Genomic DNA, 72089 nt, shown 5'->3' on the forward strand with positions numbered 1-72089 from the left:
TGGATGCCGTCAAGTACAAGTGTGTAGCTGGGGTTTCACACTTTGCTGAGGTGAGACATTATGAATAGAGTGAGTAGCAGCAAGTCACTCTGGTGTGGTTTCTTCAGAGACCCTCATTTCTCTGGACAGATATCACTGATGTGAGTTTGGCGTTTTGCTGGGAGACACAACAGAAGTTTATGGTTGCAAGGAATGGAGTGCTCTGGAGTAAGAAAATAGGCCATCGAAAGTATTATAAATAGGCTGTTCAGGTTCCAGGTATACTTTATCTTATACAAATAAGCTGTTAATCAGAAGAGTGATTATTAATTAATTATATAAGTGAATTATAATTAATTGTAATGAGTTATAATATAATTAATAATTAATAAGTGAGTTAATAAAGTGACTGAAAATGTTCTATTTGATAAAAGATTAAAAAGTTTCATACATTTCTGTGACATCCCTTTGCAGCAGGAAAGAACCCTCTTTCTCCGTTACTCTTCAAGAGGATGTTGGGATAGGACGCACTAAGTAAAGGAAGATTAGAAAGAGCAGTTAGAACTTTCTCTTATTTAGTGGATGGGAGACAGAATTATAAGGGGCAAAGGAAAAACAGTTCCGAATATGTGTTAGATGGTCTGATGGACACTGCATTTATCATCTTATGTAATCTTGCAACAGCCCACTGAAGTGGGTATACACGATCCCATTTTATAGATGTGAACGTTAATAAGTGAAGAGCTGAAGGGATCTAAGCCCACCGTTTGCAGAAGGAAAAACTGTGAACTTTGACACCAGGTGGAGCTGCAGAAGCTGGAAAGTGAGTTTGTGATAAACAAGTTTGCATACTTTATTGTGTTGAGATCATCACCAGCATATGAGCAAAATCTTTTAAATGATAGAGAAGAGATTCAGATCCTAGTTCAGTTGTTTCATATCTGTGTGATCATGGCGGGTAACCTAACCACTCTTTACCTGAATTTCCTCATCTATAGAAAGAAGGGGGCAAATTATCTCCTTCAAAGAGCTGTGTGAGGACATGAGGATGAAATGAAACAGTATGGATACAAGCATGTATTGCAGTTCCTGGAAGACTGTAGAAGGTTAAAACATTTGGTATTTTCAGTATTTTGCCTTCTTTTTTTTTTAGTGGTAAACCTGTATTGAAGGTTAAAAAATCTGGCTCTAAAATTTATTTTAAATTAGTTTATGCTGTTGCTAAGCTTAACTGTATCAGTAACTATTTACTTATTTATTTGATTTTTAGAAAGGGGACCATATATTGATAACTTTTTCCAAGGAATCAGAGAACACCCTTTATAGAAACTTGTCCTGTGGGCTCATGAACCAAATATGCTTCCCAAGTAGGTGGTAGATCCTAATTACAAACCAACCAAATATAAGGAAATAAATACTCTTAGTGGTGTTCAACTTTTCGACTTGCAAGTTTAATCTAGTAAAAGACAGTAACAGCATATAATCAATGTTAACAGGAATCCAATATATAAACAAATGGAAGCAGTAACTGGATTTTAATGAGACCAGGAAAACAAAGCCTGTCCCCAGCAGCCTCTTCGGCTGTTACATTACCACATCCCGACACTATGTACAATTTTATGGTTTTTATATCATGCAGTCTGTTGGAATCATGATTGCACTTTTCCATGACATGCCTCAATTCCCCAGAGGAAAACAGCAGTTGTTTTAAGAAAAAGCAAATAACGTAACATTTTACCAGCTGGAAATAAAATAAACACAAAAGATTCCTGTTCACTGGAATGAATGAAGGCCCACGTGGCTGACAACATTAAATTCATTGTTTAATATTAATGGTAAGCTTAGGTATGTAAAGCAAGAACTATTATTCCTACATGAATGCATTAGAATCAGACATAAGTGAATCTCAAAAGGAGAGGAATTTGGTTCATTTTCCATAAGTACCCAGAAATTCAGATGCTTATTTAAAGCTTATCTGAGCTACCTAAACACAGTTAAGTCTGCAGATCTTCACAGAGCAGAATTGCATGCAATATTGTCAGCATTTAGGCTGCTGACTCAGACACAAATATTGAGAAAGGAGTGTTCTATTGGTGTGCTGTTATTTCTAGACCTAACTGTTATTGTCAAACTAAAAGTGAGAACAATGAAATTCTTTATCCAACTCAGGATTTGAGTCCGTTGGTTCCTCGTTTCCCAGGATGGTAATTGATTCATAGTGACAGAGAATTGTTACTCTTAGATGTCTTTCAGAAATATTCAATGCTTTGTTTTGAAAGTTAATTGTGCACATAAGCACACAGGAACAGAGTCCTAACAGGCTCACCAGTATATGTAGCTATCATTTGAGAAGATGAGTTAGCAAGTTAAATGACTCTGATTATATTCATACTGGCTTGCTGTTCTCAGTAGGTTCCTTGCAATGCAACTGACATGTAGACACAGAAAGCAACAGCAGAAAGGCCTATCTAGAACAATTCTGTATGATTTAGAAAAGAGCAACAGACCCCCGAATAACACCATAAAAATTTGTTCACCATTTCTGGACAAAAATGACACTTTCAAAATCCTCTCTCAAACCTGTTTTTCTTAGGTGCTCCAATCTGATCACACCAAAAGCATTATTTTACTTACTCCAAAGGTGCAGATTTTCTGGAATGGACGTGAAATAGTGAAAGGAGGGACATCGGATGAATTGGTTTATTTCATACTGTGAATGGGGCAGAGTCATTAGACACTATAGGGACAGTCTACAAGGCCTCTGATTTTTTTCAGAGGCCTATTACTTGTTTGATATCTTAAACCCAAAACAAGACAAAACGAACACTTTATTCTATCCTAAATAGGAAGAGGAGTTGCAAATTTGAGATTAATATTCAATAAAATATCTGCTATTTATTAATCTTCAGTTTTATTATTTAAAAAATTCCTGCATTTGAAAACAATTTGTAGGTGACATTTTTCTCCTATTGAAGAATCCTAAAACATGCATGGTAATTGCTGAGAAATCATAGCCAGCTGTGACTTAAATTAGTTTTCTGCAGCCAAATAATGTCAAAAGGCAGATTATAACAATCTTAAAATATATTTATAGAAAAATTATACTTCCTTGTGATTGAGGCATCATTTTAATATGTTTCCTATAACATGGGGTTAGGTCTCCAAAAATAAGAGCGCTGAAGGCCTGGGAAAGTTTTGATTTGGAAAGAAATAGAGGGGTCCTGATTTGAGAATGGGGCATTCTAGATGCATGGAAATGTACTGACGAAAATTTGTTTGAATGTTTACGTGCCCAGCAGCTACAAGGATCTGAAATCCTGCAGCTACAAACAATAAACTGTGAGTGTTGGTCAGGGAAGGAGAGTATAATTCTGAGTATATCTAATTAGTGTTGGGTTTAAAGTTTGTGGCTAATGCATATTTGTTATTTCTTTTCATTTTTTTGTATAATGTTTCCATTCCTTTTTCAGATTTGTATATACTGCTGTAAATAACTCTTCCTTGTTTATGTTATCCAATAACGATTTTTCTTAAAAGGGAACATATAGAAAGGTACACACCATTTATTTTGGAATGTCTTTCATACTCTGAGTATTTGCTGTCAGGAAGAGGCATGGATTGGATTAGATCATTAGTGAAATATATCACAAAGTCTGCAAGTTAATTAAATATGTAGTAAATGACAATGACTTATGGTGATATGCTAAAGCTGTCTTAAATTTGCTCATTGTTAGGATTGCTTCAGATTTTTATTCTAAGAAAAAATTCTTAGATCTCATCTCTGATCTACTCTATCTTGCTCTTTAGAGGGGAGGGCTTGCAATCGAATGCTATTGGGTGATTCTTCTGATCAGGTATGTGTGATACAGATGGCATCAACTCAGGATTTTCAGACAACTTTATTAGGTGGTCTGACACTGGAAATACTTATTATGATAAAATATGTTCTTGAATTTGGTTTGTGTTGCAGGTTAAAGCATGTGTATCATATGGTTGAGGGCCAGTTAGTTCCTGCTTTATAGTTGTGGATTACACCCTTAACCTTGATTTGTCATCTTCTGCCCATGTGGAAAGGATAAGGATGAAGGAAAGATCTATTCAACAAAAATGTGGAGAGAAAATCTACTAATGTGTAGAAATCTAAAATGATTTTAACTAAAGCTTGTGCCACCTTTTTAGAGGGTCATTGTTATTGTCAGGCATGACAACAATACATTTAAGATTAGAACTTCAATTCTCAGGAGTATTAGAGTTTAAATATCTATATGATAAAATGAGATTGACAGTATTTCTGAATTCAAAATAAAATGGAAAATCAATTTCTTTTTTTAAAATTTTTAATGTTTTTTTTTTTAAATTTATTTTTGAGTGAGAGAGAGAGACAGCGTGAGCAGGGAAGGGTCAGAGAGAGAGGGAGACACAGAATGTGAAGCAGGCTCCAGGCTCTGAGTTAGCTGTCAGCACAGAGCCCGACGTGGGGCTTGAACCCACGAACCATGAGATCATGACCTGAGCCGAAGTTGGACACTTAACTGACTGAGCCACCCGGGTGCCCCGAAAAATCAATTTCTTGAAAGGGGAAAAAAAGAAATTTGAAAACAGGTCAAAAATTATCTTCATAATGTGATTATTATTATTCAAGGCAATATAAAATTATATGATGAAGTCAGGATTTATAATAAAAGAAATAGCTGGTGAATAGGAGGAAGAGGAGGCAGGATGTCAAAAAAAAAAAGAAGAAAATCAATAACAACAATTGGCTTAATTTTCCTGTTAATTAATATTTTTAAATAATTGTTAGCATCAGGTTAAGGAGCTGTGAAGACATTATTGCATCTTCTGGGCTCTTGGAGGTCTTTATGCAGATCTTTATTCTTACACCTGTCACTTTTGGTATTGGTATTTTTATATCTTCATCAAGCTTCTTGGCCTCCTTAAGACAAGAATTATGCTTTTAAAAATTTCTTATATCACCAGATATTAACCTTAGCAATAGCACAATACTTCAACAAATAAGTGCCAGATCAGATAAAAGATAACACGGTTCTTATCTATAAGGCTACTCAACAGAGACCCATCTGGAAGAATAGTTGTTCTACATTATTGAAGTTAGCTCTATTACTTTTAAGTTGTGGGCAGTTAGTAATTTAAGAACCGTCATTTTTTTCCAAACCAAATTTATTCATTACACATATCAGTTATTCTAAAATGATTTAAAGGCATCAACCATTGGATCTTATACGTGGGAGAAGCTGAGTGTCATCAGAAAGAATTAGAGAGTATTGGAATCAAACAGGCCTTAGAGACAGTGTAGTTTCAGGATTGTATTTTTGTACAAAAACGTTCCCCAACTCTGCTTGGAAGCATCTAGCACTCAGTTCCTTGGAGCCAAAAATACTGGACTCCTAGAACATTTTATTACAAAGAATTTCCTGCTTTTGAATGGAAATATCCCCTTTTCTATTTAACAGTTATCCTTCTACTATATAAAGCAAACCTAATCCCTCTTCTACACTGATGACCTTATAAACATGTAAGGCAAGTGTCCACACACCTGCAAGTTTTCTCATTTTCACATTTTTCTATATTTGGAAAAACATATTGCAAAAATCAAAGTTATTTGCATGTAAAGTATTATTTGCTGTGGTCACTGCTGTGCTGGTAAAGAATAGACTGGAAAGGCAGCAAAGATCCAGGAATTGTTTAGAGGAGGCTGTCTATAACACAACTAAACTGGGAAAGTGCGTTCAGTCTGATAAAAAAAAAAAGGATAAGTAAATATTATTTACTCATATTATTTTACTCATGTTTTACTGCATATCCTCATGTGAAGATATGTGCAGTTAGTGTTTCCAGTACTTTAAAAATAAGAAATGTTTCTGAAGGAGGAAATTTTAAGATAAATAAACAGGAATAGTATTTATACAATGATTGCAAAAATTGTGGTGAGAATCTTCTGAGAAGAATTATCAATAGATTCAAGAATGATTTAGGGGTGCCTGGGTGGCTCAGTTGGTTAAGCGTCCAACTTTGGCTCAGGTCATGATCTCATGGTTCCTGGGTTTGAGCCCTGTGTAGGGTTCTGTGCTGACAGCTAGCTCAGAGCCTGGAGCCTGCTTTGGATTCTGTGTCTCCTTCTGTCTCTGACCCTCCCCTGCTCACATTGTCTGTCTGTCTGTCTCTCTCTCAGAAATAAATAAAACATTAAAAAAATAAAAAAAGGAATGATTTAAATGCACTTGTTGGTGGCAGTATATAGGTTAGTGGTCCATGGTTTATGGATTTGTAAAGACTTGTTGTTAAAATTCCAGCCTCATCATTCATTAGTTGTATAATATTGGGTAAATTACTGATGCACTCAAAATTTAATATCCTTGATTACAAAATGGGAAAGATTATAATACCTATATCATGGGATTATTGCAAAGATTAAATGAATATAAATACATGGATATGTTAAATGTATATTAAGTATATAGGAGGCTTATCAAGATGATTGGCGAATTTCAGAGATCTACAGATATTAGCTATATGATCACTGTTGTTATTAATTGTCTTTACAGTTGCATACCAAAAGCCAAAGCCTTTTGGAAAAGATGAAGAGTGATTTTGGGGAAATATAAAATGCCATTTTTTTTTTCCTGATCCATTGTCACAGTGTCATGCTGGAGGACTCCAGTCATCATTTCAAAATACAACCCTCCTTGCCGGGTCACCTCCTCTAAATTTCAGAAACCTTGGTTTGCGAAACAGTCAATTTTACTGAATGCAATCTGGGATTAATACATAGGGAGTATAAGAAATTAGTTTTCTGAGGTTTTTACTTCTTCATAAAAGCACTGAAGAAACTTGAGTGAAAAATCAAAGAGTGAAGTTAGATTTTCACCAAGAAAACAAGTGGACTGTTTCTCAAGAGTCAGCAAAAATGGTGTAATCGTGGTCTGTCCCCTTCCTGACTGACTCAGAAGCTTCACTGGCCTGAGATTCCTGGCAACAATGCTCTCAGAAGACTTCTTAAATGCAAAAGCAGAATACTAGTGTGTTGCTTTACAGTGAACAAAGCAACTGGTGAACTGGTTTTTACTTATGGTCTTCTTTCTGGTCTTGTTATCTGAGAAATAGAAAGCATTAAAGGAGGTTAGTTTTATAATTCTATAGTAGACATGTAATTACATCTGTGCTTCTTCTTATTCTAGGATTCGGTGACTGATCTAACTCCTGTTTGACTTTTTCCTCCCTCCTTCCCTCCCTCCCTTCCTCCTTCCCTCTCTCTCTCTTTCTTTCTTTTAGTTTATTTATTTTGAGAGAGAGAGAGTGTATGCACACGTGTGTGTGTGTGGGGGGGGGTGGGCAGAGAGAGAATCCCAAGCAGACTCCATACTGTCAGCAGCGCCATGCAGGACTTGATCCCATGACTATGATATCATGACCTGAGCTGAAATCAAGAATTGGACCCTTAATCAATCAAGCCACCTAGACGCTGCTCCCCCATTTATATACACTCCTTCAAATAGGTTACAATCAAATTCTTTGAGTCTTCTCCTCAGATCCATTATGTACTTATTGTGTATTCTCTCTCACAGAAGGCAAACTTGTTTCTTCATTTTGGAATGGGGTAGGGTAGTGGTGGGTGTTGGTGGTAATAATCTTATTGTTAATTTTTTTCTATTATCCATAGGCAAATCTGACAAATGTATACGAAAGTTCTTTAAATATAATTCAATGTCAAATTATGTGTGCAAAGTTGTCTGAGATCAAATGGGCAAATCACACAAGAAACAAGTAGAAAGAAAAACTAATAACAACATCTAATTGTAGTTTTTCTTAGCAAATGCTGTTGGCAAACATTAATCATGCCATATTGACCATATCAGGGAATGGAGTACTTTTCACAAAGTTAACATTTTTGATTGATAGGATTTATATCAGTTCTGTCTCAGATTTTTTGTGGAGTCAGATTGAGAGAGAACTCTAAAAAAAACTACACAAATACAATAAACAGCATCTGTTAACTGCCATGCATGCATTTTCATGCTAATGAAACTAAGGATGAAGCAACTGGAGCTGGTCAAGTCTTACATTTGGGTCAAACTAGGAGGCAGGTACTATGACAAAAATTGTTACCAGATTGGTCATTAAATGCAGGTCAAATTTCCTTTTTATGTTTGATCCAGACTTGGAAAATAAAGAAGAAGGCAATAATTTGTCGAATTACAAAGTGTGAACCATGGCAAATATGTATGGCATTTCAAGTTGTAAACTTGGATGATCTTGTCCGTGCCATCCTTCAACATATAAACTTCAGTTTTAGTGACTTGAATTTAAATAGTAACTATGTTGTGAATGTAATGAGTGCTCTGTACTTAATCATTTCTCGTAATAAAAAACACTTTAAGTAGGATTAAGGGCCCCATATTAAGAGAGGTCCATTATTAACAAGTTTCACACTGCTAAATTACACCTAGAATATATTTCCTTTCTCCCAAGAAACTTCAGCCGTAAAATAAGTTATATCGACAGCAGAGGTTGCTGCATTTTGAATACAAATGCTGTGATTTACCTCCTAAGTACACCACATGAAGCAAAATATTGTTTTGCAAATCCAAATTTTGACTCAAGCTTCTCTTCTTTTGTAGACAGATGCTGTTCAGTGTCTGTGAAACCAATCTTCTGACTTTTAGTATCCATTTCTTCGTTAGAAAATGTATCAATTTTTAACAAATAAAATTGCCTGCCATTTCTGAATGTTATTTATCTGTTTTATTGAGCCTCATAAGAAAACAGAGCTGCAAGACAATTGAAGATTTTCATCAAGTTCTAAGCTCTCAAAACCTAGAACTTCTTCATTGTTGCTTCTGTGGCATTGAGTTCCATCTTTCAAATCATCAATATGCTTTAGTTGGATGGGTTGACTTTACTGAAGTAACTTTCTTAATCAACAAAACTTTGGCTGCTGAATATACTCATTTGCAGAAATATTTGTTTGCATTTTCTCTCTTATTTAAAAAAAATTCTCGAGCGGCTTAGTGATGAGAGAGAAGTAAATTTGTTTGTGAAATGAAGGAATATTACTCTTGAAAAAATGTGTGTGTGTTTGTGTGTGCATGTGCATGTGTGTACAGTAGTTTTTATACATCTAAAAAGTGTTAAATTAATGTTTTAAGAGTGCAAGATGGATAGCAAATATGAGGGCCTGGACTAGAGCTGGTAATATTTCATGAGTGTTTTACATTTAAGAAAATAATGTCATATATATGGTGTCTCTTTCATCTTCAACAATCTTGTGAAGTTGATTTCATTCTCATTTTATAGATAATGAAATAATATTTCAGAGGTGAACAACTTCCATTTTTTTGTTGCTGTCTTGAAACATTCATTAGTCAGTATTTTAAGCCTTTTTCTATCACCTCCAGTTAGTTCTATAAATCCTTCTACCTTAACTCTTTAAGTTCAGGTTAACCCACCAAATAATTACTTTATTTTCCTAGAAACACTTATTGGCCAAGGGACTTCCACAATGTGGCTGCTCGAGAAGATCCCGAATTTACCTATTCCCATGGATGCACCAAATCTACAGCTACAGATGGATCATGTCCCTCTACAAAGGATCTGAAAATTGTTTCTCTACAACAAGGAATAGAGACCATATCAAGATGATATGAGAGGCAGAGACACAGTTTTGCTAAAACCCCACCCCTGGAGCAGTGAGCACAATAAGAAGTGATCCTACTTCTAGTGCTTCTGACGAAGGAGCAAGGGGTTGGTGCCTCACATAGGTTACCCCAGCCCTGGGATCTGCACTGAATAGACGAGCTCCCAAAATATCTGACTTAGAAACCAATGAGGCTGATGTCCAAAAGACCCAAAGTACTATAGAAAACTGAGATTCCCTTTTCAAAGGGCTTGCGTGTGGCTTCACCTGCCCCAAGACTTAGTGACAAAACAGTTTGAAAAGTTCCAACTGTATGGGAGGAGATCTATTTGTTAATGTAAGAGCATCTGTTGTAGGGATAGGGAAGAGTTGAAACTCTCCCCAGAAATAAAGGTGCTGGTGGACACTATTTTTGTATGAGGCCACTTTTGGGCAATAGTCTTGAGCCACAGTCACCACAGGGATGGATGCAAATAGGCTCATTAGGCGACCCACCTCAAATTATCCATAGGCCCTAGCTGAACAATGGGCTACTTACAATCCGACAGTTACCAAGAAAGGAAACTACTATACATTCCCATACTTCCTCACCGCCCCTGCCCCATAACTACAGTCCCCCACTACTACCTCCTGGTGGTCTTTCCTTTGCTTTCCTGTCTGTTGCTCCCTTGCACTTTATTCAGTAAACTCCTATCTTCTTTTCTCTGCCTTGGGTGAATTTTTTCATCGCCCCTGCTGCTGGCCTTCACCTACCCAATTGGGTCACTCCACATTTTGCACTCTCCATATGCCCCACTAACATAGGTGTGCCAGCTTGAACACAGCCTCATCCTGCTGTCTTGCACAGACAGGTGAGGGTGAGTGGTCGTGGCACTGTCCCTCTGCCCTGCTGAAGCCAGAGGTGGGGGTGGTGGTAACAACCTTCTGCCCCCTGGCTGGGGACGGTGAATGTGACCAGTTGCAGCATTCTCCTGCACCCAGCCTAGAGCCAGTGCACAGGCACAGACAAGGCACTGCATTCCTGAAGCCCAAGAGTGCACTGTGTCAGGACATTTTCTCCCTGCCTCTTCGAAGCTGGGTAACATGCTTGCCCTCTATACTCTACAGCTGCCTAACTAAAGCCAGGGGGCATTTGCAGTCCACACAGGAGAATGATCCTTGGTAGCCCAGCTTTGGTTGCCAAGGGGGCTGGTGTTCCTGAGTTCAAGAGGAATGCAACCATCAGAATGACAGTTTTTGGCAGGCCACTGCACCGAGGGAACCACAGAGACAGCAGATTGAAACACACCCCCAGCTTTTATGTGAAAAAAGCCTATTCACTTAACCTGGAGCTTCAGCCTGAGGGGCAGGCTTCAGGTTTCCTACACATCTAGAGCCTAAGGAGGCACTCCCAGGGAATGTAAGCAGTCAGACGCCATCTTCATACACCCTGTTGGCCGCACTTTAACTTGATAAGACCTCCTAGAAAGGAGCTTCTACACTCAGCTGGAGCCCTGAGTTTTGCAACTGCACTTTCACTTCACCAAATCTCCTGGTCTGGAGGCCAGCACAGATTATAATTGTGGCCCCACAGGATCATGCATATTTCCATACTTTAGAAGCTGCTGCCTGAAGGTCTGGCCTCCAATCAGCCTAAAACTAAGTGCTGACTAGGTTCACTCCCTTTGTAACACTGACAGATCTTGGCATATCCTCAATCACAAGGACATACAGAGATCAGTCAGGCAGTTTAGATAATCACAAAGGTTTGAGAGGCAACCAAAAGCTAAGGCAACATTGAATGAGAAGTTTCATTACCTATATAAAGCCATTTCTTCAAGATGTAGAGGTAGCCATTTCACCTAATATATAGAAACAGACACAGAGAGTTAAGCCAAAATGCTAAAACAGAGAAATACATTCCAAATGAGAGAATAGGGCTAATGATATGGAGATCTCCTTAATGATATGGAGATAAATAATCTGCCTGATAAAGAATTCAAAGAAATTATCATAAAGATGCTCATTGAACTCCGGGGAGAAAAAATGAACAGTGAGAACTTCAACAAAGAGATAGAAAATGTAAGTAGCAGACACATGTCACAGAGCTGAAAGTACAATAATTGAATTGAAAAATACACAAGAAGAGTTCAACAACAGAGTAGATGAAGCAGAAGAATGGATCAGTGGGCTGGAAGACAAAGCAATGGAACTCACCTAGACAGAAAAGCGAAAAGAAAAAAAGAATTAAAAAGAAATGAAAGTAACTTAAGAGACATTTGGGATAATATCAAGTGGAATAACATTCACATTATAGGGGTCCCACAAGGAGAAGAGGGAGAGGAAGGAGCAGAGAACTCATTTGAAGAAATAACAGCCCAAACTTTCCTGATCTCAGAAAAACATGGACATCCAGGTCCAGGAAGTGCAGAGAGCTCCAAATAAGATAAACCCAAAGAAAACCACATCATAACACATAATGAAAATGTAAAAAATTAAAGATAAAGAGAGAACCTTAAAAGAAGCAAGAGAAAAACAAATTGTTACATACCAGAAAAACCTCATAATGCTATCAGCAGATTTCTCAGGAGAAATTTTCAAAAGGGATTGGTTTTACATATTTAAAATGCTGAAAGGAAAAGTTTGTAATCAGGATATTCTAGGATAAAAACCATACAAAGAAGGAGCCAAGACTATACAATAAAGATAAAACAGTCTTTTTAATAAATGATATTCAAAAAATTAGACAGCTAAAAGAAGAAACTGTACCACTATCTTACATCATATACAAAAAATTAAATCAAAATGAATTAAAAACTGAATGTAGGACTTCAAACATGAAAATTCCAGAAGGAAACACAAGCACTAAGTTCCTTGACATTGGTGTTAACAATATATATTTTTTGGATCTAGCTTTAAAGGCAAGGGAAACAAAATAAAATAAGTAAAAGTAAACTTTTGGGACTATGTCAAACTAAAAAGCTTTTGAACAGCAAAGGAAACTATCAGCAAAATGAAAAGGCAAGGTTCTGAATGGGAGAAGATATTTTTGCAAATCATATAATTGACAAAGGGTTAATATACAAAATATACAAAAAGCTCATACAGTTCAATGACTCCCAAATGAACAATATAATTACAAAATGAGTGGGGGATCGAAATAGACATTTTTTTTTTGTCTAAAGAAGACATACAGATGGCCAACAGCTACATAAAAACATGCTCGCCATCACCAATCATCAGAAAAATGCAAATTAAAGCCACAATCAGATATCACTTTACACCTGTCAGAATGGCTATTATCAAAAAGATCAGAAATAACATGTATTGGTGAGGATGTGGAGAAAAGTGACCCTTGTGTACTGTTGGTGGGAATGTAAAATGGTGCAGTTACTAGGGCAAACAGTATGGAATATTTTAAAAAAATTAAAAATAGAACTATGATATCATCCAACAAATCCACTATGGGGTATCTATCTAAAGAAAACAACAATGAAAACAACTAATTCAAAAGGATATATGGACCTCCATGTTCACGGTAGTATTATTTATAGTAGCCAAGCTGCGGAAGCAACCTAAGTGTCCAATAAAGGATGAATGGATAAAGAGGATGCAGTATAAATACACAATGGAATGCTATTTAGCCATGAAGAGAATGAGATCTTGTCATTTGCAACAATATAGATAAACCTAGAGAGTATTATGCTATGTGAAATAAGTCAGATGAGTAAAGAAAAATACTGTGTGTGTTTACTTCAATGTGGAATCTAAAAAAACAAACAAACAAATAAAACAGAGCAAAACCCAGAGACACAGATACAGAGAACAGATTGATGGTTTCCAGAGGGGACCAGGATTGGCAGTGGTGGGAACAAAAGGGATCGAGAAGTGCAAAGTTCCAGTTATAAAACAAATTAAGTCATGGGGATATAACGTACGGCATGGGGAATATAGTCAATGACATATTATTGTATGGTGACAGATGATCACCAGACCTGTTGAGATGATCATTTCACAATTTATATGAATGTCAAATCACCATGAAACTGATATACTATAAAATGTCAATTATACCTCAGTAAAAAAACCCACCTATCACTTCATAAAATTAGCTTATATTTTTCATGGTTTGAATATCTGCCTTCATTTGAAAGTAAACTCTATGAAGGCAAGAAATTTGTCAGCTCTCTTCAATGCCCATAACATTTAGTGCTTGGCATATAGCAATATCTCAATAAATATTTATTGACTGAAAGAACAAATGAATGAGCACCAACCAAAAGCTCTACACTCAGTGGAGCACCAAGGATGGGGCTCTGAGGATAAAATAGACATTGTTCCTGTTCTCTAAGTACTCACAGCCTAACTTGTGGTACATGACTGTGACCTTTTACTGGGTAGACTGAAGATACTTTGTATCGAGTCCATCATTCCTTCAACTTATAATTCTCCTTTCCCTGTCCTCCATACCTCCTATCTCCATACTCTATCAGGTCACCCTTATCATTAAGGTCCTTATTTAGATAGAAAGTATTTTATTTTGCTTTGTTTTCAGTTTCACAGCCCTCAACTCAGCAAAATTTGCCTACAGGATACAGGTAGCCTTTTCCGTGGCGGATTCTCTTTGGTTAGTGCTTTTCTCTGCCCTGTAAGGCACCACTCTTTCAGATTTTGAAAGGCGGAAATGGGAAATTTATCTTAATTCCAGTAATGATTTTAACATTGGGCAGATAGCCCAGGGTGCTTCTGCCTTGAGGCTCTCCCTCTTGCCTTCTCTTAACCATGACTATGAGGCTTAAGACATATGGGTCCCAGAACACGGAGTATCATCGACGGTGAAGTTCTTTGTGTTCCATCATTCTTAGGGACACACACCACATCTCTTCAGATTATATTTGTCCTAAACTACTAGAAATGGGGTGGGGTTGGAGGACCAGGAGCCCTGTGCCTGCTTTATGTTGTAGTTACTCTTAGGTGTGAAAGTTGGAAAGGTCAGGTGGACAATTTTTCTTTTCACTCAATGAGATCATAGGTTTATATTTTTTATGCTCATGTTTATGGACAACACAATATATTGTCCTGGTTGAATTTGACCACTTGATGATAATAGAATGGGTTTAGACTTTCTTAATTACAGGTTGCTGGGAGCTAAGTGCTACTTAGGCTCACTGAACTTCTCTTTCCTTATATGTAAAGTGGGCATATAAGTGCACCTACTCCATATCACTACTGGGGGGATTAAATGAAGTGATGAGTGTGACCAGACACCTCAACATACCACTTCAGATCCCCACCCCTGCCTCCACCTTCCCCTGCCAGCTGTCCATCTGTGATCAGTCCTGTGCAGGTGTAGCAGCTGGAAGGCAGTCAATGTCACGTAGGCACACCCTGACACCACCTCACCCCCTGCCTGGTGTGCAGCATTCACTGCCTGGCCTGGGTCTTTCTTCTCAACGCTGGGAAAGGGGGAGTTGCCGGACACTGCTCAGGGCCCGTATGTGCACAGCCCAGAAACACGAGGGAAGTCATGAGCTCTGTGGCAATCTTTGACGATTGCAAGATAGGGACTAGATGGAATGGGATAAGATCTGTCTTTTCACCTTCTGGAGAGGCTGCCCTGAGATACAGTTACAAAGCTTTGGGGAGGATGATGCAGTAAGCTTAAGTTATCAGTTACACTTAGAGGTGACTAGCCTGGTAACACATCCTTTGATCGGCTCTCTCTCCTTTACTGCCTCATTGCCTTTGTCCCTCACTGTTGTTCACTGGGATTGCATCCTTCATAAAAGAACCTTCGCCTCAGGCTTTGCTTTCTAAAGGCAATCTGAGACAGAATGTAAGGCTGGCTCAAAATAAGGGCTGTTTGCTATGATTCTTGTAAGCTACAACTAATGCATTAGTGATTGCTGATGTCAGTGAAAACGGGTACAGATAGAATTCTGTTTAACCAGATAGTTTTTATTTTCCAAGCTCTATGATCAGTTTTGGGCGATAATATACATTTTCGGGTAGAACTTTCTGAATGCTATCTACCTAGACAAAATTTATGTCCAGTAAAAACTTTTGATGGCAACTTAGTGACTTATATTTGCCTTTTGGTATTTTTATACAAAGCAGGTCACAATTTTCCAAAGATTCTATGACTGTAAAAAATATTTTTCTTAAAATTTTTAAAATGCTTATTGGGTTTTGAAGGAGGGAGAGACAGAGCATGAGTGGGGAGGGGCAAAGAGAGAGGGAGAAATAGAATCCAAAGCAGGCTCCAGGCTCTGAGCTGTCAGTCCAGAAACCAACGTGGGGCTCGAACCCATGAACTATGAGATCATGACCTGAGCTGAAGTCAGATGCTTAACTGACAGAGCCATCCAGGTTCCCCCGCAAAAATATTCTTCTTGAAGAAACTCAAGTGGAATGTCTCTCCTCCCCCTGACCAAGTTAACTTTCTGTATTAGAGCAACATACACATTTATGCATGAACTACTAGTGTGAAACCAAGAAAATTCTTGGTCCCTAATGCTAATTAATAAGTCTACAATGGTGAATATTACATAAGAACCAATGTTATCTCCCCTTATACATTGACTCATCAGTATGAAGGAAAATTCTAGATTGAAGTTAGATTCTTTATATTCTGCCCTACTCCTGGACTCCTTCTTTTAAGAATCTTTAAATTTAAGATCTTTTTTTAAAGACTCTAGTTTGTATGAACAATCTTATATCTGTCCTGAATATTAATATTAGAATGATACTCTGGTCTGAGAAATCCATAAAAAAACATAAGACATATATTTCTACTTGCATCTTCTGATACATGGTTTATTTCATTATGATTCAATGTTTACCAAAAATTTCCAAAATTTATATATATAAAATACATATACATATATATTTGTATATATACACATACCTCTTCTCTAAACTGAAATGCTCGTTTTAAAGTTATATATTCAGTTGATAGTGTGCTGCTTATTCTCTTTAACTGCTTTGTAAAGATTCTCCAGTTATTTTACAGGCACGTGTTTAGTGTTTTCTAAGAATGCTCTTTAATGGCAGGGATCATATAAATTCCTTTTTGTGTTGCACAAACTGCCTAAGATAGCGCCTCCCATATGGTATCAGAGTAACTCACTTTTGTGAAAGTCTAGTGAAGATCTTTTTTTTTTTTTTTTTCTAAATGAATGAGATGACTCCTGTCTTGGTATTTCCCTTATGAATGGGAGACATAATTAAGCACATTCCGATGCTAAACAAATATAGGCTATTTGGAGGAGGAGAATAATCACTCTTTAAAGTCATGTTACAAAGTACAAACATGACTTTGTCAAGCACAGTTGTAGGAGCCCTGTGTTGTCAGTAATTGTAAAGGAATAAAGCTCTGCCATTGCAGGCATCAGAAAAGCTGCCAAAGCTGAAAAGTACCTGGCTAGGTTTTAAAGGACAGGAATACAATACTCTTACTAAGACACACTTTATAGAGTCCGATTCACAGCCAAGGAAAACAGCTTTTGGAGCTTTTGGGTGTCCATAAACAGCTAGATGAATGCAAGGAAGGCAAAACCAGGGATGAGTGGGGTATTTAAATGCTCAACTTGTTCAGCTGTCACAGTGTCCTCCCTGCATGCCAGTGAGAACCAAGGAGCGCCCTAAGTGTTCGTGATTCATGGAAAATCTACACATGGGGGGTCAGAGGGACGACACTAACGAGAGAGTCGGTGGTTATGCTGTAAATTGTGGAGAAAATATCTGGCTTGCTTTCTCAAGGTGATCATAAAACATGATGCTAGAGAGAGGGAGGAGAGTCCAGTAGTGGCCCTCAGATAATGCCATGTGGTCACTCAAGTCCTAGGTGACAATTGCTCGTTGATAAGCCAGTTCAAGCATTTTCTTAGCCAAGACACTTCATAAGCCTTGCCAAGAGAAAAGGGCATGTGGCAGTAAGTTGTAAAGTGATAAAAAGCAGACATGGGTGGAAAATATTTTATCAAGAGAGATAAAATAAAGAAATTATATGAATATGATAACAGCACAACAAAGAATATTTTATAGAAAACATTTTGTAATGTTGCCAGCTACTAAGGCAAAATGGATGATGAGCAAATGGGTTGTATTTCAAACACATACCATTACAATGAGCAACAGTTACATTTTACTACCCGAGTCACATTTTTTGACTGATGCAATAAAATTTGCAAAATACAAAGAAAAACATAGCATTTATATCGTTTTTTTTTTTTACTTCAAATTTAAGATGGATTTTTAAGGTTAACCATGCCATAAAGAAGTTTTTGAAATGTGATATTGTGTTCTAGTTCGGGGGAGGCCCCACATTGTTTATAACCAGGACAGAAATATGGACTTTCCTATGGTTGTTAGACTATTGGTAATCCTAGCATGTTTTTAATGGAGAGATTTTATGCTTTAATACTTCAATAATCATTGTATTTAAATGGTTCGTAGTGATTAGAATAGTCTAGTAGGGCTTCATGGCTTATAAATTGGGAATGCTTTCTATGATTCATAAAGTTTCTTCCATATATGATGAGCTAGTTCGATTCGTAATTATCTCATTGGATTCAACTTCTGTCAGCGGAACCTCAGATTAGAGACAAGATTCATGACATAGACGGAAATGATTTTCTCTAAATCTTTTCAGTTTCTTTATCTTTTTTGCTTGAGGCTATTTTTGGTTGAGGAATTCAGCAACAAAGAACTTAGATTTGGGTAACCTTTTCTTTAAAAGTTGTCATTAATTAAAAGTTACTACAACAATCCTACAACCAAATGTAAATCACCCAAACTCAGGGGATCATTATATTTGCCTAGCTATTTGAATATTTATTTTTGCCTTACTGAATATAATCATTTGTTAAGCAGAAGGAAATTTCTCCCTTCCCTTTCACCCCATTGTGTCCTGAGAGGTAGAGAGATAAATTAATTTTAAAAAGTGGAATTCTAAAATGGGTTTAGAAATGTTTTCTGACTCAAAATTTTGTTGTGGCTTTGGAAATAATAATGCTGTTTCCGGTCTTATTGAACCAGCCATGATTTGGCTAAACAGAGTTTTATAATAGAGTCTTTCATGAAAACTGCTGCCCTCTTAATTCCCGATAGCTCTCTAAAAGCCCTTCAGGCAGACCCCAGTATGCAACTCACTATGTCAACGTGTGAATTTGTTTTGTTCATAGTCATTATGAATAGTCGTTCTGAAAGAAAAGCCAAAGTACATGGTTAACTGGTCCATAGTAACACATGCTAAAGAAGTTTTACTTTTGAACATCTTTTAAATCTTTCTTTTTAAAAATTTTTTAATGTTTTTCATTTTTGAGAGAGAGAGAATGACAGAGCATGAATGGGGGAGGCGCAGAGAGAGAGGGAGACACAGAATCCAAAGCAGGCTCTAGGCTCTGTCAGCACAGAGCCTGATGTAGAGCTCGAACTTACAAACCCCGAGATCATGACCTGAGCCTAAGTCGGTCGCTTAACTGACTTAACGCCACCCAGGTGCCCTTAGAATTTTGTCTTTCAAATGAGCTCTGTGAAATTTAATGAATTTGCAATCCATACAGCATTAAGAGATAAGCGTGTGGGGGGAACAAAGATTTATGCTGATTTACAAAATTGGCTGAGGGCTATTCCGCCTTTATTAGACTTGGGGAGAATCTAGTATTCTCTTCTGACTTGGAGTAAAATGATCTAACCCAGGCAGGCAGTGAAATTTCGTACAATGTAGGAGATGGAAGTTTAAGAATTCCTGGACATTTCTGAAGTTTGATACTTAGTATACTTGATGCTGAAAGCAATTTGCATTTTAATGTATTTTCCAATTTTCTTTACAGACTCTTCGAGTCTCTGTCTTGTTTTCTGTTTCTTTACGGACCATGCGTCATCATCCTGGGTCTCTGAGACAGCAAAGACTCCACAGGCGCTGGGGGTCCCGCCCCTGGGGGTGCTGTTCGGAATCTGGGGATGTGAGAGGCCGCTCTGGCCTGGCGACCTCAGGCACACTCTTTCCCTCGCTGGACTTTGGTTTCCTCATCTGAGTGACAAGGGAGCAAATCGGAAATATTTCCAAGAAAGAGGATTTCTAAAAGCCATAGCTGTCTCTTGAACAGGAAGATAAGTACAAGAGCAGACTTGGCTACCCAGCCAGTGCTGGCTACACCAGAGATTAGGGTCTTTAAAAACAAAATCTTGAGAATGTTACAGCTGTGTTTAGTACAAAGAAATAAATGTCGAAGGGGTCTTTTTGAAGTTCTTGCTCTCTTTTTCCTCAGCTTAAGAATCGCAAACTGTATGAAGAATGCTAGCAGCGACATTGCACTTGAAGCTGAGATGAAAGAGTTTGTCTGCTTTTTATTAGTAGTGATGTTTAGGTGGTTGTTTCTTACTGAAATCTAGGTACTAGAATTTTGGGGTTTTGTTGTTTTCTGGAATGGCCACCTATCCAATTCTTACCAACTTTTGTCTGGAGCCCTTTTCCCACGTGAAGCTTCTTCAGGCCACAAAAATGACTGAAAATATCTTCTTTCAACAAGCCCATCTCTCCAGTGTCTTTTGCCAATCATTTGGCAGTCAGTCATCTTCTCCTTTATGATTATTATTGCTGGTGAATTTTATCTGTCTTGACACTTTTATTCCTTAACCAGAACAAAAGTTCTTTGTAGGGGTATCAGGTAGTGGTTATGACCTCACTTGTGGGAGAAAATTCCCGAATTTAGATCTTGTTTTGATACCCTTCTTGCTTCAGGACTCCAAAGAAGTAATCCTATCAACCTCCCAAGATGACTTTCTCCTCTGTAAAATGGGGACAATAGTAGAACCCATCTCTCGTTCTGAGGATTTTGGTGATAGGTCATGTAAAGTACCTAGCAAAATGCTTGGTGTGTATGAAACTCTCAGAGATTATTAGTATGCTTTGAAAGAGGAAATGGATCTTTGCGGTATCTGTGGTACCCTCCACAGATTTGGAGGCATGTGACCAATTCATATTTGTTTAGTATTAATTATTTTGATATCTTTTCAGATGTTTGTTTCATATGTAACTTCACTTTGCAAGTCATTCTGGTTTGGCCCAGTGTTAGGTATCAGGAGGATGGTGCAAAGAAAAGGGCCTGAATTCTTTTTTACAAGTAGAAATAAAAATAGACCAAGCCTCACCAGAGGAGTCTGTGGGACACTTGCCCCTCAAATTCCTCCCAACTGGAAGAGACAATGAGAGGCACATAGTTTCCTATAAAGGATGCTCAGTCTCTGCTCCAGTCGCTGTGTCTTCTCTGACTCCCCACATGAATGTGAGGTCCTAATTCTTGCCTAATTGCTCTCTTACTGTTGAGGTTTGTGACTACCTTTTGCAATTGTTCTTGTCAGGCACGTTGTTGACCTGGCCACTCCCAAGTCTGGTAACATTGACCAGGTCACCCCCCTGCAGCAGACAATTCTCATTAATGTATGTTCAGTCTCATCACCTCAGGGTAAGCTTCCCTCTCATTTGGGACACTGTATTAGCTTTGTGTTGGTCATGATAGGCTGGGTTGGGTTGAAGTAACACACAACCCCCAATGTTAGAAGCTTACAATGAGAAAGGTACATCCCATGCTCACCCTATATGTCAATCATGGGTCACCTACAGCCTCTGCCCAATGACATCATTTCTGCCCAATCCGACACACTAATTTCGATCACTGGCCAAAGCCACGGAAGAAGGAAAAAAATAACTTGTGCTACACACATAGGCTATTAAGACTCCTATTCAAAGGTGGAGTATTCCTTCTATTCACATTTCACTGGTCAATACAAGTTGGGTGATCAAATTTGACTTCAGCATGATGGGGAAGTGTAATCCTCCTGCTGGGAGAGAAACTAGGTATTTGTGAAGAGTGATCCATTCGACAGTAGAGGCTGAAGTATGGCCATCCTCTTAAAATTCTCCCCCATTAGTTGCTAAAAACAAAATCCAGTCCAGGTAACTAGCCATCAGCTCTAAACTTCATTCTATTTGGGAAGACTTTTATGTATGCATAGGCCTCGGTTGCTCTCCTTTGGCCTCTGACATGACCTATGCCAGCTTCCACGGTCACTGTGAAGAACAGTCCCTTCTGGGATTCTTGCCACAAGTCCACTTTTTATTACATGGGACATATACAAACATGCCCTGTTTTTCTTTTAATTGACACAGCACTGTTAATAGCAAACATTTGTTATGTGCCATGTACTTTTCTAAGTGCTATATATAAACTAATACATTTAATCTTTACAACAATCCTATGAGGGGAGGTGCTTTTATGATCACCATTTTACAGTTAAGACAGTCAAATGACTGAGCAATTAAGTAAGTTGCATGAGGTGATTCAGCTAGAGGATAATGGCACTGATCTTTGAGCCCTGTGGAGTCTGGGTCCGGAGTGTGAGTGCTTAGCCATTTTGCCACTTTGTCTCTTAAACAGAACAGGTATAAGTAAAAGGCTCAGCACACTGGCTGGGATATATTAAGTTCCCAATACCTGATCACTGCTGCTACTGATGCTCAAATTGACTAGTTTGACCTTTTCTTTCTTCAAAGGATTGGGATGTGTTTTTCATATAATAACTCCTCATTCTTCACAGAATTACTATAAGGTAGGTATAAGCCAACCGATGCTACTACCATTTAATGGGAGATAGCTAAAAAAACAACAACAAACAAACAAAAACCCAGTGATTATGCACTTAGGCTTGTGTATCCTCTTTTTTGCTATTGATCTGCTGACACTGTGTCATATCTAAAATGCAGTGTGGACTTTCACCCGATAGGATATAGTTCGATATGAGTGGGCTTATCTCACTGGGCTACTTCTCCAGCTATACAGGAATACAGAGCTAATTTGTAGGTGATATTATATTTTCATTCCATGCTTTATATGCAACCTCTATCCATGTTAATGGGAATTTTTTTTGTGCTTACTCTAGGGAAAATTGATTCCAATTATTGAGTATAATTTATTCCAACCCCTTGATGGAATAATTTATACTCTTGAGATACTCTTGAAATGTGTAACCAATAGGGAACTCTATTTATACATAAGTTTCTACACATCTTTCAATTAAATAAGAAATCCAAGTGCAAAACCCATCACTCAAGGAAAGCATATGAGTCTGTAACACTCCCGAGAGGTTTTTTGGTCCATAAACCAATAAATGGATTACACTTACAGGGCAAAATTCTCCTCTCAGGTCCCATTGGAGCTCCTATTGACTTACCTGTGAGGCAGCTCACAGGGGACGTGGGTACTTCAGCTGCAGAAAAGGAGGAATGGTCATTTTTTCATATGATCAGTTTTAGGGTTTCACTATTGATTGGTATAAAGAATATATTTATCAGGATACAAGCTATTACATGTTTAAATACACATTTATTTTTTTTATAAGTTCTATGACAATGCCAAGGAAAAGTAAGTACACATTTCTAACATAAAGGAAAGCAGATTTATGCATCTTTGTACACAAAGGAAGCAGTAGGATAATATCGCTCTGTGGTTTTTGTTTTTTTGTAGTAGTCAGATTAGCAACTTTCATATGACGGAAGAGACATTATAATTTTTCTTTTTACCTAAACATTTTGAGAATTTCATAAAAAACTAAAACAACAGTTTCTTGTACTAATCATTGCAATTTGTATTTTTTTTAACCTAAACTGCATTGCATATAATAAAAATCATCAATGGGAAAAATGGTATTAATATAGAGTCCAGTCTACTTAAGGTTTTGAGGTGGCTGCCTTGTAGTGAAGTGGTTTATAAATCCATTATTACTATGTTTTGTGGTAAAGTCCTGTTAAACCATTTGTTTGGGGTGAAAAGAAAACACCCATTTTAAGGAGTTGCTCTTTTATAGAGAGATTTAGGACTTATGTAGTTTTCTGATCCTCCTGATAAACAAGTGTGTTATTTTGAGACTTTCAAGCCCGACAGAGCAATTAACAAATGTGTGGAATTGTTTCTGTTGCCAACTTGTATTTGAATGTGACCAAGATATTTCTTACAAGTCTTGGAGACCCAAGGCCATGAGATGCCAATCCGCAGCTCTAGTTTGTGAGTTAAAACTGTGGTTCCTAACTCAAGACGTTGCCAAGGCAAGTAAGAATATTTATGATATTAAAAGAACACTTTCAAATTTCATAAGGATTTGTCTTTTCTAGTATAGAACCGTTTCCAGGGTCTTTGGGGGACAGAAAATCTCGTCTCCTGAGTGGTAAGTATTTAAGATAAGCATATGTAACACCTAATTTTTTATGTAGACTAGGGCATTTAATATTATATATTAACAGTGATTCCTTGTAAACTGTTAAAAATTCTTTATTTCTGAAATATGAAAGATTTAGTATGTAGAGCCAAATGTGATCTTCCAGCCCACGTTTCTTGCCACCCAGAGAAGTCAGCAGGGCCTGGGTGTGGCTGTTGTTAATAGGTATGTTCAGAAAGTTTGTTTGGATTTCATAGTTTTATCAGCTGACTTTATTCCTTCTGAGCCAATCCTATTCTGGCAAAACTCTTAGCGAATTCTCTTTGTCATCTGCTCCAGTAATACAAAATAAATGATTTCACCGTTTGCTGAAGATATTTTGAAACTTGGGGCATAATCCACAGTGGCAGTGTACAGACAGCTGCACTCCCGGACACACACTATTGTGTCATTTCTTTCCAGGCTCGAGAAATCCGCTACACTCCTGCTTGTGCTCATAAAGAAAAGCTCTAGAATTTTTTTCTGTCCCCAATCCACTCTGTTGCCTTCTCTGCTGTAGCTCCCATTTGGACTTTTATCGAAATGTCTAGTGATAGGTTTTGTGACTATGGGTAGAAGCTCAGAACACAGGAATCCAGTCACCTCGACTACTGTGCTAGCCCATCCTTTTCCAATAGCATTTGATTTCTTTTGCTTAGTATCAGAGAAGTCCTTGGGCAAACTGACCTGTAAAAGTACTTGGAATGGAGAGAAAAGTTGTCTACACACACACACACACACACACACACACACAACACAGACATACTTCTTTGGCCAATTTGTCCTAGCTGAATGTTACAAAACTTCTTGTAATGGTAAGAAATGCCAGACTTTTCTTTGTCCTTGAAAAACAGACCAGGAAAAGATATTCTTTTAATAATATATTTTGGTTATGAACCTGTAACCACTTAAATTTTGAGAAGCCAAATGCTATACATTTTATTGTGTTATAACGAGTATAGGATCTAGGCTGGGGTTAAAAAAAAAACTTTTAAAATGATATTAATATATGGAGAAATCAGACAGTAATTTTAGTTTCAAGAAAATATTTTTCCTAAACGACAACAAATTTCCATTTCAATGTACTTAACAAGTAATATGCAAGTGCTAAAACAAGGGGCACTGTGTCACAATGAACTTGATTAGCCAGATTCATTCAGTTTCTCGCCTAAGGTCACACACACAGTGAGTGGTAAAATCAGACCTCGGAATCTGGATTCTCTGACCCTCTGTCCTGCATTCTTTCCATCTCAGCTTGAAACAAGCTCAAGTGTGGCTAAAAGTCTAGAAACCATCCCTGGGGCCCTGGCAACAATTACTTTATTTTTCAGTAATGAGATTTAACCAGTATAAGCTGATGACTGTACACAAGAGGGGAGTGAAAATACCAGTTCAGTCATCGAAGTACACAGAAATGACAGCCCAAGAAAGACTAGGTGGTAAATCAACTTTTTGTTGAAGGAGGAACAGCTCAGCTGTTCTGGGTGCTGGAATCAGGTAAGTTTCCTTTCACCTCCTGGTTTGCTACTTAAAAACTTGGGGATCGGAGTAAATCAGGTAATTTCTGCTGAAGTGCAGTTTCTTCATCTGTGAAGTAGGAATCATGACAGTATCGATCTCATAGAATGGTGAGAGAATTATATGACACTGGAATTGTACCTGGCCGTAGTAAATACTTAATATATGCTGCTGGTGTTGTTTTAAATTATTATTGTTGTTGATAGAATTCTATCAGTTTGCAATTACAGTGAAACAGAAAATCAGTTACCCACAGAGATGTATACTTGAAAGCCATCTTATTAGATGTATGTTGGAATTCACATGCTAAAATATAAACAGTAATAGTTGAGAATGCACATTTTAATTTAAACAAACATTCGTATTGCATTTATTATGTATCAGGCCCTGTTACAACCACTTTACAAACATTAACTTACCTATCTTCAAAACAACTCTATGAAGTAGGTGCCGTCATCCTCTTTATTTCAAAACAGGCAGGTTATGGAAAGAAGGGAGAGGCTGGTGGGGGAAGGAGCTAGAATTCAAAACCAGGCAGTTTGGGTGAGTGTCTGTGTGCTTAGCCGCCACCCTCCTGCCTCACGTGGAAGGATCAGCTCGCGGTGTGGCACTGTTATGCTTATTTGTGGGCACATGATATTTCAAAACAAGAAGAACTTGGATTTAAAGGCCGATGTAGAAATAGAACCCTAATTACATAAATATCTTTGAAGCACTAGTGTAAACAATCTACTATTTCAAAAGAAAAATAGCACAGTTGAAAAATTGTGCCTATTGAGACAGTATAAAATAAATCATTAGAAAAAGGAGATTAGAGGGAGTATGTATACGAACATAGTGTACAATCTCTGTATGTAAATATTTACAAACTTTTCTTATTTCTTGGCTCCATGCTTGTGTATATGTATATTTGTAACATCACATGCAAATGTTAAGAGGATTTAACATCTGGCTAAAATAGCTTTTGGATGTTTTTACCTTTAGTTTTTTGTACGATTTTAACAGATGACTAATTTCCATATGCAATCGTTATGGTAGGGTGACAGAATACTTTTTCCAAGCTAAAATATGGGTAAGTAGGATGAATACAGAAATATGTATTATTTGCAGGAACTCCTTACTTTTAATTATACTGTATGGCAGTAGCTAGTCGCTGCTTAGAAATAAAGTATGCTATCTATTGAGAATGATAATAACATTTATACAGTGAAATAACTCCGTTATACATTCTTTCATATCATCAAATGATTAGTTTGAAGTTCTCAGAGTAGAAAGCTTTCTCTATATGAATTCATAGTTTGTTACTTAATGTTATAACTTGACTGAGCAGCCAGCTTTTTAAAAACTAGTTTAGTTTAAACTAGTTTAGTTTTAAAAGTGAAGTCTTTGTTATTTAATGAAGTCCTGAAAAAATATCACTAAGTTTTTTTTCACTAAGCATTTATAGCTAGCAATGTATATAGTGGGTCACTGCGCGCAAAAATTGTTCCCTTCCTCACTACTCATTTGCTGCCGGGAATGAGTAACTGACAGTTCTAGCTAAGATCTCAACTTTATTGCTGATGATCTGGTAGCTGTTTACAAATGTCAATAGTTAAGTTGTAAGCAATGGAAAAAAAAAAGTGCCAACGTCCACTGAATGAAGACAGAGTGAGCGCTGTCCAAATTTCCAAGTATATATCACTGCTTACTATCATTTTTCTCAAAGAGCAAATGAATCATTTTAAATAGAAGCAAACTGATCCTCCTATTAGCAAGTCTAAATCAGTAGAGCAACATCTATTTTCAGAATCTTTGTAGCTATAAAGGGATCTTTACAGTTTGCAACGCTTTGCCTTGTCCCAAAATGATGGCCTTCTGTTACAAATAGATTATTCGGGCCTTGGTGCCAGCGTCTCTGTTGTGGAACCTTTGGTTGGGAAAGCCGACAGCTGGGAGGAGTTCAGTGTTTTGAAGGTTATGATCACAGCAGTTTCATAAGTGCTTTATTTCAGTTCTCTTCTGGCTGCAGAAGGGACAGGTGCCGTCTGGTTCTGATTTCACTGGTCTTAATTTCTTATCTGACCTGGTAGTCAATCAAGGGCATGGGACAAAGACAAGGAGGGGGAGAAAGATGGGCGGGAGAAGGGATCTGGGGGCTTTAAGCTGCAGAGGGAGAGGTGCATGCGTCTGCGAGGGACAGTGTATGCATGCGTGCGCGCGTCGTGCATGAGTGTGTGCGTGTGCTTGTGCGTGAGTGCGTGCGCGCGCGTGTGTGTTTGTGTGTGTGTGTAGTGCTAAGCATCTGACTTTTCTCATCGAGGAACTGGCAGCTCTGCCTGTCATTCGGCACTTCTGTGTGTACGAATGCTGCCCTGTGCAAAATGGATTTCTGAGTGTTAACCATCATGTTCTTCTTTTCCAAAGGGTCTTCTGTAGGATTTCATTTGCAGAGCACAGAGGGCAATATCTAGGGTAATTCCAGGGCTTACTGGCTGTGATCTTTTGTCAACTCTCCTTGTGAGAGAAATTAAACTCAGTATGAGCACCCACAGGCACAGCGAGTGCAACGCCATTCCTGGCCAATGGGTGGGAAATCATAAACCCGACAAGTATTTATGAGAGGGAAAAATGAGATATCATAATATAACAATAATATATTCATTAAATCTTTCAATTTCTCAGAAACAGAGAATTCCCACTTCAGTAAAAGGCTTTGAGCAGATTTATCAAGCCTGATATTCTTACTTTTATGAGATTTGACTCTCTATGCTAAAAAGAGATGTATTTAAAAGGAGGACAGCCTTGCCAAAGGAGGAAAACCACTAAAAAGGTGGAGTTAATATAATACTAGCCACTGTTCTTTTGCTGGAATACTAGATAATGCCCATAATATGCATTGAAAAGATCTGAGCACAAACACAAGCGCCCAAATAAATTACACCTTTGAATGCGTGGAAGGGATATACTGACCTATTTCATGCTTCTAAAACAGTAGCCCAGACAGTTTTATAGCCTCTTATAATTGTCAAGCAATTTCAGTTTATTTCAAGACAACCAAACAAGAGCAGCTTGCACTTAAAGTATTTGCCAGAAATGCAGCTTTCAGAATTGCAGTGTGTCTATAGACTGATTTTCTGCAAATGTCCCAAGCGTGACTAAAGCGTGCTCGGGTCGGGCTTTGCCCATCCCTGTCACCCTGTCTGTTTTAAGCTCTGAGACCCTCACAGACCTATTAAGGCAAGGACAACTCTATTCACGGTTGGTAGTCAAGAAATATTTTGGCGTTGGGTTTAGATTTTCCTTAAATCTCCCTGTCGCAGAACAGACCAAGATGTAATATGGAGAATGTTTTCAGTGACAGGGAAAACTGGGACTTCCTTCAGTTTGCATATCTTAGAATGGAACCAATATCTGGACATCCTCCAATATGGGAAGAACATTGGAGCTACTTTCACACCAACAGGTTATATTCTTGCCCTTGGAGATAAACATGCTCTGAAGCCAATCTTGAGTTTTAGGTGGTAACTGTGCCTGTGATCCGGCTGGTATTCCTGCAGAGACGCTGTGTGTTCTTTAAGGCCGTGAATGTCTGGAAAAGTACAAGTGGTTGGCATGCTTGAGGGAAGGAGACAAAGTTGTGGGTTTTAGTCCAGGTTTAGAGTGAAGAGGGGCCAAAATGCTGTATAAATTCCATATTTGATCTAAAGTGTTTACGATATCTACAAATGTTTGGTGATTAGGGTTTTACAGTATGCGGAGCCCTGAAAGTGCATCCTAGAATGAAAATACCGATAATTAATTCTTTTCTTTTTAATTAAAAATATTTATTTATATTTGAGGGGGTGAGGGGCAGAGAGAGAGAGGGAGACACAGAATCTGAAATAGGCTCCAGGCTTTCAGCTGTCAGCACAGAGCCCAATGCAGGGCTTGAACTCATGAGCGGTGAGATCATGACCTGAGCCGAAGTCTGATGCTCAACCAACTGAGCCAACCAGGTGCCCCCCAATAACTAATTTTTTTTTTTTTTTTTTAAATATTTTTAATGTTTTATTTATTTTTGAGAGAGAGATAGAGACAGCATGAGCAGGGGAGGGTCAGAGAGAGAGGGAGACCCAGAATGTGAAACAGGCTCCAGGCTCTGAGCTGGCTGTCAGCACAGAGCCCAACGCGGGGCTCGAACCCACGAGCCATGAGATCCATGACCTGAGCCAAAGTCGGATGCTTAACCGACTGAGCCACGCAGGCGCCCCCACCCCCACCAATAACTAATTCTTATATCTTGTAAGACGATTTTAAAAAGAATTCATTATCATACACCAAAATCTTGTTTTAGGTGATTTAAATATGGCCTTTTTAGCCTTGGAAGAAAAAGACGTTACCCCCTGAGAAAGAGAATATAGATATCTCTATATTAAATCAGGGACACTTTGCAGCCAGAATATTCTAAAGTAAACCAAAGAGTGGTTATTTTAAGTTATAAATCTATGGCAAGAATTGTAGAAGAGTAAAACATAGTATATCCGAAAAAAAGTGTTTTTCCATGTATACACCTCTTATTTCTAAACAGTAACCCTCTGTCAACCCAGTCAGCCCACTGTATAGCAGGCCCTCTGTACATGGGGCAGAGGCTGTATCTCTCTCATCTTTGTATCCCCCTCAACAGCCAGTGGTGGTTAGCACACACACACAGGATGCATTAAAGAGATATTTCACACGGGAAAGTTGTTTGAGGTGAAAGGAAAACTTATTTTAATAGTTAAATACCCACTAACGAATTCTGCCAAATCTATTGCATTTCAATCTCATTTCCTTGGTTAGTGTTACGGATGATTGTTAATATATCTGTCCCCTCTTCTAAGCTAAAATCTCCCCTTTTGTATAGCAAATGCCCAAGATTACACATTCAATTTGATATTCTGTGTTCAATTCACCCCTTTGCACTGGTTCTGCCATTTACCACCCGTGTTACCTTAGGCAAAATATTTAACATCTCTGTGCCTCAGGTTCCTTACTTGTTAAATAGAAAAGATAGTACTACTAATGTAGCAGAGCTTTTATGAGAGCCAAATTAGCTAATATAGTGCCTCACATATAGTTAACAAGCAACAAATATCAGTTATTATTTATAGAAGTATTAATGCCTTCATAATCGACTAGCAGGGTGTACTTCTTATCTATTTTTCATGTTTAAATGACATTCAACAAGCACAAATTGCAGAAAGTATTAATAAAAGGTTGTTTTTCCACAATACAAGAAGACAGTTCTTTTTTTTTTAGTGTTTACTTATATATTGAGAAAGAGACAGAGTGTGTGCACACAAGTAGGGGAGGGTTATAGAGAGGGAGAGAGAAAATTCCAAGCAAGGTCTGCACTGTCAGCATGGAGTCCTATGCGGGGCTTGGCATGAGGCTCAGTCTGGGGCTCAGCATGGGGTTCGAACTCTGGAACCGTTAGATCATGACCCGAGCAGAGACCAAGAGTTGAAAGCTTAACTGGAACCACTCAGTAGCCTCAGAAGATGACAGTTCTGCAGCTGAATTGTTAACTTGGTGCAAAATCATAGGTAATTAACTTTTTTTCCTATTGCCTCAGTTTCCTGCCTGTTGAAAATAGCAAGATATAATTTCTCCCTCTGCTTTAAAGAGCTTTAAATTCTGGGGGCGCCCGGGTGGCTCATTCAGTTGAGCATCCAACTTTGGCTAAGGTCATGATCTCATGGTTCGTGGGTTTGAGCTGCATGTTGGGCTCTGTGCTGACAGCTCAGAGCCTGGAGCCTGTTTTGGATTCTGTGTCTCCTTTTCTCTCTGCCCCTTCCCTGCTGTGCTGTCTCTTTCTCACTCTCAAAAATAAATAAATTAACATTTTAAAAAAACCCACTAAAGTGCTTTAAACTCTGTGGTAGTAAAATCATGAATCACAGTATTACCTAACTTTATCCTTGCAAAGGAATGTAAGATCTGAGTGAAATAAAACCTATTTATATTTAGTTATAGTTCATAAATATGATTGATTTATTCACCCCACCCTTCTACATCAAATTAGCATATAAGTAAGTGCACTCTGGCAGTCACTGTTATTAAAAATGAACCATGCCTTTTTTTTTTTCTGAACTAAAGTAGCCTTAAGTTATAGGCAACATATGTTTAATCAGGGTAAGTTGTAGGCTAGGTGTGTTTAGGGAGAAAGAAAAAGGAAGTCGTTTGTTTACCTTGAGTACGTTGTGGTAGTTCTGCTGGCTGTTCATGCCATGTGTCCCCTTCTCTGGCCAGATGCAGCATCTGTCTCATTTAATTAGCAGGACAGTCTGTTACATGTGGGGTTTGGAAGAATGAAGGATTTCCCAAGGGCTCCCTGCCTATGGTATTCTGGAATGCTGCTATTTGTGGATGGATGTGATAATTTGTAATTCTCTTTGTGTCCTCTGGCATGGTTATGGTGTAGACAAAGAACTTTCATTCCATAGAATGTCTGAATACCATGGGACCACTTGACTCTGATAATATGATGGAAGATGAAGATCAAGGGCCGGAGATCAACTTCCTGCTTCCTAAATTAGCTGTACATTCCAAAGAACCATGTTCTATGACACTTTTCATAAAAGTGTCCTGCTTTATATTTGAATCCACTCAACTTTTTAGTGGCTCTCCCTCCTGAAGAGTTTGTGGATGACTGGTATTTATTTTCTACTTTCACGTTATTAGGAATCCATTATCTGCTATATTGTCATTCTACCCACCATCCTTTTTGTCTGATGAAGTTTGCGGCGCATGCTGAACTCTGGGAAACCTCATGCCATAAAAGGAAAAGAGAAGAATCATTTAAAAATTAAAAGTGACTTTTAAGAACACTTTAGCCATATACTTTTTTTGCTTATTTATCTTTAAGCTTTTTATAGACAATTTCAAACATGTATGTTAGACAGACTAGTGTAACAAACTGTCATATAACCAAGCCTGCGCTCTGAAGGATTTTCAACTCATGGCTAATCTTCTGACACTTGTTACCCTTCCTTTCAGTCATATATGATTTAGTAAATCCCAGATATCATTTTATTTAATTTGTAAATATTTTACCAATTTTTCCTGTAAGATAAATATATTTTTGAAACATAACCACGGTGTCATGATTATATCTAAAATATTAGCTATCTAGGCATTGTTTACATTTCTAATTGTTTTGCAAGAAATATAATTTTTTATATATTGGAATCAAAAGCTGTCCGCATATCAAAATTGATTAATGTTTCTGTTAAGCGTTTAAATCAATAAGCTTTCTCTTACACCTCTTTCTCTCTTCCCTCCCCTACCTGTGGTTTTTTTGTTCAAGAAACTATGTATTTTTCCCCTGGAGTCTTAGTTTGCTCTGGTTACTTGCCTGTAGTGTCTTTGATCATGTACTTCTCTCCTATGTACTTCAAAAAGATGATAGTTGAGTCAGATGAGGATTTTTTCCTTAAATTATTTTCTTTGTATTATATTCTGATTTATAAATGTGGTATGCCATTGCAGTTATTTTTTAAGTTTATTTATTTATTTTGAGAGAGACAGAGACAGTGCGAGTGAGGGAAGGGCAGAGAAAGGAGGACGGAGAATCCCAAGCAAGCTCACCCTGTTGGCATGAAGCTCCATGCCGGACTCAAACTCAGGAAACTGTGAGATCATGACCTCAGGCAATACAGAGTCAGATGCTCAATCAGTTGAGCCACCCAGGTGCCCCTCAATGTACTTTTTAAGTGGACCATTTAACATGCTTTAAAATGCTTAATCCAGGAGTAGATTCCCTCTTGAAATCATTGTTGCACCATGTGCTAACAAACTTGGCTATAAATTATAAAAAATAAAAAGAATTATAGAAAAAATAAAATAAAATGCTTAATCCATTTTGGGGAGCACCTGCTTGAGTCAGTTGGATGAGTATCCAACTCTTGATTTTGGCTCAGGTCATGATCCCAGAGTCATGGGATTGAGCACTGCATTGGGGCTCAGCATGGAGCCTGCTTGGGATTCTCTCTCTCTCTCTCTCTCTCTCTCTCTCTCTCCCTCTGTCCCTCTGCCCCTCTCCCCTGCTCATGCATGCTACCTCTAAAACAAACAAACAGATAACATGCTTAACTCATTCTTGTTACACCAGTGATTCTCAAAGGGTGGTTCCGGACCAGAATCAGCAGAATCAGCTGGAAACTTGTTAGATATGTTAATTCTGAGTCCCACCTCAGATTTGCTAACTCAGAAACTCTGGGGATTGGACCTGATATTGTATTTTAACAAGTCATCCAGGTTATCTGATTCTAACTATAGTATGAAAATAGCTGCTATAGATCATTAGTAGTCATTGATATACCATTTTTATTTCTCAAATTTCAAAAATTATTGGCATCTATAAAGAAGCAATTGTGTACGTTATTCCTTGCATATATTACCAAATAAATTAATGGTTTACTACTACTACTACTACTACTACTACTACTACTACTATTGCCTTATCAAGTAAGGTTTGTCCATTCTTTAACCTAATGTATGTCTCTAATTCTTGTATCAATTACCCCTCAAGGAAAGGAAGATAAGAAGTCTGGTAAATAGAGATTTAATGGACAGTATAATGGATATAGATATTAACATTATACTATAATTATCTAGTACAATAAATATTACTACAATGGCAACAGTATTTCAATACATAAATGTATCAAAGTAATATGCAGTACACTTTAAATTTACACAGTATTATATGTTAGATGTATGCACTTTAAAACAATTAGTGAAGAATTGGTATTATTAATTTGCCAGCATTCTGTTAAATTTACCAGCACCTTATTTAATCTGACTGCTGCTAACTCTTTCTTTTGTTCTTTTTCATTAAGTCATGGCCCTACTTAATACATGACTTCTCATTATTCCTGGAGTAAATTCAAGATTCTCACTCCATACTTCAAAGACCTACACCCTGTGTCTCAGCTTCATCCATGCTTACGTGAACAATTTAATCTTTCTATTCTATTTTTTATTGGCTTCCCCTTAGAAGAGTACCCTATTCTTAAAGAGTTTCTGTTTCCAACTATCCAAGCATTTATATAAGCCATTAAATCTCACATTTGGTCTTTTAAAAAGTTATCCTGTGGCGCCTGGATGGCTCGGTTGGTTGGGCATCCGACTTTGGCTCAGGTCATGATCTTGCGGTTTGTGGGTTCAAGCCCCGCGTCGGGCTCTATGCTGATAGCTAGCTCAGAGCCTGGATCCTGCTTCAGATTCTGTGTCTCCCTCCCTCTCTGCCCTTCCCCTGCTCATGTTCTGTCTCTCTCTGCCTCAAAAATAAATAAATTATTTAAAAAAAAGTTGTCCTAAGATTAACCGTATGATCTGAAAGTGGAACTCATTTTGGCTAATCTAGGATTTTCCAGCAGCTTCATACTCCAAGACATACATAGTAACATTGTATGAATTCATGGACAAGAGGCAGTAGTGTACAGCTTAAGAGCATGGGCCCTGGGGATTTGAATCTTCTACTGGCTACTTGCTATCTGTTTGCCTTCATTTCTTCTTCTGTAACATGATGAAAATAGTACTAGTAGCCTCCTTGTGTTGTTGTCAGTATTAAATAATTTGCTATGTAAATATGCTATGATGACTGCCTAGAACATAGTTATCTATCATTCTCTCAATATTTTATTTGAAAACATTAATTTTGGTTATTGGGTCTCCATGAATATTATCTACCTTAAGCATTTCTTGTAGATTACAAATTCTGCCATTAGATTTCTAACATAACATTTAATGCAGTACCACTTGCAACCAAGTTCTTCCTGAATTTAATGATACTCAAAATAGAAACCTTGATATAGTCTTAGAAAAATATACTTCAGAGTAGTGCGCAGTACCTAAATAAAAACTTTATAACCATCAAAGCAAAAGAAAATCATGTAGCTAGCATATTTAATATAATGTAATATCATTTAATATAATATAATACAGATTTATGCTGATCTCTTATATTCTGTGAAAGCAGGTAGTTTGCAAAATACACTTTCATTCTGTAGTGAGGCTGCTTTGGGTAAGGAAAAATCAGTGACCTGTTCTATCATCACTTGTAAATTCTAACAATTACTTGTGTTGAAAGGTTTCAATGTCTAACCAGTAGTTAACAAAGAAAACTTGAAAACTGAAACAAAATGTTAATGGTCATGTGAAGGCAAATCTGAAAGACATATCGACAGTTACAATTATTACTTCTGGCAACATGGTATTAGTGGGTCAAATATTATCATTTGCTTCAGTTTTTGGTGTCATACTACCCTGTGAGGCAAACTAATTATGAAATGTATATAATTTATAACATATGTATATGTATTATTATTCTCCATATGGCTCTGATATTGTTCAATGTTAAATCATATTGTCAAACATTAATCCTTCAGTGGACTCATCATCAGGTTGGCACTACCATAATTTACAAAGACTATTTAACTCCTTTTTGGTTTTCAGATCAAATATTTCCCTTTTTTTGAAGGATTTTGTTATTTTCATATCCTGAATGCTTGCCACTCTTAACTTGTTAAATGAAGCTATGTACATCCATGTGGATTATTTGTATAGCCACTGTGGGGGATCCACCTTAGTTCTCTCCTGACCCCAAGTCGGAACCGACTACCCATCTGGGAGGTGAGATCAGTACCCAGGACCACAATCCATAGCCCATAGGCAGATTCTGTGACTTTAGTCGCCTCCCAAAGGTCTCTTTCATGAAAAGATTTAAAGGGGCACAGGCTTGCTATCTTCTTAGTGGGCCTTGAAGGTTTAGGAAGGAAAGAAGTATTTCTGAAATATTTGTTTGGAAATTATTAAAAGAAAATGAGGCTTTTTTTTGATTGGTTGAGAGTGTTTGTTAGAAAGAAAGATTAAAGTAGATAAAGTGAGGTAAATTATAATTTGTTTTAAGGTTGGTATGAAGGTGAAATAAACATGTTAGTATTTGTAAAAGGCTTAGACTAGTGCCTGGCAGAGAGTTAAGTGCTGTGCAAGAGTTAGTTACCTACTCATTATAATCTTTTGGCTACTTTTATTATCAGTTGGTTATATTGTTGCTTAGAAAAGGTATTTGAAGGTTGAATGGGGCCCATGAATACACTCCCTTCCTTCTTTTAGACTCTTATTTCTATTTGCATCTTCCTTCATCCTCCAACTGCTCTCAGATCTGTGATTTGATGCTCATAGACCCTGCCTAGTGGGGTCTGTGTTCATGTGAAAGCTACACAGTAATTTAATTATAGACTACTTTTTCTGAGTTTCAGTGACATAAAAAATCTTATAATTTTGGATAGATATATAATCAACTGAGAAGTACATAGCATGGACTGAAAATGGAAATTAAATATTTTGACATATGTGCACTTCCATACATTTATATGTATATATACACATATACACCTGTATGCATGTACATGCATACATACATAACACATTAAGTGCTTGGGAAGTAATGTTGAGATGAAAACAAGCCACTGTCCCAGAAGGTGATCATGGGAAAAAGCCATGAATTTACAAGGTGGGAGAAATGGAGTGGGGGTATGAAACTATAAAATGCTGTTACTATGCACTTAATTTTAATCACTGTAGGCATAGAACCTTATAGCATTGAGGGGAGAGCAGTATATATTTAAAATTTTTTTAATGTTTTATTTATTTCTGAGAGAGAGACAGCGTGAGCAGGGGAGGGTCAGGGAGAGAGGCAGATACAGAATCCGAAACAGGCTCCAGGCTCTGAGCTAGCTGTCAGCACAGAGTCTGATGCGGGGCTCGAACCCATGAACTGAGATCATGACCTGAGCCGAAGTCAGACACTTAACCAACTGAGCCACCCAGGTGCCCCATAAAACTTCGTACCAATAATAATATTTTTCGGGCACCTCATAAAGATAAAGAGCTTCTGAACAGCAATGGAACCAATCAACAAAACTAAAAAGCAAAGGATAGAATAGGAGAAGATATTTGCAAATGACATATCAGATAAAGGGTTAGTATCCAAAAATCTATAAAGAACTTATCAAATTCAACACCCAAAAACAAACAATCCAATGAAGAAATGGGCAGAAGACATGAACAGACACTTTTCCAAAGAAGACATCCAGATGGCCAACAGACACGTGAAAAGATACTCAACATCACTCATTGTTAGAGAAATACAAATCAAAACCACAATGAGATGCCACCTTACACCAGTCAGAATGGCTAAAATTAAGAATTCAGGAAACAACTGATGTTGGTGAGGATGAGGAGAAAGAGGATTGCACTGTTGGTGGTAAACCAGTGAAGCCACTATAAAAAACAGCATGGAGGTTTCTCAAAAAATTAAAAAGAGAACTACCCTATGATCCACCAATTGTACTTCTAGGTGTTTATCCAAAGGATACAAAAATGCTGATTGGAAGGAGCACATGCACCCTAATGTTTATAGCAGCGCTATTAACGATAGCCAAGTTATGCAAAGAGCCCAAATGTGCATCGACTCATGAATGGATAAAGAAGAAATGGTATATATGTGTATACAATGGAAGATTACTTAGCGATAAAAAAATAAAATCTTGCCATTTGTAACAATGTGGATGGAACTAGAGTGTTTTATGGTAAACGAAGTCAGTCAGAGAAAGACAAATGTGTAATTTCACTCATATGTGGCACTTAAGAAACAACAGAAGAACATAGAGAAGAGGGAGGGAAAAACAAGGTATAAACAGAGAGAGAGGCAAACCAGAGAGATTCGTAAGTACAGAGAACAAACTGAGGGTTGCTGGAGGGGGATGTGCCAAGTGGGTGAGGGGCATTAAGAAGGGCACTTGTTGGGATGAGCACTAGGTGTTACACGTAAGGGATGAGTCACTAAATTCTGCTCCTGAAACCATTGCTACACTGTATGTTAACTATTTGGATTTAAATTAAAAAATAATATTTTTCACGCATTAAACTCTATAAAATCGACTGTATATGTAGGAGCGGGTCACATTCGAAGGGGAAATTCTATTTCCTGCAGTTGTATTTTTGTATCACCCAAAATACTTGTGAGAACCAATTAGTGTCCACAACTTGCCATGTTCCTGTTAAGTGAACCTGGCACAGGAACACCCAGCTAATCCTTTGGCAGCCTTGTGTGAAGTACTTAGGAAGCCTGGTGTGTCCTTGTTCCAAACTTATGGCATTTGACCCAACTCCAGCCACTGGCTATTGGCCCTTTATTGTGCCCTGGTGAAATTCAGGCACAACATGAGTGGCGGGGATTAGCAAGGGACACAAAGTAATTTTGTAGGTTCTCTCTCAAGGCTTGATCTTTAAACCTTCAGAAAAATTACTCTCGACCTTATGGAGACAAGAAGATGATTCCAAACACTCAAACACGGAGTATTCAATTGTATCAAGTGTAAAAATGAGTCAACACTTCATTAGAAATGAAGTATTCCATTGGCCCCTGGGTGGCTCAGTCCGTTAAGTGTCAGACTTCAGCTCAGGGCATGATTTCGTGGCTTGTGAGTTCAAGCCCCGCCTCAGGCTCTGTGCTAACAACTCAGAGCCTGGAGCCTGCTTTAGATTCTGTTCTCCCTCTGTCTCTGACTCTCCTCCATTCATGCTCTGCCTCTCTCTCTCTGTCCTTCAAAAATAAACGAACAATAACAAAATTAAAAAAAAAGAAATGAAATATTCTCAAACAAAAGTTTACTCGTTAAGAGCTAAATGCTGGAAGCAAACTGCCTAGTTTGGAAACAAATAGGAAATCCTTGAATCCACTTCTCTGTGCACATGTATGATGTTCATTATCTTCCGGGTGCTTTAAAATACCTGGAATGCCTTCTTATGGGTCACATGGGATCTGGCAATCATTAAATGTCATATTTTTAAGAAAGCAGGAGATGTGGTTGGGGTTAGAGGGGCTCCGGTTCTCAAGAGAGACAGGAAAGAAAGGGCAGAATAACACTGATGGGGAAACGGCGGGGGGCGGGGACAGACAAGTGCTCAGACAGGTCTGAGGTCTGAGGTTTGAGTTCTAGGTCCAGCTTTCCCACTGACTCGCTGTGCAACCTTAATCAAGTCACTTGATCTTTCCCATCTCAGTTTCCTCATCTGTGAAATGGTGATAATAATAGCACTCACCTAGGAGGGTTGGTATGAGGATTAAAGGAGTTAGTCAATGTATAGCTTTTAGAACACTGCCTGGCTCATTACTGTAACCTTCTAACACATGTTAGCTAACAAATACTCCCTTGCTGCTAAGCTTGGGGTATAAAGCTGCTGACTGTCCTTGCTGAGAGGTTCCGCCCTTAACAAAGGAGAAAACCTTATTGAGTAAATTCAGAGGAGATACTCCGTGAGACTAGCAGAATGCCATAGTCCTTGAATATGTAAAATTTCACTTTGTTACATAGAAATTTTTCGATGAATAGTAGATGAAACTAATAAATAATACATTAACAGTTACAAAATCTTTTATTAGGCTTTCCAGATAAACACCCAGTTAAATTTAAACTTTAGATAAGTAATGAATAATCTTTTAGCATAAATGTGTCCCCAATATTACATAGGAACTGCTATGTTAAAAATGATGAATTTTTATCTGAAATTCAAATTTAACTGGAGGTCCTGAATTTTAATTTGTTAAATCTGGAAATCCTTACTATTATATTTACTCTTTTCTTATCTGATGTTTACTTTTGTATATTTCCTCATAGATGCTTTTTCTCATAGTTGGTAATTTCCTGTAACTTTTTTTGCCTCACTAAAGTTAAACTGTGTACAAAATATTAACATAATATAGAAGTTTATGAAATGAGAAAAACTTATGAGATGCAAATTTAAAAAACTAAATAAATCCAAAGTTTATTTAGGTAATAATAATACCTTTCATACTTCTGATAAACTTGACACTAAACTGATTACAGCAGCATACCATTCAGTAATGAACATAATAAGAAACAAATAAGAATCTGGAGGAAATATGAATTGTTGCTGCACATGATAGTTTCTCTGCTAGTGTTGTTCATATATTTATTGGGGGGCATATTTGTAATATAATTATTAATATGCCCATATGTTAAAATATTTAATATTATTTTTATTATTTGAATACTATCTGANCAAGAAAAAAAAGGAAAGAAAAAAGTCATTAAATTAAGAAATTTTAAGATTATTGTTATTTTGGAACTAACGTATTTTAAACTAATGTTTTTAAGTAGGAGGAGATATGTATATACAAAAATATACATACATAAACATATATACCAGTTTCATTTACAAAATAAATCTTTATGATTTCATAGATCTAAAAGAAATATAATGCTAATCTGATTTATATCCATTGAAAATATAGATTAATAAGAAGACCTGTTTCTAGATGGTTACGTCTTAAGTTTATCTGAAACAAAAGTTTTAAATCTACCAAAATTTGTTCAAAATAGTTAACCAATTAGATGTTGTTAAACTTTTATTTATTTATTTTTTTGGTAATCTATTCCATTTGGATTTTTGCCTTTTTCTTTATTTTAAAATCCAAACAGGTCCTCTGAAATATTGACTGGCACTTAAAAAATTTATTTAAAGGATATGGCACCCAATTGCTCTATTGCCCTTTTAATTTCCTTTTACTGTTTCAGAACTTCTTCACTGCCCCTAGGTAATGTAGTAATTAAATTAGGATAAAACCAAATAGATCTCATATAAGGAAAGAGTAAAATATTTCTTTCACATGCCTGATAAATTACTCTATTGCTCTTTCTGAGTGTGTAAAATTATTTGAACTGAGTTTGTTTTTATTTTTGTGATAGCATTTTGTGGCTGTCGCCCTTATAAAACAAAACTATGATAGAAGCAAAGAAGCATTTGGAATTTCATATATTCCTACATTAAATTCTGTAGGGAAAGATGAGTAGCACCCAAAATAAGTTTGGATATTGTGTTTTTATATCCCAATAATATCATGTACTTTATTTTTGTATCAGAAAATAGTTAAGTACTTTTTATATTCCCTACAATCATAATTCAATTCCTCATCAATTCACCTTTAATCTCCATTGTAAATGGTTTCTATAAAGTTCATATTTTCATGTCATAGGTGAATTTTTGTAGCAAACTAATGAAAATATAAAAGTTCAAAATTAATGTAACTAAAAAAGTGACAACAAAAATTAGCCTTAACGTTAGAGTATCATTAAAAATCAGAAAGCTTATGGGGTGCCTGGGTGGCTCAGTCAGTTAAGCATCTGACTCTTGATTTTGGCTCAGGTCATGATCTCACGGTCATGAGATTAAGCCCCATGTTGTGCTCTGTGCTGAGTGTGGAGCCTGCTTTGGGTTCTCTCTCTCTCTCTCTCTCTCTCTCTCTCTCCCCTCCACCCTCATTCTCTTCTTACATAAATAAACATTTAAAAAATCAGGAAGCTTAAGAAATAAAAATAAAAACCAGGAAGTTTAAAGCACCTGTAATTAAAACAGCAAATCTAGGGGCGCCTGGGTGGCTTAGTCGTTAAGCGTCCGACTTTCGCTTAGGTCATGATCTTGCGGTTCGTGGGTTCGAGCCCCGCGTCTTGCTCTGTGCTGACTGCCAGTTTAGAGCCTGGAGCCTGTTTCAGAGTCTGTGACTCCCTCTCTATCTGACCGTCCCTTGATCACGCTGTCTCTCTCTCTCTCTCCTAGAAATAAATAAAACATTAAAAAACTTTTTTTAAAAAACCCCAGCAAATCTAATCTTATACTATTACATATAGCATGTTCACTCTGAAGAATAGAACATATTTATGACCACAGTAAGTTCATGAAAAGAACATACCATTACTGATGGCTAGCTAAAAGTTTAAAATTTTAGGTTATTATCCTAAATGTAAGCATGCTTTTAATATAAGCATGTGACCGGAGTTGCAATGGATTTCTTATTTCAAGATTGAATGTAAATAAATCATGGAGAGAGATGAGGAAGAGTATGGTATAAAGCTTCATTAATTTATAGAAGGATCTAGGTGATTCCGAAATTAGGATTTCTGCCAAACCTTTTAGCCCACTTCCCTTTCCATCTTATAAAGTGACAATTTCTTAAAAGCTGGTACATATTGATCATACAGTGCTAGAATTAGATGGTCGAGATAAAAAGGATATTTATTTCAGGAGGACAGACTATTTTTGATGTGAGGAAAAGTATTTTATGAGAAGACTATGCCCCAAGTTCTAATGTTTCTTCTTTGCATAGAATTACCTGAATAAAAGCCCATTAGTCTGTTTTGCTTACTGCAGTATCAGCAGTGCCTGAAGACACGGACTGGAACAGAGAAGCTGCCCCATTCATATTTGCTGAATGAATGAGAAATGCAGAACCGAATACATCAAACTGGAGGTGTGGAGAGTTTCACTCCTTTTCAGAAATTCTGGAACTGGCAGCCTCCAGCAAAGGAATTCCAAGGGTCCTCCTTTGTCTTTTTCTCCTAAGAGGATATTCCCCCCAAATGCTCTGGTGCTCACCTATTACCTACTAGAGATTCCTATCTGCTGCTGTCAGGTGATGAACAGTAAATAAGATATCCATGTGTGTAATCTGTGGTGTTTATAAAGCACAAACTATACTGAAACTAGGATCTAATTCTTGAAAGTGAGACCTCCTGTTTTCTTTCGCCTGCCCCAGTTTTGTAAATTGTCACCATCCATCATTCTTTAAAATTAGAGAAATGCTGGGGCACCTGGGTGTCTCAGTCGGTTAAGCGTCGGCTCAGGTCATGATCTCATAGTTCGCGGGTTCGAGCCCCACGTAGGTCTCTGTGCTGCCTGCCTGCTCAGAGCCTGGAGCCTGTTTCAGATTCTGTAGCTCCCTCTCTGACTGTCCCCTGCTCATGCTCTCTCCCTCTCCCTCTCTCTCTCTCTCAGAAATAAATAAAACATTAAAAAAAATTTTAATTAGAGAAATGCTCCAGAAGTTTTGATTGAGAAAAACTATAACCTTTGAGCCCAGAAAGAGTTCAAATAAGATGATGGCACATTCTTGAAGGTAGCTGTGGTTGTAAGGCCTGCATGGAAATTTCAGATAAGATGACATTGAAGATCACTACATAAGAACCTAAGCATTTATTTAGAAAATATATATTAAACACCACTGTTAGGCTCTCTGTATACCAGAACCTCACAGTCTATGGGGATAATGGACATATACAGAAAAGACTAAAATATTAATGAAGTAGGTACTAGAGTTTTCAAAATGATAGGAGGGCAGTAATTATGCTTACAAATGTCAGCAAGGGCTATGCAGAGGGTGTGGTGGGTGACCAAACCATTGATAGAGTAGTAAAAACTTGCCAAAGGGGACTGTAGGACTTTTGGGGAAGAGGGTAAAAAGAAGGCTTACAGGGGGCATCTGGGAGCTCAGTCTGTTAAGTGGCTGACTTCAGCTCAGGTCACAATCTCACGGTTTGCAAATTCAAGCCCCTCGTTGGGCTTTGTGCTGACAGTCTTGAGCCTGCTTCGGATTCTGTGTCTCCCTCTCTCTCTGCTTCACCCCCACTCACACTCTGTCTCCGTCTCTCTCAAAAATAAATAAACACTAAAATAATTTAAAAAAGAGAAAGCTTATAGGGAAGAGTGACGTCATATAAAGCCTGGACTCTTAAAATTCTAGAGTTCATTTGGGAAATTGCAAAAATTTTGCTGACTTAGCTGGAATATGGATTGTGTGAAAGAGAGTGAGAGGTAAGGACATTGAAATAGGCATTAAAAGGGCCTTTCATGTCAAGCAAAGGAGGAAGCAATAGGGAACCTGGATGAATTTTGGGCAGGAAAGTGACATAATGATATTTGTAATTTAGACTGAAACTGGCGGTTTTGTGAAAATCCTAAGGCAGTGGGAGATTCTGATTGCAAGGCTTTAAGGTTTTATTTTATTTTATTTTATATTTTATTTTATTTTATATTTGAAGAATTCCAGTAAATCGTGGCTAAATTAACAGTGATAAAAAATAATGCTAATAGGAATAACAAATACAATTCAAGTACCAGATAGTGCTTTAGCTTTTTTTTTTAATTGAGATATAATGGACACACAACATTATATAAGTTTAAGCTTTAGCCTTTCAATACTGTGTATAATTTCACTAATTCCTACATCAACACTGTGACTCATAATTATTACTATCCCCATTTTACAGATGAGCAAACTTAGATCTGGAGAAATTAATGAACTTGCCCTAGGTCACATGGCTACAAAAGGCATCAGTCTAAGCAACATGATTCCAGTGCCTAAACCCTTGACCTGTGTGCTATAACCAGTTCCTCACTGGACTGTTGTAATCCAAGAGGCCATATACCACATCTGCCTGTGGGTGCACATGGGCCCCTTCATGCTAATGTCCTCAAGTTTATTATTGTTTCCCTGCCTGCTGCACAAAGACCTTAAGCCCTTCCTCTAAATTGCACTTGGTTATTTCTGGTCATCTCCAGAGACTGTTTCATGGAAACCTGGAACTGTGTGCTCTGGAAGCCCATCCATAAGTCACATGTGGGACCAAACTTGTCTGTGTCCTCATTTAGGCTCTTGCTAGAATTGTCCCCATATCATTACATACCAACTCTTGGGGGAACTTGCCAGACTTTGAATGGTGATTCTGGCCCGTCTGTTAAAATTACCATGTTTTATATGTTTAGTTATATTAAGATATAGTTATTAGTTCATAGATTTAAAAAATAGAATTGAAACAATTCTCTAGCTCCATTCCTTCTGCTTTCTTATCTTCCTGCCATGTTGGGAAGAAGAGGGGGGAAAAAAGGTGGAGGGGGGTTGTGTCCCAGTCAGAATCATGAAAGGAGGAATTAGGAAGAAATACAGAATATTTTTCACTAACTTGGAAATACAAATCTTTAAAAAGGAACCCAGAACAAGTTATTCTTTGTTTTATCTCAGACTCAACAGCAGAAATAAATCCAATTATTGTCATACTTCAGATCTGAAGCAAAACATTATTTCATCAGGAAAGGCCTTACAGATCCCCCAAATAAGGTTAGCACTTTAGGTTTTAGCTCTCATATCTCCTTTTTGGAACCCATCTGCCTAATAGTAAATAACCAATTGCCTACACTTTGGCTGAATGCTTAGCTCTTCTGATCAAATGGTGGCTTTTTAAGGGCAAGAATGTTTTTTGTTTTTGTGTTTTGTTTTGTTTTTTTTTTTCAGAAAAAATTGTTGCATCAGCCCCCTGAGCATAACAACTTATTCTGGCAGATTCTCAGTAAATATTTACTGCACACGAGGAAGAATGAATGATCAAACACACTGACAGGGGCAGTATTTGGCCCTCACACCTTATAGGTGCTTGTTGAGTAGGGATGGAGTAGGGATGAGTAGGGACGAGTAGGGATAATGGTGATCTTTAGCACAACATTTCAGAAGAAGAGTGTTACACTTTGAAACATACGAGGCACATAAAAGTGTGATTGTGTGTCACAATAGAATGTCCTGTGACCCATCAGGCATTTTTTTTGCTATGTATCTATCCTGAAATGAGGCTTAAATCAGTGTTTCAGTATTTTCTAAGTTCCTTGGATCAATAGCAGCAGCGGAGAAGAGGATTTCTTGCAGTTGGAGAGAAGCCTCTATTAATGTGCTTCTTTGCTTAATTGTTTCTAAAAGACGACTTCAGCAAGTTCTGTACCATTTGCTTGCTTGTGAGTGATTTGTAGAAAGAAGGCTTGCACCTTATCCTTAGTGATAACTCCAAATAGCTTTCTAATACCCAGACTCTCACAGTTCTTAAAGAGCACAGTCCAGACAGACTTCACAGCTGCACAATTTGAAGATCCTTTAAATAACTGCATACGGTTTAAATATTATTTCTGGCATATTTGATGACTTCTCTCTCTGCTCTGAATCACCAATAGCCTCATTTGGCAGAACTGTAGGTTTCGAAAGCAGAACACTTAAAAATCCCTAGGAACTATGAATTCCATCTAAGGGAATTAGAAATTCCCTGTTCTTTTCGTGGTGGAGATCAAACCTTTTTGAATTGAGTAAACACACATTGTGGAAAACAATCTTAAGGATTTACTCTGCGTCTAGGCTCTGGAGTATCTAAAGACTAAAAAGAATGGTTTCTAACCTCAAGGTTAGTACAATCTGTACATTTCAAATGGAAATACAAAAGTACCTTCTGCCATATTTACTCTTATGTTCCTTGATTACATTAGGTTGTCCTAGTACTACTTCTGATATTTAAGAAGCCATGAAACACTTAGCACACTTGGCAGGAGACCTAAAATAATATTATGGACACTTGTAGTAGAACCTCAAGAACGAATTTGTCTAAGGTTTCCGGAAAGGTCACAAGGAAATGTAGAAGAACAAATGACGTCTTTGCTAGCATATCATCATTACAAGTCATTGTGCATGAAAGTGGTTCTTGCAATTTATCATGCTTCAGTCCTACACACACTCATGCACACACACGCATACAGGCACCCTGTTATTTCAGACATTGACAAGGATGATGCAGTGCTTTTCATTTCATGGAGTATTAGTCCTTCCGCAGGGAGTGGGTAGGATCCCACAGAAAGGAAGTGAAACTAAAATCAATCCATTTGGCTGCTTGTCCTTAGTCTAATGAATGCTTTCACCTCTACCCCAATTTCATCATCGTTCTTTGCCATCTGAGGAAGGAGCCATAGAGACTATATTTTAACTTTGACTCCACATGGGTCAAAACTGTATATTTCTCTCATGTCTCCCTGCTCCTCTGAAAGACAAAGCAGAAAATGAAAGGCTGCTGTTCAAAGAACAGAACCATTGGCCTGGTAAAAGTTATGGTGCAAGCTGGGTTTTTCAGAGTCACCGAGAAGCCAATGTTGCTGACAAGCACGCTAACATTGGAAACAGTAGCTCTGGAGTTAGAGCTACCTCTTGTTCTGTTGTGTTGGATCAAGAGAGAGCATGATGTTGACTTTGTTTGTAAAAGAAGTTGCCTTCGCCTCTGCTGGGACTGTTCCAAGAGCAGAGATAGAATGAAAACACTAAAAGGAAGTGACAGTGATGACTACAGCCTCGGCTGGCACAACTTCAAAACATCTTTGAGGAGAGTGTTCCAAAGAGATACCGCGGTGTAGCTCCAGTGAGTGCTGTGCAAATAGATTTAGTGCTTCTCTACAGGAGGTAAAATAAGTCAGAGGGGTCGAAAATGAACAAAAACAGCAACACCACCAACAAAACCCTCTTGTAAATAAGCTACTGAATGACACAGCTCAACGACCGAACAGTAAGCCAGTGAGATCTTCCAAATATGAAAAACTGTCTAGAAGGGATCACAGAAGCCGACAGATGGCTGGTTGGCTGGTTAGCCTTGCCTGGACACATATCTGATGACTGAGAGCTCTCTTCATTGTGAGGCAGCCCATTTGATTCTTGAACTATATTTAATTGGCAAATAATTTTTCTTTGGATTGAAGGAATCTTCCCTTTCTGTGTCTTTTTCTGAGTCCTAATTATGTTCTTTAAAGTGCGAGGCACTCTGGCCTCCACGCACTAGCCCTTCATGTTTTAAAAACTGCCACTGTGTCTCCCTTTAGTCTTCTCTTCATCAAGGTCAATATTCTCTGTTTTAGTTTTCCCCGTATTACATAGTTCTCAGATGCCTCTCTGTTGACATCTCTCTAAAAAGGTGGCTTTCCGAAGGTGAATAGATGTGATTTTACAATGTATGATAACCTCTCCTGAATGGAAGTACTATGGTTTTATTATGTCAGCCTAAGCTTTCACCACTACAAAAACCTATTGTTGGATTTTTGGAAAAAGTGGAGCTCAAAGCCACATAATCTCTATAGTCTTTGTTCACATAAGCTGTCTCGAAAATAAAAGTATAACAGAATATGCTTGGAAAGTGATATTTTTGAGCTAAATTGAGGCTCTTACATTTATCTCTGTTAAATTTCATTTTTCTCATTTCAGTTGGGGAGATGTTGAATTTTGATTGTTAAAGAAATGAAGCAAAAAAGCTTTCCACTTACTGACCTTCTTGTACATACTAAATTCTGTGCTTTAAGGACCAAAAATCTAATGTAAGACTGACGAGAAAACAAAGAGGTATGATAATACATGTGACAAGTAGAAGGACACTTTTGTGTTCTGGTAACCCAGTTAAAGGAGTCTGGGAAATTTCTAAAAGGGGTTAATAATGATACTTGAATTGAGTCTTAAAGTCTGACTGGGAGGTTTCAGGAGAATGAGGCTATTATTAAACACATGCTCTACTATTGTGAATGTACGTACGTGAAAGAGAAAGGTCAACTAAAAGAAACACTTAAAAGTGTTCATTGGATTTAGCAAGTTCATTGTTAACTTTAAAAGCAATTTCAATGGAGCAGTGGCTGTAAAAGTCAGATTTCAATGTCAAAATTTGAACAGCAAGTAATGGCTATACCCAACTCTTTGAAAAGGCTTGATTATGAAGTAGCTTGCACATGAGAGTGAAGGTGGTGGTTTAAGGTGGGCGAAACCTCAGTGTGTTTATTTATGATGAAAAAGAGCCAATGTGGAAGGTGGAGCATTCAGTAATCAGAATATACATCTGCTGGAGCGAGTATCAATTAGCTTTTATTTCATAACAAATCATCCCAAAACGTTGTGGCTTAAATCAACACATGTTTATTATTTATCCCAAATCTGTGTGTTGGCTGGGCAGTGCTTTTGGCCTGGGCTGGTTAAGATAATGTCTGAGGTCGACTGGTGACTTGCTTGGGTTGAATGGTTTAGGATGGTTACTTAGGTCTGGCATTTAGCTCAACATCAGCTGAGGCAGTGGCCAGACCAAGTATCTTTCATCACCCTGTAGGCTAGCCCGGGATTATTCACATAGTGGTCCTAGGCTTCTCAAGAGCAACAAGAAGATGCAAACTTCAAAGCACAAGCTTTTACAAAGCTCAGTTTACATCACATTTACTACTATCCCTTTGCCTACAGCATGTCACATGGCCAAGCCTGGTATCATTGTGACAGGGTGTCAATATGGAGAATCCAAACCACTGGAGGCCATTGATGTAGCTATTTACCACAGCAGAGATGAGATGTAGGTCTTATGAGAGGGCAGGCNACCAGACCAAGTATCTTTCATCACCCTGTAGGCTAGCCAATATGGAGAATCCAAACCACTGGAGGCCATTGATGTAGCTATTTACCACAGCAGAGATGAGATGTAGGTCTTATGAGAGGGCAGGCCTGGACAAGAGGAATGGCATTTATGTAAGGATGGTTCTGGAGGTAGTTAACTCTGTAGTTAGCAGACCATTAACTGTATTTCTCATGGCTTCCTTTTCCTCTGTGAAGTGGGGGCTGTGTGTTGGAAATAAAGGAAATAAAGATATGAAAGGGGATTTAAGGAGAGTCGTGAAATTTGAAAATACTAGGAAAAGGAAAGGGAGCTGACCAGACACATGTAAAAAATGATTGTTATTAAATATTCAACATCCTTTTTAAGATTTAAAACCACAAAGTTATAATGATGTTTATCTATAGGTTGTTTTGATTTTCTTCCAACTGTGCTCAATAACTTGATTATAGAAATGGACTAGGTATAAGGCTGGATGGATCCAAGGTTAGAATTTTATACAGGAGAGTGTTGTTGAGGTGACGAATTATAGAGTCTGGGGATGGTATTGAATAAAACCAAGACAAGAGAACATAAATTAAACATGAAGTTAAGTTTTTTGGGAGCCTAAAAAGTTCAACCTGCAAGTTGTAGGACAAAAGGACTTAGAAAAAGGAAGTCTATGGTCATATAGACTCTTGGCTATTAGTCATATGGATAAAAATAGGCTATTGGTATTTGTGCTTTCGGAAAGGAAGCAACTCTGGATTGGTCACAGAGTAGGCTTTACTGAAGTAGGATACGTGTGGGTAAGGTCATTAATGATGAATGTCATCAGATGGGAAGGGTTATAATGTATATAACATCCATGTAGATGTTGGTGTTTCTCAGTAACAAGACGATGACTAAGAACCGCTAGTTACAAAACATACCTCCCTTTTCTGAGGAGTGTTCTTCACACTATCCTCCCCTTAGTAGAGAAGATGGAGGCTAAATGGGCACTGGGTAAGTCTTTTGTCTCTCTGTTTGCTTTTACAAACAGTTGCCATTTCACTTCCTTTTGGGAGATTTCCCTTTTATCAGTTTAAAAAACCCTATTGATGACTGGAATTCCTTCTAAGCCTTGGTGCATTCAGGTTTAAGACCCTGTTACGCTATTCCAGCAGATGTAAACTCCTTCTTTCCCCCATTTATCTTTGCTTTAGTGCTGTTCGTTCTAGCTTTTACATATGTCCTTTTGAAATTTGAGCTCATCTGAGTGCTTCCTCATAACCTGACTGATTTCTTTAAATATCTTTTCACTTTCTTCCCCACTTGCACCATTCTTGGGGCCACATTCCCTTCTGGAATCTTTGTTCCTGAGCTCCTACCTACTTTTTATCTGAACTCGCCTAATCATCTCCCAAAAGCTTGACCTCCTAATAATAGCATCCTCGGACATTAGGTTTTCAAAATACGAATTTGGGGAGGACACACACATTCAGACTATAGCCAAAGCCTCTTTTAGCTACAATTCCATCAATTGTATCTATTAGGGAAGAACAGATTTTAGGGGACAGGTGGCAGTCTACCACAGAATACATTATTAATCCTACAATTTTCAAACACGTGTCCAATTTCTAAGCCATATCATCTGTAGTGCACTGTGAACATATATTTTAAATTTATGAGTTGTTTTACAAATGGCACAATTGTATTTTGGTGTTGTAGATGTGCATGTCAAAAGTGGAAATTTGTGCTATTGGAGGTTTATAATATGTCTTAATTTTTATAACTTTGCTTGGGATTTATTTATTTTTGTAAGCTGGAGAGTCTAAAAAAGGACAAGGCTTAGATTGCTCTCAAATTTTGAGAGATCTTCTTACTATGAAGATCAAAGCAATGACTACAAATGTTCCTTCATCTATGAGGCACCTCACAAATGAAGGGTCTTCTCACCATTTATCATGTGCTCCTGGTGTGTGAAAGTCTTAAATTTTATACAAATATCTCAAGCACTTTATTCAGGGGTATGCCATGGCTGGTGTCTAGGGGGTCAGAGGATGCCGCTGAAGGCTTACACGAGAGAGGGAATATTTCCACAAAAGACCACTTAGCCTACATCATAATTTCCTTTCAAATACAAACTTGTTAGTCCCTAAAAGTTTTAGATAAGATAACAGAAGATAATAATTTGATTAGGAAGTTATCCATCCTGGGACTTTCAGATCTGAACTGTCAATTAAGAGAGGATGAACCAGGGACAAACAATTGCAGAAAAAATATTAAGGATGAGAAAGAATAGGGTCCTGAAGCAGAGTATAGTGGGTAAGGGCTCAGGCAGAACGTGAATCTGAATATCAGCTCCACTCATTCTTTTGGTGTGTCCTTAGTTGGTGAAGGTGCCGCTCATCTGTAAGATGAAGAGTGCAGTCTTTTGCTCATTGGCTTGGTTTGAGGATTAAATGAAAGCAAGCATGTGAAATAGCTCTCATTGCCTCATGCATATTAAGTGTTCAGTAAATGTTAGTTATTGTTAACTCTGCAAAAGGAAGCACAATTACCATGCCAAGAGCCACACCTCTGATTACCCCATTATACAGTAGAGAAGTAGAAACTGTAAACATGTATCTGTTTAAACATGTTAGCATGTACCCCACTCAACTGATTTTTGATTCTGCTGATGACCTTTTAAGGACCAACATTAATTCCAATTGACAGAGTTTTCCATGCCTATCATGGCTCTTCCCAATATTCCCTGATTTTGTTGACACCTTCTCATTCTAGAATCTAGATGTGGATCTTGGTTAAAGTGATATTTTAGGGGCACCTGCGTGGTTCAGTTGGTTAAGCATCGACTTTGGCTCAGGTCATGATCTTACAGTTCGTGAGTTCGAGCTCCACCTTGGGCTCTGTGCTGACAGCTCAGAGCCTGCAGCCTGCTTCAGATTCTGTGTCTCCCTCTCTCTCTGCCTCTCCCCAACTCATGCTCTGTTTCTCTCTGTCTCAATGATACACATTAAAATTTTTTAAAGTGATATTTTAACTGAATGTTAAAAACAACCAGAAGCAATAAAGATAGCTTGAACGTTATTTTAATTTTAATAATTTAATACCATCTATAATAATTTTAATATTAATTTAGAAGGGTTTTATGACCCAAGTAGGCTTTGAAATGAGCCTTGAAAAACTGGTAGAGTTTAAATAGGTAGGTTCTAGAGACAGAGGAGGGCATAGCTTTTAAATTTGACAAGTGGAGGTATAGAAGTGGCTAAACAAGAGCATGATGGGTTAACAGCAGGCCTGTATTAGAGACAGAAGTAGGTATACTGTTGGACCTTCAAAGTGGGGGACAGGTGAAATATATGATAGGCACAGAATGGATTCTTTTGGAGAGATGAAGATGATAATGAAATTTCAAAATTTAGTGTGATCCACGAGAACAAAAAGGCAAATACACTTTCTTGAGATTAGTTACATGAAGCAGTCTTTTTTCTTAAAGGTTTTGAATGTGTATTTATTTTTGAGAGAGAGAGTGTGTGTGAGTGGGGGAGGGGCAGAGAAAGGGAGACACAGAATCTGCAGTAGGCTCCAGGCTCTGAGCTGTCAGCACAGAGCCCTACACGGTGCTTGAACCCACAAAACATGAGCTCATGTCCTGAGCTGAAGTCAGAGGCTTAACTGACTGAGCCATCCAAGCTCCCCTGAAGCAAATAGTCTTTAGACCTCTTTAAACTTCATGCATCTTGTGAGATACATATGAAGAAGAGAAAGTTAAGGATTAGTCTAAATCTGAAGGAAAAGGTATGCTGGATTTCTCTTGTAATTATTGATTTTCTTGCTTGGGACTTGATTTTCTCTGAAGTATGCTTAAAAATATCTTGGGTAAGTAGAGTTTTCATGGAATCATATATATTCCTGACTGTGTCAGGCTAGATGAAATATTTACACAGCCATGCATTCTTAAGATTTTTTTGGTAGTACTTGTTCAGCATGAGGTTGAGACATATCTCCTTACATAAATTAATGTTCCTATTTATAGTGATTCACTTGGTGGGAACAACAAATTCATTTTCAAGTCTAGGCTGACCTTCATAACCTTTCCACTAAAAAGTCAATAGTGGTGCATCATCATGCTCCTTAGGCTAACGAGTACTGAGAAGCAAGGGAGAGATTTCCTCTTCTTGTTTTTCACTCTGACACCCACTGATCTACACCTGGCACTCTGTAATACACATGTGTTGTAGATTACAACTGATGAAAGGTCCTGTGCTGTCAGCCCAGCCCATGCTTCGCTATGTCAACCTGTTGGCAAATTATAGCTGCGACTCCTGCCAAATGAGTCAGTTGAGATGGAAACATCAATTTGAGATGATGTGTGCTTTCTGTTGTAAGAATACAATTTAGGGACGTGACATGATTGTCACATACTGAAGTTTTAAATTTAAAAGTCGCTGTAGAGGAGGCACAGAGAGAAGGATGGGAGAGACATTTATCATTTCATCAAAATGTCAAATATTTTCATTTTATTCAAAATAGAAGAACTGTTACTTGGCCTAAAACAAAAGCTAATGGAAACACTGAAGTCTTCTAAGAAGACCAAGTCATGTCTTCTTTATGTGTGTAGAAATGTGTGTGTGTGTGTGTGTGTTCTCTGATTCTATCTCTCTCTCTCTCCCAAATAAAACAAATAACCCATGATCTGAAACTGGGGGCTAATAGTGAAATGACTCAAAAAAAAAAAAAAAAGAGTCACTGCAAATACATCAGGAAACAAAGAGAGAAAAAGTAAATAGAAAGACAATTTGGAAGGGTATGCATTCATTTAATCTTTCATTCAATAATCATTTATGGAGTGAGCACTATGCCACATGCCGGCAAATCAAAGATAAAAGATAAGCCTGGACTTTGAGGATTTCTTAGACTTGTAGAGGAGAAAAATAAGATTAACCTACAGTAACAATAACATATTATAAAATTATCTGAAACTTTCTAATGAATATAAAGATAATTACTTGTTTTTGTGGCATAGATTATATGCCTAATGTCAGATAGTTTAGAATTTCATTTTCTTTTTATTGTTTGATCTTATACTGAGAGATTTAGGAAAACATCATAGTTTAAACTAACGCATTAATGAGCAGCAAAGGCAAAATAATTATGTGAATGCATGTAACATTTAAAATTTTTAATTCATACCTGATTTGTGAAGCTATTAAGTTAACTTCTATGATTGTTTGGTGTCACAGATATCACTATTAGGATAGAAAATAAGACATTTTTCTGATTTTGGAAATTAGGATGAGGATGGTGTTTTGCTTAGTGTTGAATCCCAGTGCTTGTCTCAGAGTCTGGCACATATTTATATGCCTAATCAGTTATGTGGTATCCTCTGTTGTTTTCCCACTCTCTTCTTGTCCCCAAAAGCACCCTGAATTTTTTTAAGGCCATGTCACACCACAGTTCACTCAGAGAAGGTGTGCTAGCCCTGTGAGGTAGATCATGGTTGGTCACAATAATCCCACTCCCTTTTGGTAGTATCTGGTCTCATGGTAATCATGCTGGCTCTTTTAGGTTGAAGAGCTATAAGGGCAAGTAGCTCAGGGCTCTCCAGAAAAAAAAAAATCTATCCCAATCAAAAGAGACCCAGAAGAATCCTTTCTTCTATCCTTGAACTTGTTGCATGTGTTCATGTTATGGAAGCTGTGGAAGCCATGTTGTGACCAAGAGGGGAGCGCCAGAAGGATTTCAGAGACAGGGCTCCAAAGCTCTCACACTGTTGTGCTTCTTGTTATTAGGGTGACAGCCTCTTTTGCTGTGGTAGTTTTTAAAAAATCTTATGTTTGATTTTTTAGTTTAAAAAAAACTAGTCTGATGTTAGTTTTAAAAAATCTTATGAATGAAAATAATTTTAATTGAAAAAATTTGATATACTTTGAGGATTAATTACGATTGAAATAAATTGTCACAAGTCATTTCCTTATTTCCTTATTATTTCACAGTTAAAATATGTATGCACATGATCCCCAAAGTGCATTCTAAGTCTCTGCTTTCTGTGGTAAATAACCTAATTAAACCAACTTATTAGTAAGCTGGGCAGAATAATATTCTACAGTGAAGTTTTGTGAAGCTAATATGAAAATATTCTTCATGTAAGAAGGAAACAAAGCTACGGTTAGTGTTGCTTGAGTGCCATATTTGTTCCGGGGTGTTCCTGAAGTAAAGCAATTGATTCAACATTCATCACTACAGTGTTTCTGAATTCCTCTGCCCATGCTCTGTAGTGGGCGCCAAAAGTGGGAAGGGATTGTGATAATTTTATTTATTTATTTATTTAAAAATTATTTATTTTGAGAGAGAGAGTGTGTGCACATGAGCAGGGGAGGGGCAGAGAGGGGGAGAAAGAGAGAATCCCAAGCAGACCCTGCATTGTCAGCACAGAGCCCAACTCCAGGCTTGCGCTCACAATTCCATGAGATTATGACCTGAGCCGAAATCAAGAGTCTGACACTTAACCTACTGAGTCACCGAGGTGGCCCTAGAGATAATTTAGTGTAAACATGATGCTTTACATATTTCCTTTTATAATCCTCAAATATCAGTGTGGTAGGTTCTAATATATTACACAGAAGAAGAAATGGCCACAGAGATGTTAAGTAACTTGCCTAGGGTCAAACAGCTGGAAAAGGTAAAGTCAGAATTTGAATCCAGGCAGCCAGGCTCCAGGCTTGTGTGTTTTTTTGAAATTTATTTTATTATTATTTTTTTTAAATGGTTTTTATTTTTTTTATTTTTGAGAGACAGGGAGAGAGACACACACAGTGTATGAGAAGGGTAGGGGCAGAGAGATAGGGAGACACAGACTCTGAAGCAGGCTCCAGGCTCCAATGTCAGCACAGAACCTGATGCGGGGCTTGTACTAAGAAACCACGAGATCATTACCTGAGCTGAAGTCAGACACTTAACTGACTGAGCCACCCAGGCGCCCCTGTGCTTTTATCTAATACATTATTCTGTCTTTCACAAGATACTGACTCTCAGAGACTATTTCATACCTCTGCCCATGTTACCTGTCATCCATTAATATCACCCTCCCCAAAACTACTCTTGCTAAAGCCAGCAGCAGCTAACTTCACATTCACCAAACCCAAAAGTTGACATTTTCCTTTATATAACATATTTAAACTTCCCCTGTCCTACCCTTCCTCAGAATATATGTCCTTTACCATTTCATACAATATCATATGAACTTTTCCCCTTTAATGTAAAAGTCATCTCTAATGGACACGTCAGTTTTCTGAACTAAGTTGGTCAATTTATGAATAAAGGTGGTGTTTTCCACCTCTCCATACCAGAGCCCTCAGCTTGGTGCCCTCTTCTCCGGTTCCATCCGAGTCCGTTGAACCCTGTGGAGGAAGATAGCCTCACCCTAGACTCTGGCTTCCTGGCGGTCTTGTTTGTTTCCTTCTAATTCTCTCTCCATCACTCTCCACAATAGCCCATCAACCCTTCTCAGACTACCCTCACATCTCCTAGCCCCACCGTCTCTCTGATCCCTCTCTACAGGGTTTACCTCAATTGTGACAGGAATGCATAAGCTTTGGGTTTCCTACTGCCCCAGCTGTGCTAATCTCTGGGTCCACCTTCTCTTTTCAGTCCCAGTCGGTCCTGAATAAGGCCATTTATGTGCTTTGCATGTTGCCTTAATACCCGCGATTGTATCCCAAATACATAGATGTTCAAACACTGCATCTCATGGCTTTTCCCTACTACCTTTGAAATATCTCCTTTTCTTCATCTTTATGTCATCACTGAGATCAAGCTGTCTGTATCTCTCACCTGGATTTTAGCAATACTTCCTAATTTATCTTAATTCCATGAATTTTTCTTCCTCCAATCTATTTTTCATGCCTCACACAGTGCACTTTCTCCAAAAGTCATATCAAGCATCATTCTCTTGCTTTAAGCTCTTTAGTAACCACTCATAGGCTTTAGGAAAAGTCCAATATTTTCCAGGGGCACCTGGGTGGCTCAGTTGGTTAACTCCCTGAATCTTGATTTCAGTTCAGGTCATGATCTCACAGGTCATGAATTTGAACCTTGCACTGGACTCTGCACTGACAACACGGAGCCTGCTTGGGATTCTCTTTCTGTGCCTACCCTCCTCTCTCTCTCTCTCTCTCAAAATAAATAAATAAACTGAAAAAAATGAAAAGTCCAAAAATTTCCATAAGACATCTTTAGTATCTGGCTTGCTTCCTGCCAACAACTACTCCTTTGTCCTCCACCCAAACACACACGCGTGTGCGCTCGCGTGCACACACACACACACACACACACTTTCCTTCTCATTGCTTTCAAACTACATGCAACTTCTTAGGATTTAACATAAATGTTATGGTATTTTTCTGGTGTCCAAGCCCATGCAAATACTATTTGGATTGCTTAGAAAGTCCCTACTTTCTTTTTGGTCTTTAACTGCTAAATTCTAAGCTTCCCTTAAATTGTTCCTATCCTTAGCATGTACTATAGTATGACACAAAATGGAAATGTCAAAAATATTTGTTCATTGGCAATGTTTTTCTTTTGATAGATACTTGATAAATGTCTGCATATCATGGCAAGATGAGAAACGCTACAACATAGCTAAGCTGGAGGTGTAATAATTGTCACAGGACTACAGAGGAAGGTGTGATACTTAGGGGTTGTGGGCTGTCTGGAACCCTGTTTTCTTTTCTGATTCTCCTCCAGTGCCAACACTGGAAAAGAGTAGATGATCACTAAACTTTGGATGCATCATCACTGAAGGGGAGTATCTTGAGCTTGAAGGAGGGGATATGTTTTTACAATCGGAAAATAGACAAAGCTAAATCCAACCTGTAGAATGGAGTCTGTGAAGTTTTATAGTTAAGAACAATGACATGGTATAGGCATAGTTATAGTGAGAAATGGTGTTATTGGTTTTGCTCGAGACACGAAGCTCAGTATAGATATTAATGTCTATAATACTAGATCAAGGAATTTGGGCAATATTCTATAGATCAGTGGTCACCATGTTTCATTCCATGGCACATGAAGAATATTAAAATTTTGGAAAGGCATATTGGGATGAAAGAAGATAAGATTTGAAACCACTTGAAAGGGTGGTGGGAGTGAGGGTTGAGTTGTGGAGGGGGCTCTCTGGTTGCCTCAGGCTCTGGCTCTTTGAGGCCCAGATGTCCTGGTCCAGGCCAGATGTCCTGATGGCTCAGGACATTGCTACCCTAGCACCCCTGTAATCCATTTGTAGCCCACATGAGCTGAAAAGCTCTGCCATTGACAGAATGGGAAACTATCAAAGTTCACAAAGTGGTATTTAAGGGAGATTAATCTAACAATAGTATGTATGTGGGAAGAGTGTCTGATGCAGGAAGATGAGTGATTACCAAAGTCCAGGTGTGAGGTAATGCATACTTGCAGTTGCATGGTATAGTAACAAAAAAGGGGGTCAAGAGACCCAAAACTTGTTTGGGGTGGAAGAAGAAAAATGATATCTTGGTATCGAGTCTGGATGACTAGGAAACCGATGCTCTTGTCTACTCACAGGACAAGAAAGAGAAAAACCATAGGGGGAACTCATTTCTGAAGAAGGATCATAAACTAGACTCTACATATTAAGTTTACTCCCTATTGGGGTAGGCAGCCAAGTGGAAATGGAAGTTAGTAGAAGGCTGAGGATTAGAGATAGTTTTTTTTAAACCTTCATAATATTTTTTTTAAACTTTATTTATTGGGTGGGGGCTGAGAGTGTGGGAGGGGCAGAGAGAGCCGGAGTGAGACAGAATCCCAAGCAGGCTCCACACTGTCAGCATGGAGCCCTATGTAGGGCTCAAACTCATGAACCATGAGATCATGTCCTTGAACTGAAATCAAAATCAGATGGTTAACTGACTGAGCCACCTAGGCACCATGAGATATAGTGGTTTAAGAGTTATTTATTAGAGGTAATAGTTAAAATCATCAGAGTAGATGAAGATTCTGAATAAGAATATCTAAGAGAAAAAAGAATTAAGCCTTAGGGCTACTGTTTTCAAAGTGTGATCCCCTGACCAGCATCAGCTGGGACCTTGTTAGAAGTGTAAATGATGAGGCCCCACCTCAGACCTGCTGAATCAGGACCTCTGGAGTGGGAGTCAGCAATCCATATTTTTATAAGCCTTCACCAGTATTTAGATGCACAGTGGGGTAAGAACCATTGCTTCAGGGTTATGTTCATATTCTAGAGGCAGATCAGGTAAATAGAGTCAAAAGGGGACCAATATTGATCCATCAAGAGGTGGAAGGTAAATGATAAGTGGAATAATGAATTCACAGATGAGTGAGTTTCAAGATAAGGGATAATAAAGAATGTTTAACTGACCCAAAGCCAAAAGAATGATTGGTGGTTGAGTTTATGGGAAGAAGCAGAGTCATTAGCTTGTTATAAGTGGGCTCTCAATTTTATGGAGATTAGTGTGAGTGGTGAGTGAAAAGCCAGCCATATTGTTATAAACCATTGTCTATACTAATAAGGATATTAGACAGAACAATAGCACAAAAAGAAAACATTTGTAATGAGAACATTTTCTCCCTGAGATATAGGAGAGACATGAGCACTTTTATTAGTAGAAGGGAAGGTGACCAGATGAGTGGGAAAAGGGAGGGGCAGGGGGCCAGCGTAAGCAAATTCCTGCTTCATTTACTCTTTCTCCAATCTGTATTTGTAAATATCTGTATTAATGGTACCTTCATATTTGTAACATGTTTGTTATTCCCTACTGATGCCCATATTCATGTTGTTGAGTGATTACCATGCAGAGATTGAATTCTTCAGGACAAGAATCACATAGAGGCAGAACAGCTAAAGGAAATAGCTTTCTATGATTAGCTGATGAGAATTTAGTATCTATAGTAACATTTTCTGAGAAAGTCACTATCCTGGACACTCTCTGCCTAGAGAATAGGAAAGTGTTCTTCAGGATTGATACTAACATGGCTGAGTTACATAAACCCTAGAAAACATCTTAAGTTTTATTTTTTCTCAAGGGTAAGGTGGTTCAGGAGGGATTTAAACAAACTCATTGAAGTAATAGTCTGGTCTGTGCAACTTTTACTTCCTTCCTTCTTCTCTATTTCTGTAGAAGCGTCCTTATCTGTATTTACTATATATAGTTTTTCTTACTAGAAACACGAGCATTATACTTCTTTCAAAAGTTTTTTGAGTTTTGTTTAAAATGAAACATCGTGGGGCAGGGTGCATGGGTGGGTTGGGTGGTTAAGCATTTGACTCTTGATTTTGGCTCAGGTCATGGTCCCATCATTTGTGAGATTGAGCCCCACATCGGGCTCTGCGCTGACAGTTTGGAATCTGGGATTCTCTCTCTCTCTGCTCCTCCTCTGCTCATGCTCTCTCTCTCTCTCTCTTTCTCTCTCTCTCTCTCAAAATAAATAAATAAGCTTAAAAAATAAAATGCAACATTGTGGCAGATAAGGTAATATTCTGTTCATGCATCTGTCCTTCATTCCTTATACTATTAGTATTATTATGTTTATATACTCTTTTATTCTTTCAGTAATTTAAATTACTTTTCGGATGTGTGATCCTTGAGTTATCCATATTTATATGCCAACCCTCTCACCAGAGAAATGGGTTTATAAAATTAATCCACTTCAAAGCATTTCAGGGATAAGAGTAAAAATAACATTTTAAAAATATAATGACAGTTATAACTCAACTATGTAACTTTCCAAATAATCAGCACATAAAAATAACACTTTTCATTTTTCATTTAGATTTATAATTGGTGATGTTGTGATTAAATGAAGCAATGTGCCTTATTTAATTCTAATTAGAATTTAACTCCCTATATTAAAACATCAACAGTTCTTTCTCTATCCTTTAGAGCATAGTTTATTTACAGAGCTATACTGAGTCAAATCTTCCCCCCAAATTAACACATATATTACATATAACATTTATATATGTGCGTATGTAACATATGTATATAATGTATAACATTTTATAAATAGCACACACATATATACAACATACACACATACATTAAATAAAAGCATGTTTGAGGGAACATGGTTTTATATGACAGATGACATTCTGTCTTCCAATAACAGCATTATCACTCACACACACACACACACACACACACACACACAGTATTTGAGTTAGTCTGAGTTAACAGAGGAACAAATTCTGCAGTTCATAGCTATTTATAAGAACAACAGTGAAAGTTGGAGCAGATTGGGAATTGTTTGGCAGAATTCTGTATTCCCAAAAAGTTATTAAATGCTCTGGTCAGGGAAGTATGAGAGATTCTTGGACTTGACTTCTTGGAATCTTCAATTGTAAATTAGATCAGTAGACAGGATTAGATACTTGTAGTATTTCCCTACTGAATGTTGGGAAATGAGACCAATAGACACGGCTACTTTTACTTGTTTACTAAGAAAAGGTGAGAGAGAGAAAGAGAGAGAGAAAGATAGAGAGAGAATGTGTGTGTGTGTGTGTGTTTCATGCATGCACTAATGCCCACATACGTGATGGGAAGGAGAGTGCAAAACAAGGGCTTATGATTATTCTGCAGTGATTATTCTGATGGATACGAGGTAGAACTTGTGGTTTCTGCTTGATTAAATACATGACATCATAACATGTAAGAACACTGAATGGTTTATACTTTGGCCTATTTGAATTTTAATTTTTTATGTGGGTTTTTTCCTATCCATTCTTGTAAAAACACAGCTTACTCTGAAATGCATTGACAAAGATGTTACTCTTCTGTATAGACTCGGAATTTTTCTTCTTTATTTTTTATATTTTTGGTAATTTTTTAAAGGTTTATTCATTTTTTAGAGACAGAGTGTGAGGTGGGGAGGGGCAAATGGAGAGGGAGACACAGAATCCAAAGCAGGCTCCAGGTTCCCAGCTCTCAGCACAGAGCCTGACACAGGCTTGAACTCACAGAGCTCTGAGACCATGACCTGAGCCAAAGTCAGACAATGAACTGATTGAGCCACTCAGGCGCCCCAGAATTTTTCTTCTTTAAATGCATCTTAGTGATCCGTGCTTTCGAACTTTTTATTTTATGCATGATGACATTGCAGTATACGATATTTGTAAGCGCATTTACATATCCTGTCTTTTTTCTTATTCTCACTATTCACGGTTCATGTTTTTATATTTTCAAGATTTTATAGATTATAATTTTCTCTTTCATGTGGTTTGGAGCTGGTCATTTAATATCACCGTGTCTTGTTTGTCTACCTATGAAATGGGCATTATCCATTCTAACTCATGTATCTCACAAGAATTTAAGAGAATTGTCATGTCTAAAGTGTTTGAGCTCCTAGAAAACTAGATTTTAAAAATGATGGGCATTGTTTTATTAATAACAATATAGACATTAAAATCAATTGGTTATACATACTTGTTCTCAGTTTGATCTTTTCATATTGTTTTTCCTGGATAAGTTGACTAAATCACTAAAAATATTAGAACTTAAGGATGCATAATTATGTTAGACTAATACTAATAATTTCATTATTTAGTTCTAATTAACAATTCATATCCCAATGGTTCAACCATTGGGAAATACTACATGGGATTAACTTTGCATGTTCCAATGAATAATATTTCATTTTAAAAATAAGCTTAGACTTGTTGAATTATATTATAATTCATCATTATGGCATCGCATATGAAAACAGAGGTTATTTAGTCCTTTCTAACAACATATTCCTCAGTGCATGCTAAGCTCTGCCTACAAATAGGTGTACTGACCTCATCTTCATGCCAATTGAAGTTTGGAAAATCATCAGGTAGAAATTTTCTTTTCGATCATCCCAAAATTTGACCTTAGATAAAAATAACAGATGTGGTTGTCATTTTCTCCTCTGCCCTATCCACCTTTTTAAAAAATAGGTAATAGTTTTATAAAATCTAATTTGGCTGTAGCTAGCAGACAGCAGAATTTCATTTCGCCCTCCTTCATTATTCTACTTGATCTTTAATTATTAGGCACATTTTTTCCCTTCAGATTAAAAAAATGTAAATATGCTTCACGTGCTGCTTTTCTTACATATTTTAACCTCATCACTCTATGTCTGCAGAGATGTATCATTCATCATTTGTACCATGTTTACCATAGACATTCTGATCTTTCTGTTCAGTGTTTATTAAAGAATTATTTATCTTGTCATTTCAGTGCTGCCAGAGCATAGAACTGTTAGTCCTCAGTCTTCTAATCCTTATTTTGTATTTCTTTGTTACAATTGTATTTCTTAGTTTTATGATTACAGTTTCTTATAATTGTTTGCACCTTTTCAATTGGTTTCTTTCTAACAACTGTTTTACTATAAACAGAATTCAAGTAACATGACCTTGGGTGAGGTCCTATGCAAATGGTTTAGAGCTAGCTAGCAAATGCTCATGACTTCACAAAAATAATGTCAATTTACTTTCCATGGTCTTTGATGGATTTTTTGGGTACAACTTTGTCCAGGGTGTATTTTGGATGGATACCCTAAAAGATAATTGCCTTAATTGTTTTTATATAAATAGCATTTTCTCTTGCTTGAAGGAATTGGCACGGTGAAAATTTAGCAAAGTAGGAGTGAATAAATGAGAAAGAACTGATACCGGATCACATTTGTAAGCAGCACTTGATGAAGTAAGACAATTCAGGTTTTTCTTTTTTATTGTGAAATGTATCATACATAAAAAACAGCATATCCAATGTATAGCTACATTTAAAAATGAAACATAGAATGCTTTAATAATTTCCCTATAATTCTTACATAGGGTCATGTTAATATTTTGTTTCCTTTCTGTTTTAGTGTGGAACACCTGATTCATTTCTTCAAGTTAATCTTTAGCTCTTCTGGTTTCTAAAAGTTCCTTAGCATCTCTATAGATTTCTTTCTTCCTACTTCCCTACTCTCAAAGAATCTGATTAGTTTGTCTGATTAAAGCCTGGCATTAGAATTTTTAAAAATTCCCCAGGACTGTTCGATGTGCAGAGATTTTGGAGAATTATGGAAGAGTCTAGTGGGTCTTGCTATTCCTGGCTTCCATCTCTTTACATGTGCTAATTCCTCTGCAGGCATCTTGATTTCTTTTTGTGGAGGGATCTGCTCCTTCATCTGCCATGTCCCCCTTGAAGCCTCTTTGTTGTAGACTTCTCAGCCATTTTAGGGAGCATTGAGAATCCTTTACTTTGTGTGTTTTCTTCATAACTTTCTCAAATCCCTTTTCACAGCGTTTTGCCCTTGTGTCTGTGATATTCTTCTCCATGCAAGAATCATCTAGTTTTGCATTATCAGAAGGTAGCATGGAGCCTGACAACTGTATACATTCATCACATTTGCTGAGGCATTTCCAGATCAATCACCTTTCTTCCCCCAGATATGATGCTTTTCTTTTTCTTATTGTAAATAACAGTATAAGGTCCGTGCTTCTAGTTAATTAGAGCCAATTAGATTATATTCCTTGAATGGATTTTAAATTTGTATCTTTTAGAAAGGAGTAATGAAGTTTTCTTATCAGTCCTTAGTGAAGAATCTTTCCAATGATCTCCCATTGGATAATTTACAGCGTGGCAAAAAGTTGGGCCTGCATTGGTTCTTGGTGCATCTCTAACCTGTACTTTCTGTTTTACTCTTTTTTTCTCGTTCTTGCTTTGAGGAGGTGGTGACGTGTGAGGGGAACATGCATAAGTCCCGAAGTTACACAGATAGTAATTCGAATTCTGGTCTGCCTCTTAGCTAACTCTGTGACATTGGTCTGGTTTCTTGACTTCTCTGATACTTAGGATACTCCTCTGAAAATGAAAATAATACCTACTACAAATGGTTGATGTGAAGAGTAGGTGAAATAACACATAAGACCCCTAAGTATCTATCATTTAAATGTTAGTAAAGGTGCAAACACTTTTGCAAACAGCTTATTTCAGCACTGCTTAAATAAGATATTTTATTTGGAATAAAATATATGGTAGTTATTAACTGCAGGTACACAAGAGTTGATAATTTTTATGTTTTATGGTAAACATGTAACTGCTACTCAACTGCTACTCAATCCCTGGCCCCTATTTTTTGGGGGGTGTTTAGCCATCACAACAATGGGACTCTTTTGCAACAGTGAATGTAAAGGTTTATAGTACCTAGAAGCATCGTTAATACTTAGAAGAATTGGTAATGCTTACTGGTGATAACACTGAGAAGCACTGGGATACAACATTGTAGATCTTTGTTTTGAGGAAAATAAAAAGAAAGCATCCCACAGACATAATTCAGAGGATTTGCACAATACATAGACTCTTTGTCCCTAAAGCTGTGTGAGGAGAAGGAGACTCACTCCGCCGCCTGATATAATCTCCCTCTGTACTTGTGTCAAAACCAGTTTATGCCCTTTGGCCAAGCTGAGCCAACTAATTTTTGCTTATGTTTTCTTTTTATCACAAACCTGGCATTTTCTTAACTCCATTTCTCAAATTGATATTAAAAGGGAGTTAATTGATGTTCGAGAAAAGTAGTATAAAGTAGTTAAAAAATCAGTTTTATGTTTAATTAGTCTTATGGGGCTATCTAGGAAGCAACCTTTGAAAGTCCATCCCCCCATCTAGTTCATTAATAATGATATATAAATGGAAGCATTTTAAAGTAATTTCTTTTACTTTGTAATCATTGTATTTCTCATATTACTTTTTTTTTCCTGCCAAACACAGGCCAATGCCTACATTAACAGGATTTTAAAATCTAGTTAAATCTGAGAGTGAATTAATAATTATTTAGGCTCCTGGGGGTTATACATAAGTGATGAATCACTATAATTCTACTCCCGAAACCAGTGTAACATCATAGGTTAACTAGCTAGAATTTAAATAAAAACTTGAAACAAGCGAACAACATCATAATTTGGGCTCAAAAGGTAACAGGCTTCATGTTCATGCACATGAGTTCAAGTTCTACCAAGGAGAACACAAAGGAAACTTTGGGTGCACTGCCCAGTTTGAAAATGTGAGTCGCTAAAAAAAGAGATGCCGAAGTTTAAAATAACAGCATGCAGATTTCTTTATAGAATTTAAAGAATGGAAAACACTTGCAAAAATATCAGCAGGCAGGGGCAGGAAGAACAAACGGTAACCAAATTGGTTCCTGTGACAAACCATAACATTTACTTTAAACCATCAGCGTGCTACTCAGTAAAAGGCAGGCTACCACTCTTTTAATAGATCCCAGGCCTTGTTAAACTCACTGGTCTGCAAGAATTACCCAGGTCAAGAGCGGGTCAAAAAGTGAAAACCCATGTGAAAGTAAACTTTGAAATATCTGCTTTTGAAGAGCCCCAGCCGACTGTCTCCTCCACAGTAAATACACTTCCTTTTTGTGTATGATATTGTTCGATATACGGTACTTGAAATGCGTACAGGTGATCGAAACGGCATTGCCCTATTTTATATCCTTGCTACGAAGCGCAGTTCTCACCTCTTGTGTAGTTTGTGAATCTTTCTTTACTCATTTGTTTTCTAAAACCTTAAAAACCTCTAAACTTAATACAAAAAGAAAAGAGTTGTGGCTTTGCTTTGGGTAATGACCTCTATTTTGTTTTGAAATATCTACACTCCATTTAAAAGGAGAGCCGTGATTTCCTCATAGGCAGAATAAAGCAGTGAGCGGGTGACTCACTGTGGAATTTATTTGCCTGGTAAACTGGGTATTAATCCGGCCTACAATACACTTGCTCCAGATTTTGTTCAAGTGTAAGGTCATACTGTGAAGCTGTTTTTCATTTTGTTTTATATGTGTTAATATAATGCCTTATGAATTACCCTGGAGTTTTGTTCTGACAGCTAAAAAGCATAATCGTTTTTCCTTTCAAGGGGATTGAAGGCAAAGCAATTGACTCTATATTTGAAATGATTTATCTAAGATCCTTTCTCTCACATCTTGCCTTAATGTTTATAGAGAATATTCTTTGAGTTTTTACTGGTAGCATTGTATTTATCAAGCTCTTTGCCTCTTTGCCTGTTTCTCAAAATTGAGTCCATCTTAGGGTCTGATCTTTTCCAGTTCATTGGCAAAACTGCCTATGAGTTAATAGGCACCATACTACGATTTTGATAGAGAAGAAAGTCTCTTGAGACTTAAGTCAGAGTTCTCTTCATAGAGGAAAAATGAGATCCTTTTGCTATCTTTCAAAGAAACAAGTGGCATGATTTTTCATGGGTTTGACTATATACATGAAGTGTCTGCATACAGTGCTGTCAATTCACAGTATTAATTGTAAAGACACAGTTTCAGTCTCAGTATAAAGATAGAAAAAAAGATCATGTATCATCCCTAAAGGAGTTAACCTGGACACGTGTTAAAATAATCAATGCAGAAGAATGTATAAGATGGGTGCAAAATGATGATTGTGGTGGTGGTGGTGGACAGTGGTAATAATCATATAATAACAGCTAAAAGTTACTGAGTACTTATTATGTACCTGGAATGCTCCAAGTGCTTTATAGTATTAATTCATTAAGCCTCACAACAACTATATGAGGTAGATACAATGTTTGTCCTCATGAGCTATGGAGAGATTAAGTAACATGCCCAAAGTCACAGAGTTAGAAAGTGCAATGAGTGGGTTCAAACTCAACAATCTGACTCCAAAGCCTGTGCTTTTAAAAACAGTGCTAAATGCATTAAGATTGAAGAGAATTTGAAAAGATTTCAGAAGGAGAAGGAATCAATTCCAGCCAGGGTTACTAAGGAAGGGTTTGTGCAGAATGTGAGGCTTCCATTGATTTTGGAGGATGCATAGCTAGATTGCAGTTGTATGCGAATGCGAGTGGGGGCTGTGGCTGCCTGTGTCCCCACTGTTCACCAGGCACCAGGCACTGGGACTGGGGCACACCAGCCCTACGACGATTGAGTGTGCTCTGGGGGCTGGGTGTGGTATCATGCGTATCCTCGATGAACTGCCAATACATTTTAATATTGAACTCAACTCTGTATTTGAGTGGACATAGACTTTTAAATAGCATCCATCCATGGATGCTCTGCTTGAACTTTCCTCCAGTGAAATTTTTTGAAAAAACTTGCATGACTCTAGTTACTCTGTCTACGCTTCTGTCTGCTCGGTTTAGTTCTAAGAACTATAAGGGACAGGTTTATATTTGTCTGTGACCCGGCTCTTTAATATTCACCTGCTCTCTCCTTCCTTTTTTTGACTCTTCCAGGCCAGAGTCATAGTAATAAAGTTTATTTCAAATTTTGTCTCTTTTATGTTTTTTTTTTTCTCACACTGAGCCAGTTGACTGCTAGCAATCGAGGTAAATAAGTGATATGAAAGAGCATGAAGCAACAGAGGAGGTTCAGACATGCTGTTTACTATATTTGAATAACACTACATGAAGTCTTTTAATGATCAATGGATTTTTGCTGAAGATCTTCAAAATCTTTACCTGTAAGATAGTCTTGTCATGCATATAAAACAAATACATAAAAGCAATATTGGATATTTGTTAAGAATAATGGTTTTGTAGTCAGACACTTGTGGTTTCAAATCCGCACTCTTCTGCCTTCTGGTCCAGTGAGAAGAGGAAACCCTTTGAGCTTCAGCTTCCTCATCCTTCATGAGACTTTTATGAAAATGACATAATATGTGTTATCTTAATATATAAATGCTTAGCATGGCACCTTGCGCAAAGAAAGAATTCAATAAATAGTGGTGGCTGTAATGATCCTTGGTATTATCATCTTTAATATGAAAGGAATAAGAAGAGATTCACATAACTATGCTGGTTGGGATCTTCAAGAAGCTTTCCAAGAAGAGGTGGACCTTAAAGATGAAGTGAGGAAGAAAGGAGGGGGAAGCATTTTGGCAAGAGAACGAACACTGCCAAAGGAAACAAGGGGAGAATAAATCTGTGTTCTGTTAAACTGTTGGAGTTGTCCAGCTTGGAGGAAAGTGGGTCTAGGCAGGCAGCCAGTCAGGATTAATGGCGTTCCTTCATAATGGTGGGATATGCAGGGACAGACTTGCATTCTTTCTGAGCATAAATAAATAGTTTAGTGGCTCCTAAAGAGGAGATGAGAGATGATCCAGGTGGTATTTTAGGAAGATTTGATCTGGCTAGGGTGTGGGTAGACTGGAAGTAGAAGGAGCTCTAGGTAGGAAGGTCAACTGCAAAGATTTTGTGTAATAATTTCGAGATAGTTGTTAAGTGTGGAAGGAGTAGGAATGTGGAGTGAGGAGACTAGGTCTCTGAGAGACTCTGCAAGGAAAGAAGAGATGACTTGGAATACAAGAGTAGTGTAAAAAACGGGAAAGTCAAAAAACCCAGTAGATTACAGTTTGTGTGTGTGTATGAGGTTAATTTTAGACATTTTAAAATCACTATTTCAAAATACCTTAGTGATTACTGTAAAAATGACATTGCCTATAACTCATAAGATATTGTGATGATGTGAGGTTTAAACTGAACTGAGAATGTTGAGTTCAATATAAATAAGTAGGTCTTCTACCTTATCAAATCTTGAACCACATTGTTTAAATTGACTTTTATCATAACTATTTCTCCGTTAAGTAAATTACTTTCTGATGTGCTAGGGGAAAAATCCTTTCACATTAACCAGATGAAGTAACATCAGTTTGCTTTTGAAACTGTTCATTTTATTATCTCATGATTCCTTTTTTCCTGAAAAGTGAAACCAAAAAGAAAATAAAATCTTAGGACAATATAATTATATCTTTAATCATCTCAAAGGTAGAAGTAAGATAATTTAAAGTGGAACATTGGGATCTTTTTACAAATGAGGTGGGGGTGGGATTTGTGTTACATTACTCAACTTGATGCACTTGAAACTTGACCATGAAAAAGTCACTTTTGCAGAGGGTTAATACATCATTCATATTGGGGGGTCATATAGTCCAGTATCTCATTTTAAAAAGCCAAAGTTCTCTCTTTTTTTTAAAAGAACATTTATTGGGCACTTCCAAATATTTCAGAAACTCTGAGAATCATTATTCCCAATTTACAAACGATGAAGCTGAGATTCAGAATGTTTAATACATCCCAGTTTACATAGCTACTAAATGAAAACTGAGGGTTAAATTTCATTCCACCTATATGTGAGCAACGCTACAATGTTCATGAAACCCTTCACCTATGCATAGATAAAAAGTCAAAGTTCTCTTCTTAATACCTATGACGTTAGGATATTCTGTTTTAGCACATTGTGTCCAGTTATTTCTACAGCAAACACGGTTGCCAAAATTATTTCTGCCTTCTACTGCTAATAAGAAATAATGGACTTGAAGAGCCATGGAAATAAAACAGTATAAATAGGGCTAACAGTTTAAAACTATTGATTTCTTTTGCCTTCTCAAGTTTCTTCTTTTCATTATTTTACTCAGGGCTGCAGCTTTTAAAATGTAAACTCCAGAGTGAAAAATGCAATGATCTAATTTCTGAAACAGTAGTAAGTTATATTATTCTAATTTTACACACATACCAAAGAACAAAGTTATCCTAGGTGGGATGCTTTATTAGTATTAATTAAAATTTCCCAAATAAATATATTTTGTGGTTATTTAATTTTAACTTACAGGATATCTTAGATTCTGGTTATTTGGTGGACATTAAGTATCATTTTATAAACTCTCTGATTTATAATATATATCAGTAATAATATTTAGAACTTTGGTACATGACTTCAAAAATAAGGGAATCAATTTTCAAGATAACACAAAATTGATGCAATTAGATAATAATTATCAAGAAATAGTATCTGCCTATTTTTTAAAATTTGGTTTAATTAGAATTTCTTTTTGAAAAATAATAGCAAGAGTGACAATTAAAACCTATTTTAAAAACCCCATTCTTTTTAGTTTTGCGTCTTCATTCAACTAGGAAAGAAAACTATCTAGAGGTGAAGAATCGGAGCTTTTGTTACTGAATTTGCACCATTTCCTAGGTAGAACCCCAGTGACAATCTCTTTTAATCTTTGTGTTTAATTATTAATTATTCTGTTTGTTTGGCTTTGCTATCTGGCGGTATTGTTATGGGGACTACATGGCGCTATTCCATTTTATCAGGAAGCTTGCATTTTTATTTCTGACCTAAAGACTACATTCATCGCAGAAGGAGAACAGCCTGAGCTGTGTGGCAACAACATGCAAAATAATTGCTGTTTCTTAATTTTCAGACATGGATTCATAATTTAGAAAAATCCAGTAGTTGTTCCTCTGTAGCTTGGATAACATCCCTTGTATTGGAAAATCAGAGTGAAGACTGTTTATTTACAAGGGTCTAAACATGTGTATCTTTATGGCTTTCTCCTGTCACAATGAATCACCAGCTATAAGTTGTCCTTTGTTGGTTTTGGTAAAAATCAAATGAAACCCAGCAGGAGATCTCAGAGTGCATTGTCCGAGAGTGTAAAAATGCTGTGTTGATGACAGATCATACTGTTTTTATTAAAGCTAAGAACATTGACTTTACTTTGCTTTTTGACCCTGGTACTCTACTGTCAAGGTGATTTTATTTCTACAAATTTTCCTTCTGCTGGCCTCATCAATGATTCACCATAAAACATTAGACAAATTCCCATCATCTGTATATGATTATAGCAGGTTCTGTTGTGCTGT

This window comes from Crocuta crocuta, unplaced genomic scaffold, assembly GCF_008692635.1.
Source record: "Crocuta crocuta isolate KB4526 unplaced genomic scaffold, BGI_CrCroc_1.0 scaffold52, whole genome shotgun sequence".
Lineage (NCBI taxonomy): Eukaryota > Metazoa > Chordata > Mammalia > Carnivora > Hyaenidae > Crocuta > Crocuta crocuta.